The sequence below is a fragment of the Hyperolius riggenbachi genome, chromosome 12 (assembly GCF_040937935.1).
Source record: "Hyperolius riggenbachi isolate aHypRig1 chromosome 12, aHypRig1.pri, whole genome shotgun sequence".
Classification (NCBI taxonomy): Eukaryota; Metazoa; Chordata; class Amphibia; order Anura; family Hyperoliidae; genus Hyperolius; species Hyperolius riggenbachi.
The window spans coordinates 138,426,356-138,477,804 of NC_090657.1; the positions used below are offsets into that span (position 1 = coordinate 138,426,356).

At 45.8% G+C, this 51,449-nt stretch overlaps 2 protein-coding genes across 5 annotated transcripts; one reads left to right on the forward strand and one right to left on the reverse strand.

The window, feature by feature from the left end:
• Positions 1-8,724: 8,724 nt before the first annotated feature.
• On the forward strand, positions 8,725-37,695 carry NEURL2 (neuralized E3 ubiquitin protein ligase 2). Its single transcript, XM_068262055.1, has 2 exons — positions 8,725-9,429; positions 37,194-37,695. Exons 1-2 carry the CDS (start codon positions 8,745-8,747, stop codon positions 37,307-37,309), a joined length of 801 nt encoding a protein of 266 aa, XP_068118156.1. The 5' UTR covers positions 8,725-8,744; the 3' UTR covers positions 37,310-37,695.
• A 7,284-nt stretch (positions 37,696-44,979) lies between these two features.
• ZSWIM1 (zinc finger SWIM-type containing 1) lies at positions 44,980-50,982 on the reverse strand. Of its 4 annotated transcripts, none has more exons than XM_068262052.1 (3): positions 50,883-50,982; positions 50,076-50,182; positions 44,980-46,583 (listed from the first exon to the last, which is right to left on the reverse strand). In XM_068262052.1, exon 3 carries the CDS (start codon positions 46,529-46,531, stop codon positions 45,116-45,118), a length of 1,416 nt encoding a protein of 471 aa, XP_068118153.1. In that variant the 5' UTR covers positions 46,532-46,583; positions 50,076-50,182; positions 50,883-50,982; the 3' UTR covers positions 44,980-45,115. The 4 variants fall into 4 exon arrangements, with proteins under 4 accessions (XP_068118153.1, XP_068118152.1, XP_068118154.1 ...); XM_068262051.1 differs by having other exon boundaries at positions 44,980-46,586; XM_068262053.1 differs by lacking the exon at positions 50,076-50,182 and having other exon boundaries at positions 44,980-46,586; positions 50,883-50,969.
• Positions 50,983-51,449: the final 467 nt, after the last annotated feature.

Here is a 51,449-nt window from a genome sequence, read left to right on the forward strand (position 1 = left end):
CAGCTTTCTGACCTCGGAGGTCAGGGCCAAATTGCGTACATTTTTACACATTCCCGCTAGTGCAGGAACATTAACACATACATTTTTACGCGTTAGTGGTGAAACACGTAAATTTTTGTTCCTGCACTAGCTGGAATGCGTAAAAATGTATGCAATGTGGCCCTGACCTCCGAGGTCAGAAAGCTGTCAGCGGGGGACTGGAGCAGCAGTGAGTGACTACAAGGGCACAGGATGGCTACATGGGGCTGGTAGAAGCCCCAGGTAAGTGAATCTCATTTTTTTTTTTTTGCTTGAACCTTCCCTTTAAGTATTTCCGCATGCCTTCCGACAGCTTACCGCCAGCCTTCAGCGGGAGATCTCCGCACTTGCATCGCAGCTGCCAACATTTTTATGAATGACCACCCAGAAGTCTAAAATACCGCTGCGGTATTTTCCCTCCAGGAGTTTTTTCGCCACAATTTTTTTTATGAATAGAGCCCATTAGCATTACTTACCAATTCCCACAAATAGATGTACTGAAAAAAAAACATGCACCAACAACAAATGATGCTGAATGAAAGCAGTACACAAGACATAATTAAAAGCCTTTAGTTACATAGTTATTTGGGTTGAAAAAAGACATACGTCCATCGAGTTCAACCAGAAAATGAAGTACAACACCAGCCTGCACCCTCACTTATGCCTATTGATCCAGAGGAAGGCGAAAAACCCTTAGGCGTTGTTCACATTACAAATCACTAGTGCAAGCGCTGAGCGATTTGTTGAGCGATTTTAAAAGCGCTTTTCCCTGCACTTTGCGCTTCATTTTGACACTTCCTGACGTCAGTCAGGAAATGAATTTTTGTACCCGGAAATGAAAAAATACAGTGGGCCAGATTTATCAAGAGTGTCTGAAACAAAATATTGGTAGGTTTTTAGAAATCCATGCAGAACTGTCTCAGGCATCTTAACCACCCTGGCGTTCAGTTTCCCCAGGATTTCCATGCAAAAAGTGTTTCAATTAATTTCCAATAATTTGCAACCATTTTTTTTTTGCAACTCATTTTTTTTTTCGATATTGAATTCAATACAGGTTATTGTATTGAATTCAATAAAAAAAAAAAGTGTTTTCTGCAAGATGTTGATGACGCTGTGTGACCCTGGTGTCATCAACGCCCATCAACGGGGGACATGTGATCACCGAGGGAGAAGCAAAATCCGCCAAGGGACATGGAAGAAGACACTGGGGAAGCTATCAGAGGTACGTGACGAGGGATCAGCATGCCAATGGTGAGTATAAGACCCAGATGTATAGGTAGAAGATGTGCAGCCAGGTATAGTTAGCCAGATGTATAGTTAGCCAGATGTGCAGCCAGGTATAGTTAGCCAGATGTATAGTTAGCCAGATGTGCAGCCAGGTATAGTTAGCCATGTATAGTTAGCCTGGTGTTTAGCCAGGTATATAGTGAGCCAGGTGTGTAGCCAGGTATATAGTGAGCCAGATGGTTAGCCAGGTATATAGTGAGCCAGGTGTTTAGCCAGGTATATAGTGAGCCAGATGTTTAGCCAGGTATATAGTGAGCCAGGTGTTTAGCCAGGTATATAGTGAGCCAGATGTTTAGCCAGGTATATAGTGAGCCAGATGGTTAGCCAGGTATATAGTGAGCCAGGTGTTTAGCCAGGTATATAGTGAGCCAGATGTTTAGCCAGGTATATAGTGAGCCAGGTGTTTAGCCAGGTATATAGTGAGCCAGATGTTTAGCCAGGTATATAGTGAGCCAGGTGTTTAGCCAGGTATATAGTGAGCCAGGTGTTTAGCCAGGTATATAGTGAGCCAGGTGTTTAGCCAGATTTATAGGTAGCCAGATGTCCCCCTCCCGATCCCCCCCCCCCCCCCTAGCACGCTGTGGGTAGCTATCTGTGCTACCCACAGCGTGCAGAACAAGCACACCCTAGGGAATCCCTGGGCAGCCAGCGGGGCAGAGAATGTGCCCCTTGTATGTGGAGGCTGTGCTGGCGGGGGATCCCCCTCTGTGCGGGCAGGGGGAACCCCTTTCTATGGTGGCTGTGCAGGCAGGGGATCACCCTCTGTGCGGGTGGGGGGATCCCCCTTCTATTGTGGCTGTTGCGGTCAGGGGATCCCCCTCTGTGTGGGTGGGGGGATCCCCCTTCTATTGTGGCTGTTGAGGGCAGGGGATCCCCCTCTGCGCGGGTGGGGGGATCCCCCTTCTATTGTGGCTGTGCGGGCGGGGGATCACCCTTTGTGCGGGTGGGGGGATCCCCTTCTATTGTGGCTGTGTGGGTGGCCACGTTCTCTGTACAGTTACATTACGAGGCTTGGTGACGTCACCAAGCCTCGTAATGTAACTAACTGTACAGAGACCGGGACTTTGGAGATGGAGGAGGAAGTGCTGCTGCCGTCGCTGGAGAAAGCCCTCGGGTGAGTACATCTATTTACTCAATGGGCTTAGAGGGGGGGGAAGATCGGGAGGAGGGGGATAGGCCACCCACACAGCCACAATAGAAGGGGGATCCCCCCACCCGCACAGAGGGGGATCCCCTGCCCGCAACAGCCACAATAGAAGGGGGATCCCCCCACCTGCACAGAGGGGGATCCCCTGCCCGCAACAGCCACAATAGAAGGGGGATCCCCCCACCCACACAGAGGGGGATCCCCTGCCTGCAACAGCCACAATAGAAGGGGGATCCCCCCACCCACACAGAGGGGGATCCCCTGCCTGCAACAGCCACAATAGAAGGGGGATCCCCCCACCCGCACAGAGGGGGATCCCCTGCCCGCACAGCCACCATAGAAAGGGGTTCCCCCTGCCCGCACAGAGGGGGATCCACCGCCAGCACAGCCTCCACATACAAGGGGGAACTCCGGCACATTCTCTGCCCCGCTGGCTGCCCAGGGATTCCCTAGGGTGGCTGGATGCTTGTTCTGCACGCTGTGGGTAGCACAGATCGCTACCCACAGCGTGCAGTCAGGCATCCAGCCATCCTGGGGAATCCCTCTGATGAGAAAAAAAATGCAGCCGGCGGGGCAGAGAAACAGGAAATCTCCCTGTCGGCATGGACGAGCTCAGCTCGTCATTAACGTTTTTTTCAAGTTTTTGCTGGACGAACTCAGCTCGTCCATACCGCCAGGGAGGTTAAGAAATCATTAGATAGTGCAGATTCCTTCTAAAACTGTTGTAAAATAGGAGAAGCTAGGAAGATCTCTCAGACAGTGCAGTGTCTGAGGGGAATTGCTGTTGCTGAGGTAACCAACACACCTGCTGTATTGATAGCAGCAGGTTCTGAGGAGGAATTCAGCAGGGGGGAGGAGCACATCACAAATCATGTCTAGCCTGCACTCTGCAATCATGTCTAGCCTGCAGTTCTACACCGGTAGAACTGCTATCAAACATTTCTTAATCTGCGCCAATTTAGGGATGGATTTGCACTTTTCTTAACTGTAGTGGAGCTCTAGAAATGCATGCTAAATTGCCACTATCACCTAGGATTTAAGAAGATTCTTATTATCATGCAGAACTGCTCTCCCTGCTGGTTAGAACAGATTAAAAAGAAAAAACTGTCGGTAATGCGTTGATAAATCTCCCCCAATGTATTTATTCATTAAAGCGCTCGGGAAATCGCAATTCAAAGCGCTTTTCAAGCGCTTTGCGATTTCTCTATAGTTTCTAATAAGCACAATCGCTCAGAAAATGGAACAGGAGCCGCGTTTGTGATTCAATAGAAAGCAGAGCGCTCGTATATGAACACTCCCATAGGAAATAATTGCACAAGCGCTTTTAGAGTGATTTACAAAATCGCCAGCGCTTACAAGGCATGGTCCAATTAGCCCCAAAAGGGAAAAAAATTCCTTCCCAACTCCAGATGGCAATCGGATAAAATCCCCGGATCAACACCACTGGGCATTACCTAGTAATTATAGCCATGGATGTCTTTCAAAGCAAGAAAAACATCTAATCCCCCCTTAAACGCAGATATAGAATTTGCCATAACTACTTTCTTTGGCAATGCACTCCACATTTTAACCACTAAACGACAGCCCCAGGACCACCTAACGCCAATTGGCGTTAAGTCCTGGAGCGGGGTTTTGCAGGAGATCTTGCGCGCCCACCTCTGCTCCGTCATCAGTCTCCCAGTGGCGATCGCTGCTAGGAATCTGTTAGACGGCGAAACCGCCATCTATTTACAATGTACAGCGCTGCGATCTAAGGTGTGACATGGCTGTCCTCTCTGGAGGCACAAGAGCGATCAGCTGTCATAGGCTGATGCCTATGAAAGCCGACCGCTGTGATTGGCTGGCAGGGAGGGAGGGTAATAAAAAGAAGAAAAAAAAGTAAAAATTTATTTAAAAATAAAACAAATAAATATAAAAAAAAATAAACAAACATCCTGGGAGCGATCACAGCCCACCAACAGAAAGCTCTGTTGGTGGGCAGAAAAGGGGGGGGGTCGCTTGTGTGCTGAGTTGTACAGCCCTGCAGTGAGGCCTTAAAGCTGCAGTAGCCTAAATTGTAAAAAATGGCCTGGTCACTAGGGGGGTGTAAGCCTGTGGTCCTCAAGAGGTTAATCACTCTTACTGTAAAGAACTCTTTCCTAAACAAATTGCTTAAATATTTTTCCTCCATGCGCAGATGATGTCCCCTAGTTCTTTGTAAAAGCCTTGGGACAAAAAGCTAACCCGCCAAGCTTTTATATTGCCCTCTGACGTATTTATACATGTTAATTAAATCTCCTCTAAGGCACCTTTTCTCCAGACTAAATAAACCCAGTTTATCTAACCTTTCTTGGTAAGTGAGACCTTCCATCCCTCATATCAATTTTGTTGCTCATCTCTGCACCTGCTCTAAGGCTGCAATATCTCTCCTGTAATGTGGTGTTCAGAACTGAATTCCATATTCCAGATGTGGCCCCCAATGTATTCTTTGGAAATCCAATATCCCACCTCTGTAATGCAGTCCAACATGGGTTCCACAAGATAATCCAAGTTGTTTCTTTGCAAATACTTGAGTGGATCAACTGCTTCATCGCCCACTTGTCAGTAAACTGATTTTGGAATGCCTGGGCAACTCTGTATTTAGTCAGTAATCACAGCTGGTATCTCTGTCACCATCTTCTTCAAGTGGGTAGGCCTCTGTGCACAGGTTAGCTTAACGAGATTTCTTTATTAATTTGAATAGGGTCTCTCCAAACAGGGCAGTTTAGGACAGGTTCTAGACTTTTTGCTGCCTGATCGAACATTATGAAGACGCTGACACCCCCCGCGGCCATGCTCTTCCCCAAGCAAGAGCAAAGACCTTGTGGTTTTAGTGTTTGTGTTATAAAGTGGGAGAAAGAATCCCATACCTGCACGGCAATTGCTTGACATATGAAGTATGAAGTGGGGCAATCATCCCACATATGTAGTGTGGCAATCATCACACATATGATCAGTAATGGTGGGGGTGATGCAGCACCCTATAAGAAAAGGTACAGGAGACAAAACGGGAGCCCAGTAGTGCAATATGTATGATACCACAATATGAAGAGAAGAATAAAAAGCACTACTCACAAAGGAGGGTTGCTGGGGGCAACCAACCACAGGAAGCAGGTGGAGACAATAAACCCGACTCCACTCGGGGTGGTCCTAGCCAGGACCGGACGGTAGGTCGCTCTCTTAATAAAAAAGGTTGAGACAACCACTGTGGAGCCCCACTAGTGGTGTAGCACCACCCCTCGAACAGGCTCTGTTCGGGGGTATACTTAGCACAATAAAGGAAAGAGGCGCCCTGAGATATTAAAAGCGTTTAAAAACACTAAAAACAATCGATATTTTGAGGTAGCTTACCTCAATGACGAAATCTCTGTAAAGGTTACAAAAGATTTTTATTAGCACAAGCGGCAACGCGTTTCACGGGTCACAGCCCGCTTCATCAGGCCAATTGCAGTGCCAAATGAAAAAATTCCTTCCGCATAGGGAGGCTCCCTATGCGGAAGGAATTTTTTCATTTGGCACTGCAATTGGCCTGATGAAGCGGGCTGTGACCCGTGAAACGCGTTGCCGCTTGTGCTAATAAAAATCTTTTGTAACCTTTACAGAGATTTCGTCATTGAGGTAAGCTACCTCAAAATATCGATTGTTTTTAGTGTTTTTAAACGCTTTTAATATCTCAGGGCGCCTCTTTCCTTTATTGTATCACACATATGAAAATGAGCAAATCGCCCCACTTATGAAGTGTGGCAATCGCCCCACATATGAAGTGCCTGCACTGATAGTAAACTAGCTGCAGTGTGTGCTGAACTAGCTGCAGTGTGTGCTGACCTCTGCTACCTCCAGTATGTACAGTATAAGGTGATACTCTAGGCCTGTACTGATAGTAAATTAGCCGCAGTGTTTGTTGATCTCTGCTACCTCAAATATGTACTGTATAAGCTGATACTTTATGCCTGCACTGATAGTTAACTAGCTGCAGTGTGCTGACCTTTGCTCCCTTCAGTATGTACAGTATAAACGGTTACTCTGTGCCTGTACTGAAAGTAAATTAGCTGCAGTGTGTGCTGATCTCTGCTTCCTCCAGTATGTGCAGTACGGGAGAAGAAGGGGGTGGGGTCAGTTATGGGGGGGCTGGGGGGCTTAACCACAAAATTTGCTATGGGGCCCAGTGAATTCTAGCTACACCCTTGCCCCTCACTGTGCAGCTACTTCACTCCCACCATTGCCCCATGTTATCACTGCCCCCACATGCAGCTTATCATTAGCCCCAACTCCCTCAAAGTGCAGTCAGTTCTCCCACAGCCTGGCCCTCATAGGTGTTTAGCAGTGGGCTTCAGAACACATAGTGCCCCCACCCCCTACCTGTTCAATGGTGGGGCTCAGCTCACTGCTTAGTGTGTTGGGAGGTGACAGTCACCCACTCAGACCTCAGTCAGATCATGCAACACACATGGCAACCAGCTTCACCACCACAAGGCATGATGAATGCTGGCGCCAGGGTGTTCGTCAGCCTCAGCCACCCTGCCTGCCCCTAGCTAAGGTCTCTCTCTGGGCCTGATCCAAAAAATTTTCTTCCAAAGGTAATATTTTTACACCTTATCAATAAAAATGCCTTTTAGGCCACCAGCAAGAACTTTTACACTTATAGTACTTTTTGGTACTTTTTCAATTGCAGATAGTTGAAAACTATTTTAAACAGAAGATGAAGAATTATCTCTTAGGAGAAAACTTGAATTGGATCAGCCCTCTTTCTGTTCTCATGGCCGCCCTTTTTAGTCCATTGACTGTGGATGGATGGCTCAGGCTCCATGACTCGCCAATGCCCTAAGCCGCAGTGGCGTGCATAGGCTGAACTGTGCATGAAGAACAGTCTTGCACACATGTAACATACATGCTCAGTCAGACCTTAGAGAGTGGCGCTGCCTGGGCCAGTAGAGGGCATACACAACTAACTATTCATTCTCCTGAGTCCTGCTGTAAGCACCTGTGTCACATCATGTAAGTGCCAGTGGGTAGATACCTCACCTGTCGGCCGTGTCCTTCAGACTTTTCATCCTACACGCCTCCTGCCGCTTTCTGTGCTCCTTCTCCAGCTGGCGAGTAGTACCACACTGACACCGCCTCATCTTCTTCCATCACGCTGACGCTGCTCTCCCCCATGGCTTGATTTCTCTTCTCCGAGGGTTCGATGTCTTCACTCTCCTGGGGAGTAAGGCACTTCTTGCTTCTGGCGCTGCCCCCTATAGCATGCTCTGCTGCCCTAAATCATGTGATTCAGGTTGCTTCATAGTAGGGCCAGCCCATCCTGGTAGGGGAGACCCCTTTCATTTGGAGGTGGTCCAGCCAATGACACTAAACCTTGTAGGTAGGGTTAGATAGAAGAGAAAAGGTTTCAGATAGGAGTTGGTTGGGTAGGCTAATATAAACTTTCTGATTGCTGTAACCATGTAAAAGTACAGATAACGTAGTAAAGCAATGAAAACTGCATTATCTGACCCAGAAGTTGGCACAGAGATAACACTTCAGGGTTGCAGGTTATAGGAAGGTTTTAGAACCCTGTGAAGTTCCTGTGGTGGTTTACAGAGAGGTAGAACAGCCTGCAGTGTATTCTGGGCTTCAGCTGAACAGCCTGTTCTGTGGAGAGAGGAGGGGGGACAGTGAGCAGTGGACAAATGACAGGTGTCCCGCCATGCAGGGAACAATCAAATAGTGCTCATTCATCCTTTAGTGGAAAGGTTGCTAAATTACATTATGGGACATCTTACGTGACGGTAGACTTTTGCCAGAAATGGTTGTGAACTAACAAGAAAATAACTGTGTGCACAGGAACTCCTGGTCTGTGCTGCTAATTACTGGAGTAACAGGAAAACAGCAGTCTGCAGTGCAGAGTATTGATTCCAAGCTTAAAATGAAGCAGGATTTCATATGGACATGAACAGTTCGAAAGTCATGGCTGGCTATAAACTGTAAAAATAAACGACAAAAAGACTTGTGCACTACTGATACCTGTCACAATTTAGATTGCAGTTATTATGCAGCATGGCCCCTATCCTATGACTTTCTATCAGAAGTTTTCATTGCTTTACAAAGATAAGAACTGAGATGGCCAGTTTTACAGTCTTTAGCTGGAATTTTGGTAGGTGTTTCGGTAGTTCCAGTCTCCTTAAATGGAACTTGCCAATACCTCCTGCAGCTGTTTCAGCACAGATAACACAGACACTCCGGCCTTTTAAAAATAGCATCAGGCTGCGAGTCATCTGAGCCTTCTGCTAGAGCGATGGCTGTACAGTGGCAGCCATTTACATGTTTTCACTCTATCCATGGTACGAATGTTCGCATCGACCCTTCAGGAACACAAGCTACTAGGGTTGAAAGCTTTGCTAATGGTATCTGCTTCAGCAAAGACCCTCTGGAACCCGGGCAGCTGTTTTTGGTGGAAATTGAAGAAAAAGAACTGGGGTGGTGTGGTCACTTAAGAGTTGGCCTGACATCTCGAGATCCTCGCAGCCTGGACATCGTACCAGAATACACATTGCCAGACATGGTAAATCAAGGGGACAGCTGGATATTTGCCATTACCCGCAATCACAATAGAGTGGTGACAGATGAAGACGAAACTGCCAAAAACATAGGAAAAGGGTTTCTGTCGGACCCATACCTGAAGATAGGCAAGTACAAAATTCCTCGTGACAAGCTGGTGGCACGAAGCAAGCCGGGACGCTTCAGTCACATTTTGGATGAGTTGTACAAGATCAATGTGCTGCCACCTACAGCCCGCAGAAGCAGAATTGGGGTCATGTTCGAACCGCAGTCTGATGGTACTCGGCATATGCATATCATCATAAATGGAGAAGACATGGGTGCCAGCGCCTGCGGAATACCACCCTTGCAGCCACTTTATGCTGTTGTTGACGTGTTTGCCTCCACCAAGAGCGTCCGAGTGATCCAATTAGAATACGGATGTATGTATGAGATATTTGTTGACAACATACTGATGTGTAAACTAGGGATGGGAGAGATTTCCTAACAAAAGCATGCTAATGTCTAGCTAATCCTTTTTCAGTTGATCATAGCGTTAGGAATATTTTCTATGAATGGCAATAACATCTCATCTCTGTGTGACTGAAATTATTTAGATACTTGGAGATGGTTCAAAACAGGATATCAGTAATCAAAGGACAGGGAAGCATTTTCCCCTTTGTTTTAATAGGCCTTATTACAATGGTTATGTCTTAAAGAGACTCTGAAGTCTCCAAAATTCAGCTTTTTATTGCAAAAACCTGTTCAATATTATTGCCCTAACTTAAATGAAATCTAACTAAATCCCCCCAAACTCCCCAGGGCACACTGAGGGGAGCGCTTCCATGAGAGGCAGAGCTTTCAGCTCTCCGCCCGCCCCTCTCAGAGGCAGAGCTGCAGCTGAAAGCTCTACCTCCGGGGGCAGCAAAATCCACGACCAAGAAAGTTGTGGATTTTGCGAGGGGAGTTTGGAGGGATTTAGTTAGATTTCAGCCGCAGGGATGCGGCGTTTTAGTTAGGGCAATAATGTTGAACAGGTTTTTGCAATAAAAAGCTGAATTTTTGGAGACTTCAGAGTCTCTTTAAGACAGGAGCGTCTCCAAAGTCCATCCGGAGGGCCAAACGCGGTCCGCCAGGCCTTTTCCAGTGGGCCCTAAAGCTCTTGTGAAATTTTATTTGCATGCAGCCAGCAGGCCATTGCTGTGTTACTGCATGCATTAATGTTTAGAGTTAACCTGTGTCACTGCTCTGCCTCGCCCAGCTATCCTGTAGTCCCTCAGGAATTTGTATAGAACTACAAAGAAATGGCCACTGGAGTTTATACTCACAATGGAAAATGTCAGCCATTTTTTGTAGTCCTATAGTCATTAATATTGTACTATCGAAAATGGCCGCAGATGTCCTGGTAAATCGGGAGGAAAAACGAGTACATGGGTACATGGCTCTGGATTTTATGATTGGAGATTAGCTACTTATGCCAGCAGCAGTAGTCACTGTTTAGCAGATGCCACTAAGCTAGCAACAGCTACCACTGCACATCTGAAGGGGACATGCTAATTGCACACATGGTATATAGATTCTTTCCCAAGTAAATGTTTAATTTGACAACACTGTTCCTTAGGGCAATCAGCAAAAAAATTGTTTAATTTTGCTAGTTCAGCCCCCTAGCTACCTCAAGACTGGCTATATGGCCCTTGGTCGAAAAAGTTGTCTTAAGAAATCCTCCTGCCTCACAAGCCCACATACAGATAAGAAGTATGTTTCTTCCAGAGTAAAATGAGCCATAAATGAATTTTCTCCTATGCTGCAGTCACTTACAGTAGGTAGAAGAAATCTGACAAAAGTGACAGGTTTTGGGCTAGTTCATCTCTTCATGGGGGATTCTCAGCAAGGCTTTTATTCTGTATAAAGACATTCCCTGAAAAGGATTTATACAAAGATGCTAGCCAGCCTCCCTGTTCGCTGTACACTTTTTTTTTGGGGGGGGGGGGGGGGGCAGTTGGACTGAGCAACTGCCATTCACCAAGTACTTTTGAAAATAAGGAAACTCATGAGAATCCCCCATGAGGAGATGGGCTAGTCCAAAACCTGTCAGTTCTGACAGATTTGTAATACCTACAGCAACATCAGAGAAAAGTCATTTACATCTCATTTTCTCTGGAGGAAATGTACTTCGTATCTGTATGTGTTGACATATATTTCAAATGTTATGATTTTCACGATAGTGGTCCTTTAACTTATACCCCTTAATATCGCAGTGCATTAGTGTCTCCCGCCCCTCCCCACACCCAGCACAGTAGAGGGGCAGGGGATGAGCAGTGAAGAGCAGCATCAGCATCATACATTACCTTCATCCAGCAGAGCGACATGTCCTCCTCACTCCTCTGTAGACTATACAGCGGCTCTCACCTGTGCATGTCATGTGACATGCATCAAGAGTCGCAAGGAGACTGCACAGCAAAAAGAGGAGTGAGGACCTGTCACTCTGCTGGATGAAGGTAATGTATGATGCTGCAACTGCTTTGCTCTCCTTGCCACAGGACCAGGCACCCCTGTGACACCAGGGGATAGGGAGGCTATTGTTATGCCCCTGCAGCCAGTGCTTATTTGCATAATGCCCCTCTGCTATCTCTGGCAGCTAGATAGTACTACAGAACAGATGAAGAGCTACTGTACATCACTCACAAGGCAACCTAGGTAGGTGTAAACAGCCTGGTGGATGTCCATGGTGAAGCTGTCATTTCCACAGAGGGAAAAAAGCCCATGTGACAAGCAGGAGGAGCCAAAGCTACGACTGTGACAAGGGTCTTATTACAGCTTAAAGAGAAACTCCGACCAAGAATTGAACTTTATCCTAATCAGTAGCTGATACCCCCTTTTACATGATAAATCTATTCCTTTTCACAAACAGACCATCAGGGAGCGCTGTATGACTGATATTGTGGTGAAACCCCTCCCACAAGAAAAGTACGTACTTTTTTTTGGCAGTTTCCTGTCTGTGAACCTTGTTGCATTGTGGAAAATAGCTGTTACAGCTGTTTCCAACTGCCAAAAACCATGCAGCAGCTACATCACCTGCCAACACTAAAATGTTCACTGGAGTTCCTCTTTTTTCTCTGTCTGAGGAGATGGTGAATGACTTCTTCTTTAATTTCAATGGAGATACATTTTATCATCTCCTGCAATACTAATGAATGACTAAGGGCCCGTTTCCACTGGCTGCCACACGTCCAACGAGACGCACGGCTATGGGATTTGCTGCCACTCGTGCAAAAAAATGCTGCAATGTCGTACGAATTGCTATGGCTATTGCACGGAGTTCCCTGTCTGGCCACCGACCAAGCGGGAAGTGATACACGCTTGCTGTCACTTCCTGCTTTGGGTATGTGGAAGGGTATTGTTAACCACTTAAGGACCACAGTCTTTTCGCCCCTTAAAGAAAACCTGAACTGAAAATAAAAGTCTAAATAAACATTCACACATCATACTTACCTCCTGTGTAGTCTACTCATCAATCTCTTTCTCCTCTCCTGCATCCTGTTTGGCCACTGTGATCAAGGGAATTCTCCGTCCTCCATTTTGAAAATAGCCATTACCCCATAACAGCTTCCTGGTCAGCACACTGTTAAACTGTAACATCGCTCACTTGAGCCATAGAGAAACATGGACACATCAGTTCTCCTCTCAGCTGTAACTGACAGCAACTGATATATAACTCAGAGCAACTGATATATTTTAGTTCTGACAAAATGTTGTCAGACCTGGAAGGGATTATTGTCAGAAGAAAATGGTGAGCTTCTGAGAGGAACTGATGGCAAGGTAACTATGTAATGTTCATTTGAAGTTACCTCGAGTGTTTATTTTAAATAATTTTACTCAGTACAGGTTCTCTTTAAGGACCAGAGCCTTTTTCTCCATTCAGACCACTGCAGCTTTCACGGTTTATTGCTCGGTCATACAACCTACCACCTAAAGGAATTTTACCTACTTTTCTTGTCACTAATACAGCTTTCTTTTGCTGCTATTTGATTGCTGCTGCGAGTTTTAGTTTTTATTATATTCATCAAAAAAGACATGAATTTTGGCAAAAAAATGACTTTTTTAACTTGCTGTGCTGACATTTTTCAAATAAAGTAAAATTTCCTATACATTTGAGCGCGAAAGTTATTCTGCTACATGTCTTTGATAAAAAAAACAACCATTCAGTGTATATTTATTGGATTGGGTAAAAGTTATAGCGTTTACAAACTATGGTGCCAAAAGTGAATTTTCCCATTTTCAAGCATCTCTGACTTTTCTGCGCACCTGTCAGGTTTCATGAGGGGCTAAAATTCCAGGATAGTACAAATACCCCCCAAATGACCCCATTTTGGAAAGAAGACATCCCAAAGTATTCACTGAGAGGCATGGTGAGTTCATAGAAGATTTTATTTTTTGTCACAAGTTAGCGGAAAATGACACTTTCTGACAAAAAAAAGAAAAAAAAAAGTTTCCATTTCTTCTAACTTGCGACAAAAAAAAAATGAAATCTGCCACGGACTCACTATGCTCCTCTCTGAATACCTTGAAGTGTCTACTTTCCAAAATGGGGTAATTTGTGGGGTGTGTTCACTGTCCTGGCATTTTGGGGGGTGCCTAATTGTAAGCACCCCTGTAAAGCCTAAAGATGCTCATTGGACTTTTGGCCCCTTAGCGCAGTTAGGCTGCAAAAAAGTGCCACACATGTGGTATTGCCGTACTCAGGAGAAGTAGTATAATGTGTTTTGGGGTGTATTTTTACACATACCCATGCTGGGTAAGAGAAATATCACCGTAAATGACAATTGTTTTATTTTATTTACACACAATTGTCTATTTATAGAGATATTTCTCCCACTCAGCATGGGTATGTGGAAAAATACACCCCAAAACACATTATACTACTTCTCCTGAGTACGGCGATACCACATGTGTGGCACTTTTTTGCACCCTAACTGCGCTAAGGGGCCCAAAGTTCAATGAGTACCTTTAGGATTTCACAGGTCATTTTGAGAAATTTCGTTTCAAGACTACTCCTCACGGTTTAGGGCCCCTAAAATGCCAGGACAGTATAGGAACCCCACAAATTACCCCATTTTAGAAAGAAGACACCCCAAGGTATTCCGTTAGGAGGATGGTGAGTTCATAGAAGATTTTTTTTTTTTTGTCACAAGTTAGCGGAAATTGATTTTAATTGTTTTTTTTCACAAAGTGTCATTTTCCGCTAACTTGTGACAAAAAATAAAATCTTCTATGAACTCACCATACTCTTAACGGAATACCTTGGGGTGTCTTCTTTCTAAAATGGGGTCATTTGTGGGGTTCCTATACTGCCCTGGCATTTTAGGGGCCCTAAACCGTGAGGAGTAGTCTTGAAACCAAATGTCGCAAAATGACCTGTGAAATCCTAAAGGTACTCATTGGACTTTGGGCCTCTTAGCGCACTTAGGGTGCAAAAAAGTGCCACACATGTGGTACCGCCGTACTCAGGAGAAGTAGTATAATGTGTTTTGGGGTGTATTTTTACACATACCCATGCTGGGTGGGAGAAATATCTCTGTAAATGACAATTGTTTGATTTTTTTTACACACAATTGTCCATTTACAGAGAGATTTCTCCCACCCAGCATGGGTATGTGTAAAAATACACCCCAAAACACAATATACTACTTCTTCTGAGTACGGCGATACCACATGTGTGACACTTTTTTGCAACCTAGGTGCGCTAAGGGGCCTAACGTCCTATTCACAGGTCATTTTGAGGCATTTGGATTCTAGACTACTGCTCACGGTTTAGGGCCCCAAAAATGCCAGGGCAGTATAGGAACCCCACAAGTGACCCCATTTTAGAAAGGAGACACCCCAAGGTATTCTGTTAGGAGTATGGTGAGTTCATAGAAGATTTTTTTTTGTCACAAGTTAGCGGAAAATGACACTTTGTGAAAAAAAAAACAATACATATCAATTTCCGCTAACTTGTGACAAAAAATAAAATCTTCTATGAACTCATCATACACCTAACAGAATACCTTGGGGTGTCTTCTTTCTAAAATGGGGTCACTTGTGGGGTTCCTATACTGCCCTGGCATTTTAGGGGCCCTAAACCGTGAGGAGTAGTCTTGAACCCAAATGTCTCAAAATGACCTGTGAGATCCTAAAGGTACTCATTGGACTTTGGGCCCCTTAGCACAGTTAGACTGCAAAAAAGTGTCACACATGTGGTATCGCCGTACTCAGAAGAAGTAGTATAATGTGTTTTGTGGTGTATTTTTACATATAACCATGCTGGGTGGGAGAAATATCTCTGTAAATGACACATTTTTGATTTTTTTTTTACACACAATTGTCCATTTACAGAGAGATTTCTCCCACCCAGCATGGGTATGTGTAAAAATACACCACAAAACACATTATACTACTTCTCCTGAGTATGGCGATACCACATGTGACACTTTTTTGCAGCCTAGGTGCGCTAAGGGGCCCAACGTCCTATTCACAGGTCATTTTGAGGCATTTGTTTTCTAGACTACTCCTCACGGTTTAGAGCCCCTAAAATGCCAGGGCAGTATAGGAACCCCACAAGTGACCCCATTTTAGAAAGAAGACACCCCAAGGTATTCCGTTAGGGGTATGGTGAGTTCATAGAAGATTTTATTTTTTGTCACGAGTTAGTGAAAAATGACACTTTGTGAAAAAAACAATAAAAATCCAATTTCCGCTAACTTTTGACAAAAAATAAAATCTTCTATGAACTCATCATACACCTAACAGAATACCTTGGGGTGTCTTCTTTCTAAAATGGGGTCACTTGTGGGGTTCCTATACTGCCCTGGCATTTTACGGGCCCAAAACTGTGAGTAGTCTGGAAATCAAATTTCTCAAAATGACTGTTCAGGGGTATAAGCATCTGCAAATTTTGATGACAGGTGGTCTATGAGGGGGCAAATTTTGTGGAACCGGTCATAAGCAGGGTGGCCTCTTAGATGACAGGATGTTTTGGGCCTGATCTGATGGATAGGAGTGCTAGGGGGGTGACAGGAGGTGATTGATGGGTGTCTCAGGGGGCGGTTAGAGGGGAAAATAGATGCAATCAATGCACTGGGGAGGTGATCGTAAGGGGGTCTGAGGGGGATCTGAGGGTTTGGCCGAGTGATCAGGAGCCCACACAGGGCAAATTAGGGCCTGATCTGATGGGTAGGTGTGCTAGGGGGTGACAGGAGATGATTGATGGGTGTCTCAAGGTGTGATTAGAGGGGGGAAATAGATGCAAGCAATGCACTAGCGAGGTGATCAGGGCTGGGGTCTGAGGACGTTCTGAGGTGTGGGCGGGTGATTGGGTGCCCGCAAGGGGCAGATTAGGGTCTAATCTGATGGGTAACCGTGACAGGTGGTGATAGGGGGTGATTGATGGGTAATTAGTGGGTGTTTAGAGGAGAGAAGAGATGTAAACACTGCACTTGGGAGGTGATCTGATGTCGGATCTGCGGGCGATCTATTGATGTGGGTGGGTGATCAGATTGCCCGCAAGGGGCAGGTTAGGGGCTGATTGATGGGTGGCAGTGACAGGGGGTGATTGATGGGTGGCAGTGACAGGGGGTGATTGATAGGTGATTGACAGGTGATCAGTGGGTTATTACAGGGAATAACAGATGTAAATATTGCACTGGCGAATTGATAAGGGGGGGTCTGAGGGCAATCTGAGCATGTGGGCGGGTGATTGGGTGCCCGCAAGGGGCAGATTAGGGTCTAATCTGATGGGTAACAGTGACAGGTGGTGATAGGGGGTGATTGATGGGTAATTAGTGGGTGTTTAGAGGAGAGAAGAGATGTAAACACTGCACTTGGGAGGTGATCTGATGTCGGATCTGCGGGCGATCTATTGGTGTGGGTGGGTGATCAGATTGCCCGCAAGGGGCAGGTTAGGGGCTGATTGATGGGTAGCAGTGACAGGGGGTGATTGACGGGTGATTGACAGGTGATCAGGGGGGATAGATGCATACAGTACACGGGGTGGGGGGGTCTGGGGAGAATCTGAGGGGTGGGGGGGTGATCAGGAGGGGGCAGTGGGCAGGGGGGGGATAAAAAAAAAATAGCGTTGACAGATAGTGACAGGGAGTGATTGATGGGTGATTAGGGGGGTGACTGGGTGCAAACAGTGGTCTGGGGGGTGGGCAGGGGGGGGGGTCTGAGGGGTGCTGTGGGCGATCAGGGGGCAGGGGGGGGGGAAATCAGTGTGCTTGGGTGCAGACTAGGGTGGCTGCAGCCTGCCCTGGTGGTCCCTCGGACACTGGGACCACCAGGGCAGGAGGCAGCCAGTATAATAGGCTTTGTATACATTACAAAGCCTATTTTACATATGTGCAGCGGCGATCCGGGTGCTAGTAACCCGCCGGCGCTTCCGAACGGCCGGCGGGTTACTACGAGCGGTGGGCGGAGCGAGTCCCCGGCGGCTGATCGCGTCACGAATGACGCGATCGCCGCATAGCCACTCCCGCAGCCGCCCCCGCCGATGGGCGTATTGCGGTCGTTTGGGCCCGGGCTTTGCCGCCGCCCATCGGCTGGGGGCGGTCCTCAAGTGGTTAAAATACGCTTCCGCACATGTCCGCCGCATTGTGTCGGTAATTTCCTCGAGCCATAACGTGGCAGTATGAAAGTCTCCATAGACTTTCATTGCCCGGTGATGGGGTGCAGTAAAAATACCGCACCGCCCTGGTGTGAAAGGGCCGTAAATGTTCGTCCGAAGTTTGTGGATTTTTCAAATGCTTGTTTCAGGTGGGTGATTCAGACATTACTGATGCATGAAAGTTCAGCAGGATGCCATGGCAACTGGTATTGTTTAAAAGGAAATAAATATGGCTTTGAATGAAACAGTACATAACATGTCCTAAACCTAAGATTGCATGATCATCAGAAAGATATTTATCTGCTTTTCTGCAAAATCTCAAAATAACCTTTAAGTCACTTCCTTAATCATGCTTTTGCTCATACAGAGTTTCTTTATTTTTAGTTTTTTAGGGCTAAATTTCATATCCTTTAAAATCAAGCCATCAAAAATCTTGTACAATGAAAGTTCAGTCTTATTTAATGTCTTATTAGTTTTAGTATGGTGTTAGCAAGACATAAAAAGTGAAGCAAATGATGTGGTACAAAGAGCAGTAGCTTGAATGTATGCGGTTTTTAATTAAGCAGAACTACTGTATACTGAGAGATTATGAAACCTGTCCCTGCAGACTTCAGGACAAAACATTACTTGTCTAGCTATTGTACTAATCCTCTGCCTTCAATATTTTCTGGATTGCTGATAGAGGTGGCCCGAACATCAACATGCAACCCCCTATAGACTTCAATGGGCAGGAGCGGGATGCATGCCAAAAGTCCCGCCAAAAATTATGTAGTTGACGCAGAGTCAGGTTTTAATCCCTGAGGGCTGGAACTCACTAGAGCGATTTTTTGAGCGTTTAGGGAGCGTGATAAATCGCTAGCGATTTCCCTAAACGCTCTGTAAATGGTTGGTGCAAATTCCACAGAAGTGATTGCAATTAGCAAAATCGCAAGCACAGGACTTGCAGCATTTTGTTAGCGTTTGCACTTCAATGTAAAGTATAATCGCTCATCAAAACCTGCACAGAGCGATTTTGCTAGCGTTTTAAAGTTACTGTACACTGTAACAAAATTAAAATTAATTGAAAGGACCACTCAGACTTTAAAACGCTAATCGCTAATTAACCGCTGGCAAATTAAATACACTTTTTAAAATCGCTGCCTAAAACGATCATGAAATCTTTTACAAACTGATCATACAAAACGATAGCGATTGCGATTAGCGATAGCGTTTTGTAGTGGGCTCCAGGCCTAAAGGGCAGAAATCACATTATATTCAGAACACAGCTATGGGTGCACACAGCTGTGCACAGCAATGGGTGTCAGTGGGCTGTGGAGTGTCACACGCAGAGAAATGCAATAGTACTATCAGAATACGATGAAAAATAATGCACTAGAGTGGTACTGTGATTGTTACTAATGTGGCAAACAATAGCGGTCAGTGTTTTTTTCCCAGCCGGGTGGCATGAATAAGTGTCTGGGTGGGGTGCGACAAGAGAATGCAGGGCCAGCGCTTCTCTGCACAACTCTGCTTACAGCATAGGAGGAGGTAAGTCGATGATAGCCTGGTGCACCCGGCTAAAAGAGCCTGGGGAGAACGCTGGCGGTAGTACTGAGCACAGCTCTGAGTGGGTGCCAGTGGGCTATGAAGTGTCACAAAGAGAGAGATATGCAATAGCTCTTTCAGAATACAGTGAAAAAAAACCCCAGTGGAGTGGTACTGTGTCTGCAACTTAATGTGGCAACAGCAGTAGTGTGCACAGCTATGGGTGTCAGCGTACCCCCCAACCGTCCCGTTTTTGTCGGGATTCTCCCGATCCCGGGCCCCCCCTCTTGAATCCCGACGGCAGAGATGGAGGCGGAAAAACTGATCGAGGCTCCAGCCGTGGTACTGAGGGATGCGGGAGCCGACTTCAATACTTCCCCCCTCCCCCTTCCTTCCTCTCTGAATGCCCCCCTGATGTATGCCCGTGTGCCCCCCTCCCCTCCCTGTAGGCAGAGTGAACGCAGCCGGCAGTCGGGTCCTCTTACCGCTGATGCACGCGTACACTGTCTCTGGCATCGGACCTCCATGTGCCTCCTGTTTACTATGACGTCACAGGAAGCACATGGAGGTTCGATGCCAGAGACAGTACGTGTGCATCAGCGGTAGGAGGACCCGACTGCCCGCTCCGCTTACTCTGCCTACAGGGAGGGGAGGGGGGCACACGGGCATACATCAGGGGGGCATTCAGAGAGGGAGGGAGGAAGGAAGTATTGAAGTCGGGCTCCCGCATCCCTCAGTACCGCGGCTGGAGCCTCGATCAGTTTTTCCGCCTCCATTCTCTGCCCAGGGCCCCCCCCCCTACACACACACACCTAATAGTGGCACCCTCCTCCCCACCCACGGGCATTCTCCCCACCCCCTCCACTTACAACCCCCCTACCCACCAAGTGTCAGTGCACACTGGCCCAAGGCACCCTGCACCCTGGCCCCAAGCATCCTCCCCCTCACCAGGCACCCTGCACCCTTCCCCAGGCACCCTTCCCCTCACCAGGCACCCTGCACCCTTCCCCAGGCACCCTGGCCCCTTCCCCAGGCACTCTGCTTCCCCAGGCACCCTGCACCCTCCTTCCCCAGGCACCCTGCACCCTTCCCCAGTGTCAGTGTACCCTGGCCCCTGCCCCAGGCACCCTGCCCCTGCAACCTTTCCCAGGCACCCTGCACCCTTTCCCAGGCACCCTGCCCCTGCACCCTTTCCCAGGCACCCTGCTCTTGGCCCCTATCCCAGGCACCCTGCTCTTGGCCCCTGTCCCAGGCACCCAGTGCCTGGCCCCTGTCCCAGGCACCCAATGCCTGGCTCCTGCTCCAGGCACCCAGTCCCTGCACCCTGCTCCAGGCACCCAGTCCCTGCCCCAGGCACACAGTCCCTGCATACTGCCCCCAGACACCCTGGCCCCTGCACCCTGCCCCAGGCACCCTGTCCCTGCACCCAGTCCCTGCACCAGGCAACCTGTCCCTGCACCCAGTCCCTGCACCAGGCACCCAGTCCCTGCTCCAGGCCCCCAGTCCCTGCACCCTGCCCCAAGCACCCTGCTCCAGGCACCCTGTCCTTGCACCCTGCCCCAGGCACCCTGTCCCTGCACCCTGTCGACACCCTCCTCCTACCCACTGGCACCTTCCTCCCCCACCCACTAGCACCCTCATTTCCACCCAGTGTCACCCTCTCCCACACACTGGCACCCTACCCGCACACTCCCTTCCATTGTCACCCTCTTGCAAAAGCAGGGGTGTAGCTTAAGGCTGAACAGGGGGCGTGGCTTAAGTGTCCCTCTTTCACATCTTCAAAAGTTGGGAGGTATGGTGTCAGTGGGCTGTGGAGTGTCACACACAAAATAAAAAACAGGAGACTGATGTACTAGCCCTCAAAAGGGCTATTTGGGGTGCTTTCAGCAAGTAGTCAGTGAGGAACAACAACACAAGCCTAGCTAATGCTTTCCCTACCTATGTGCAGCAAGTTTGACCCTGCTCTCTCTAACAGCAGCCAGCAAAGAATGAATCCAATATTGCCAATGCAACTGCTTTTTAATAGGGGGTCCAGGAGGGGGTGCTAGCTGATTGGCTGCCATGTGTCTGCTGACTGTGAGTATACCTCCCAACTTTTTGAGATGAGAAAGTGGGACACTTAAGCCACACCCCTGATCACGCCCCATCACACCCCTAGCCACGCATACGATAAAGATTTCATACGAAAAATATGTTTTATAATTCAAACCACACTGGTCCTTTCTATCCTGGTTCATTTTCCTTCATATCAACATTTTAAAATTAGTAATAGATCCATGTAAAGGATGGGAATAAAGTTTAGAGCCAATCAACACACATTTTTAGTAGAGAAATATATATATTTACATAGAAAGAGGGACAAAGTCCTGAAAGAGGGACAAATGAGGAGGAAAGAGGGACAGGGCTCCCAAAGAGGAACTGTCCCTCCAAAAGAGGGACAGTTGCGAGCTATGCTGTGAGGTAGGGGGTCCTCAAGTCCTTGGCCGCCGATATTTCCCTCGTCGCAGCTCCGCTTCCAGCCGTTGGCCCCTCTGTTGCCTTGTCAGGTCGGCATCTTCTGCACCTGCGCGAGTGCAGCTCGTAATCGCGCTCCTGTGGTCTGGAGTGTTTTGCACAGGGGCAGTAGAGGCCGGTCGGCATCTGCACCGGAGGGGACCGGGGCCACTGGCTGTAGGCAGAGCTGCGGCGAGGGACATATCGGCTGCCAGGGGCTGGAGGAAGTCGCGGTTAAGTAGATCTTTTTTTTTCTCGCATCTGTCCTTTAAGCGGACCTGAACTCTTGCACAGGACACAAGTATGCCAGAATGATCAGCAGAACTGCTAGGCTACTGGTATTTACAAGGAAATACATATGGCAGCCACCATAAACCTGTCCCTTAACCTAACCTCCTTGGCGGTAATCCCAAACTAGGGTCGGGGCCGAAAAAACGCAGCTAAGAGCAGTAGTTCCGACCTCTACTCGGGGTAGCCGCCAGAGGCTGTGTGCAGAGTATAGCGCGCAGCGGGTGTTTCTACATAAGTCCCAGGGATCCCGTCATCGGCTGCCATTCTTCTTCCTCTCCTCCGGGGCTCTGCTTCCTCCTGGTGAGATTGCCGGCTGTCATCATGATGAATTTACTTTAGAGTTGCAGCACCACCTGGAGGATGGAGGCATAACTGCAGTGCTGGAGCAAGGGAGGTGAATGATTGTAAAACTGCTGTGCAGATCTCCCTGGCAGCATGATTTTTTCCAGGTTTTAGGGTCTGAAAGGGTGCAAAAAAAAAATTGCACCGCTTTTAGACCCTAAAATCCGGAAATAATCATAACGCCAAGGAGGTTAAGGTTCCCTTTTAAGTGGATCTGAACTCGTGCACAGGACACAAGAAAAACAGAGAGAAATGCACTGTGAGTTTTTAGACAGAAGAGCCCGTCTAATTCCTCCTCATCTGGAAGTAATCACAATGGTAATTTGATCTTTCAGATGCATCACCACTGAAATTTGTCAGTCCTCGGCAGACACAGCTAATTTGTAAACACAGGATGTTAACCCTTTGATTCTACTGTATCACACGGAATGATCTGCATGAAAAATCTCTGTCAAGTTTTCAGTTATGCCTGTTCTCCATTAGGACTGTGCCACACCACTTTTCCATCTGTTTTCGTTTTTTTTTTTAAATGCTTTTTTTTTTTTAAAAAGAAGAAAAAAACGCGATTGTGGCTACTTTGCCATGATTTTAATGCAAGTCAATGGGAGTGCTTTTTAAAACGGAAACAGATCAAAAAGCGCTAGGGGGTGTGTCTCTGCCCTTAGGGAGGTTCTCTGGCTTCTTGTCCTCCAGCCTGAAGTCTCTGCCAAACTCTCCTCACAAACAGGCATCTCTTTTCACTAGAAATTCTTTTTTTACATTGTCAAGTCCCTTTGTGAGTTTCTCTGAAGTCAATGACACGGGGTGTTTCATTCTGCTGTATCCCTATACAGTAGTGTAAACAAACTTCTAGGAAGGGTGCATCAAAGGGGCCTTCAGGCTCTGTTCACATCTAAAAACGAAATCGCTAACGGCAGCGATTTTCGATTCTTTGCAAATTTATTCTCTCCCTACCGGCGCTCCACTGCGCGCTACTATTTTGTGCAAAGCGCTTTTGTAAGTGCTTTTGCAGAGCGATTTTTCACTTCCTGACGTCAGTGAACTCTTTGACCCAGGAAAGAATAAATACAATGTATTTATTCGGTACTTATCCGTTAGCCGGGCGCATCCGGCAGGTGGCGCTAATTACTATTCCCCCTCCAGGCCGCCATGGATAGTAGGGAAAGATGCAACTCTGGTGGAGTTTTGTCGCCACCTGCCGGATGCGCCCGGCTAACGGATAAGTACCATTTATTCTTAAGAATGCAATCGCCGCATAAAGCGATTTTGTGAGCATTTAGGGCTCTTCCTATACCTTCCACTAGACCAAAAACGCCCCCCAAAAATGATACAGGCATCTCTTTGTGCTCCGCAACGAAAGTCGCTGATATGAACCTTCTCATAGTGGTTCATTGCACAAGCGTTTTGTGGGCGATTTTGCAAATCGCCTGCACTTGAAAAAAAGGCCGACAACACCCTAGATGTGAATGAGCCCTTAGTGTATTTAGCAGCAGGAACATCAGCTTGGTAAAGCCATTTCCAGAATTTCCAATTTTCAAGATTACAGTCCCCAGGAAACAGGCAACATAAGATACATAGTTATTTGGGTTGAAAAAAGATATACGGTCATCGAGTTCAACCCTTTATGTACTCACAGCAAATCAGGAAGTAACTAGACAGCATCTCTGAAGTAGCTCTATAAGCTGTAACAAGTAAATGTTTCTCTGTAAAGGCTAGTATGCTAGTAACGTTTAAAGCAGAGATGAAGTCCTGGGTGTAGGTCCGCTTTAAATGTAATTCAGCCCACCCCCCCTGGCTGGGATACGTACATCAGGAGGGGGAAGCCTCTGGATCCTAATGAGGCTTACTCTGTCCCTCAGTTCCAGCTCTGGCTCCCCGGAAACCACAGCCGAGAAGTATGTAGCGCAGGCACAGTAGCCCCTGCAATATTTACATTACCCAGCTCCAGTGCAGGCGCAGTAGCGCTTTCCAATTGGGTTCAGGTGGAAATAGCCAAGCCTGATCAAGTCCGCTCTACTGCACAGGCGCTAGACGTCTGCGTAGTAGAGCGGACCTGATCAGGCTTGGCTGTTTCCAGCTAAGCCTGATCGGAAAGCCGCTACTGCGTCGGATCACGGTAGGTAAATATTTATCTTGCCGGTGTTCGGGGGCTGCCAGCACTGGAACCAAGGAACGGAGGGGGACAGGGGGCTTCATTAGGATCCAGAGGTTTCTCCCTCCTGAGGGAAGTACCCCCAGGGGATTACAAATTTTGCAATCTAAACAATGCAGAGAACTCCAATATTGGTGTTTTTCTTGCCCTTTTGCTCCTGTTCTCACGCCTGTTTATTAGGCCTATGCTCCTTGAGCCACTTATTGAGCAAGCCACAACAGTCTTGAAGCTTCAATTCAAGTTGGCAAAAACAAACAGCAAGAAAAAAATATGTTTTAAAAACATTGACACCTGCTGATCTCTCTCTTACATCCTATATAATAAAACCCATGTGTCTCTGTGTCCTGTCCCTGTGTGTGTCCCTTCTTCCAGACTTCACAGTTTGCTGTCTGTGAACCTCATTGCATTGTGGGAAATAACAGCTTTTTCCAACTGCCTAGCAAGTAACCTCTCCCTGTGTGCATATACTGCAGACAGCAGTGGAGGACGGGCGAGCGGGACGCATCTGTGCTTGCGTTGCGGGGGAGCGCCCGTAGCCTAGCGCCCATTTTTAAATGGGGCTTTTTTACTAGTATTAAATAAACACCAATATAAAACAAGTGACGACAGTTAATTCAAGTAATCAGACCCTGTAGCTCTGGCCAGCAAGGAGAGATGCGGTAAGCCTATGCGCACCTCCCCCCACACACACAGGGCGTCAATTTCCAATTCTATTAAGGACTAAAGTATCCTTTAGGGGATCCTAAAGGCAAGAAAAAAAAAATGAGTTTCACTTACCTGGGGCTTCTACCAGCCCCCTGCAGCCGTCCTGTGCCTTCGCCGGTCCTCCATTCCCCCGTTGCAGGTTAGTTTAGTTTTTGCCAACTCGGAGTCGGCGGGCCACTGCGCCTGCGCAGCTTTGTCCACGCGAATTCTTCTTTGCATTTCCATCGGCAATAGCGTCTTGCACCTGCCGGCAAAAAGGAAACTAACCCGTGTCCAGAGACTGTAACATTGGTGAGTGGCTGCTTGGGCACAGGACGGCTGCAGGGGGCTGGCAGAAGCCCCAGGTAAGTGAAACTCATTTTTTTTGGCCTTTAGGATGCTAAGGGTAATTAATATAAATGATAATTTTTTACAGTTTGAAAATATAAAAAAACTCAGTTATATTAATATCACACAAAAAAGGAAAATGGACTGGTGTTTCACCTGTCAAAACATAAAGGATACCTGACCTGAACAATATAATCTTAACAAAGCACAAGAAGGATTGTACATACCTCTGTGTGTTGTCTGTTGTCTCGTGCACTTCCCTCATGAGCAGGACATTCCACAGGAAGAGGCAAGCTTGCCATGTTATCCAGTCCCACGTATGGCCCTCCTTGCCCCTTTCATGCCCCCATGACCGTCCCACTAAGCCTGCTCTATACTATGCCATGAGTACTGAAGAAGTGCTGACTCAGATCTTTCAGGGTCGGTGGCATTGTCAAGATGGGAAGAGCTGTTTTTCCATGGAATAAGGGAGGGAGGAAAGTCAGGTGTTTCTAGTCTGTTTCTAGCCTTTTTGTCACTACAGGCAGTAAGTCCTGTGTCATCTTCCCCCCCCCCCCCCTTCCATAAAAAAAGCACACACAAACGCACATACTAAAGAATATGAACCCTATGTCGTATAAGGTGGATGTTTAATACAGGATCCTGTTGCATTTCTTTGCACAACGCCTTCCTGCACTACCCCAGCTTAGTGTATAAATGCAGAGTATAGCACAGCAGAAATTGTGCTCTCATCTCTCTGCCAGAGTCCAGTGCTGTGCTTCCGCCTGTCCACTCACCACTCGGCCTAGTGCCTGGCATCTCCTACTGCTTGTAGCATAATTACACGCAACATCAGAAGAGTGAGGTGTCAGCACTAGTGGGAGCAAGACACAGACAGGATGGTCACAAAGGCACAGCGCTGGACTTGCTATACTCTGCATTTACACACTGGGCTGAAGGAGTGCAGGAGTAGGACGGGGACAGATAGTGGCACAAGTGAAAATACGGAGGGACAGAGGGAGGCACAAAGGGGGCAGAAGGAGCCTGGGCACAGTGGGGCAGAGGAATGCACAAGGGGACAGAAGGAGTGACAGGGAGACAGAAGGAGGCATGAGGGCCAGAGGGAGTCACAAAGGGAAACAGAAGGAGGCTCACAGGGGGGCGGGGGAGGGCAGAAGGAAGCACAAAGGGGGACAGAAGGAGGTACAAAGGCGGACAAGAAGGAGGCAGAGGGGTACTGAAGGAAGAGAGGACTGAAGGAGGAACAGGGGGACAGAAGGAGGCACAGGGAAACAGAATGAGGCAGAGAGGGACTGAAGGAGGCACAAAGGGGGACAGAAGGAAGCACAAAGGGAGACAGAAGGTAGAACAGGGGGACAGAAGGAGGCACAGGGAAACAGGAGGCAGAGGGGGACTGAAGGAGGGACAAAGGAGGACAAAAGGAAGCACAGGGAGACAGAAGGAAGCACAAAGGAGGGCAGAAGGAAGGAAGGCAGAAGGGATGCACAGGGGGGCAGAGGTAGTAAAAGGGGACAGAAGGAGGCACAGGGGACTGAAGGAGGTACAAATGGGGACAGAAGGAGGCACAGGGAGGGCATAGAAGTGGCACAGAGGGACAGAGTGGCAGCTGCTCTCCAGAAAACTATGCACGCATTACACTATAATGGCCGAAAACTGAGAAATAATAATTTTTTTTTCTATTTTTTCTTATTATTCCAATTAAAATGTGTTAGAATAACATAATTCTTAGCATAATGTACCTCCCAAAGAAAGCCTAATTGGTGGCGAAAAAAACAAGATATACAGGATCTTCTCAAAAAATTAGCATATTGTGATAAAGTTCATTATTTTTTGTAATGTACTGATAAACATTAGACTTTCATATATTTTAGATTCAAATACACACAACTGAAGTAGTTTAAGCCTTTTATTGTTTTAATATTGATGATTTTGGCATACAGCTCATAAAAACCCAAATTTCCTATCTCAAAAAATTAGCATATTTCATCCGACCAATAAAAGAAAAGTGTTTTTAAAACAAAAAAAAGTCAACCTTCAAATAATTATATTCAGTTATGCACTCAATACTTGGTCGGGAATCCTTTTGCAGAAATGACTCCTTCAATGCGGCGTGGCATGGAGGCAATCAGCCTGTGGCACTGCTCAGGTGTTATGGAGGCCCAGGATGCTTCGATAGCGGCCTTAAGCTCATCCAGAGTGTTGGGTCTTGCGTCTCTCAACTTTCTCTTCACAATATCCCACAGATTCTCTATGGGGTTCAGGTCAGGAGAGTTGGCAGGCCAATTGAGCAGAGTAATACCATGGTCAGTAAACCATTTACCAGTGGTTTTGGCACTGTGAGCAGGTGCCAGGTTGTGCTGAAAAATGAAATCTTCATCTCCATAAAGCTTTTCAGCAGATTAAAGCATGAACCCACTTTTGAACCAGAAACAGCGGCAGAAGCGCCTGACCTGGGCTACAGAGAAGCAGCACTGGACTGTTGCTCAGTGGTCCAAAGTACTTTTTTTTGGGGATGAAAGCAACTTTTGCATGTCATTCGTAAATCAAGGTGCCAGAGTCTGGAGGAAGACTGGGGAGAGGGAAATGCTAAAATGCCTTAAGTCCAGTGTCAAGTACCCACAGTCAGTGATGGTCTGGGGTGCCATGTCAGCTGCTGGTGTTGGTCCACTGTGTTTTATCGAGGGAAGGGTCAATGCAGCTAGCTATCAGGAGATTTTGGAGCACTTCATGCTTCCATCTGCTGAAAAGCTTTATGGAGATGAAGATTTCATTTTTCAGCACAACCTGGCACCTGCTCACAGTGTCACAACAACTGGTAAATGGTTTACTGACCATGGTATTACAGTGCTCAATTGGCCTGCCAACTCTCCTGACCTGAACCCCATAGAGAATCTGTGGGATATTGTGAAGAGAAAGTTGAGAGACGCAAGACCCAACACTCTGGATGAGCTTAAGGCCGTTATCAAAGCATCCTGGGCCTCCATAACACCTGAGCAGTGCCACAGGCTGATTGCCTCCATGCCACGCCGCATTGAAGCAGTCATTTCTGCAAAAGGATTCCCGACCAAGTATTGAGTGCATAACTGAATATAATTATTTGAAGGTTGACTTTTGTTGTTTTAAAAACACTTTTCTTTTATTGGTCGGATGAAATATGCTAATTTTTTGAGATAGGAAATTTGGGTTTTCATGAACTGTATGCCAAAATCATCAATATTAAAACAATAAAAGGCTTGAACTACTTCAGTTGTGTGTATTTGAATATAAAATATATGAAAGTCTAATGTTTATCAGTACATTACAGAAAATAATGAACTTTATCACAATATGCTAATTTTTTGAGAAGATCCTGTAGATCAAGTCGTTGTGATTAAGTTATTGGCGAAAGAATGGGAGGAGTGCTGACAGACGAAAATTGCTCTGGTCCTAAAGGGGTAAAAACCCTCAGTGGTCAAATCTACTTTTTAAGTTTTAACTGTTTTATTGTTTTTGCTCAATGACACATTAATTGAAGCATGCCAGAGCTAAAATTTATGGACTATTGACGTTTTTTTTATCTCTTTCCTGCTTTTTAGAAGCCATTTTCTGCTAGGAAAGTGTTTTATTATTGTAATTTCTTATCAGTGAGAGTCACACTGTAGTCACTTCCTGTATGAGTCAGCCACTTACATATCTGATATTCAACTCTTTCAGGCAGAGAAAGAAAAAAAGTAACACAGCATAGTTATTTGCGTGCTTGGCACTGTACATACCCATGTCTATCATCATGTCACATGTCCCCTCGGGTCAGGGCCGGGCCGAGGCGAGAGGCTTCAGCCTCAGGGAGCAGTGTAGGACAGGGCACACAAGTCACTCAGCTATCATTCCCCTATTGTGTTTGAAGCAGAGAGAAATACATGGCAGTGAGTGCAAGCCAGATAAATAGAGATTAGGGGGGTTGGGGGCTCTGAGGTGCCTCTTAGTCTAATAGCAATTAGTGTGGCTGCGGTGGGAGGGATGGAGGGGCGCACTTTGGTGTCTCAGCCTTGGGTGCTGGAGGACCTTGTCCCGGCTCTGCCTCGGGTATCCTTTTAAATTGCGGGTTGAGACCCATATCCAATCCATGGATTTGCAGAAACAATGCAACTGTATTATGACTAGTAATATATATTTGTGAGTGATTATTGCCACATATATTTTGTGTGACCTTCAAGCTACTGCTTTACTCCTTTTTTGTCACATTATAAAGCATGCATATCTCTGTTTTTATATTGCTCCATTTCCTTTTGTCTTCATGGTTATTTGTGTCACAATCGTTCTTATCTTCGCTTGTGGCTAAAGAGCATTTTTTCCTTACAGGACATGTGTAGTTTTTTTCTAAGCATTATTTTTCCAATTTTTTGGGGTGTGTGCCAGGTTTTTGTCTTGATTAGTCTTTTATTCAAAGTGTACCTGTAGTAGGAAAACTGCCCCATAGATAACTCTGTAGAGGCAAGCCTCTGGATAAGGGGTTGCCTCCACAGATGCAGAGCTGGCAAAAGGTTTGTCGAGAAGTGCGAGCAGCCGTGCTCCCGCCTGTAAGCGAATGTGGCTGTACTGCGCAGACCGCCTCACACTTGCGCAGTAGCAGCTCGGGGTCTGCTTTTTCTACTGAGCCTATGCAATGCAGCCGTGCTCCTCCATGGAGAGCAGTGCGGCCGTGAACTTCCAGAGGGACTCTACACTGGATCAGTGGTCTCGATGTAGGAGGCCTCAGGAGGCAAATATATGACTTTCTCTGCTTTTAAAGTCACAGGTTTGCTTTAACAGTGATATGCACCACTGAAACTATGTGCACACAGGCAATAACTGTCACCCATAGATATTGTGACTCGATCCATAGGATGACAGTTTCGTGCAAGAGCTTATACAGATGCATCCTTCGGCCACAGCTGAGCAATGTGTTCTGTTGTTATGGGGAGGAGAGGAGGGACAAGGACATGGTGCTCTTGGCCATCGCTGCCACAGAAAGATCTGGACACTTGTACATGCACTAGATTCTGTTCAGAGACAGCCACAAATAGTAGCCTCAGCCAAGTTCAGTTTTAGCAGTACGGTGGCGTAGTGGTTAGCACTATCGCCTTGCAGCTCTGGATTCCTAGTTTGAATCCCAGCCAGTGCAACATCTGCATGTATGTTGTCTGTGTGGGTTTCATCTGGGCACTCCTGTTTCCTCCCACATCCCAAAAACCTACAGATAAGTTAATTGGGTTCCCCCTAATAAAAATTGGCTCTAGACTACGATACATGCTTTACATGATACATACATAGACATATGACTATGGTAGGGATTAGATTGTGAGCCCCTCTGAGGGACAGTTAATTGACATTATACTTGTACACAATATACAATTAAGTAACATATACAAAATTATAGTAGAGTGTAGGAAGCTTAAGTCAATATCTATTTCGTATGAGGCCTTCCATCCTTCATCCATAGACTATATAATATTTTACAACTTTTACTTTTCAAAGCATAACCTGCTTTATGCTGCAACTTTGCTCTTGAAATAGTGAACTCTGTTCACAAAAATGTCCTAATACAGTTATTTTTACGGAGCCTTGGAATGGTTACATGGATTGACCTGCAATCTTACAATAATCCGTACTGTCAGAGATAGTCTAGTGATTAAAAGTGGCTTTGAGCATGGTAACATTGAGGGCTGCCCCGCATACGCACTGATTCCCCTGACTCTCCCACCTGTGCCTTTTATAGCACACGTTATACATATTCTGTGACACTGTACCTACATTTTGAATACTTCAATCATGTTGGTTGTTGTTAATATAGTACTTTTATAAAATATAGTCTTATATCTTATGATCTTTAACACGACAGTGTAATTTTCTTTTTTTTAGCAATACTGTATTAATAAAAATGAGTTTTTAATAGTATCAACTGTCAAAAATAATTATTGATATTCACTCCCCTTAAATGTTCCCTTGTAAGGCTTTTCTGTTTATGTGGTTATCTAATTGGGATGTTAGGGATACTTACTGGTTAGCGTTACTGTACTTACTTTTATGTAAGCATTCTGTAATTGCTTTTCTTAGGATCCTTTAGGCCAGGTTCACAATGCGATGCAAACGCAGTGGATGCGGAAATGGTGCACCAAGCGCATCCGCGCCATTCACATTACCTGCCGGTTCCATCTGCTTCATTCGCCTCGCCACCTGCCCACGTCATCCCTACAGGTTCACTTTCATGTCGTCCGATTTGCAGCATTTGCAGCATGATCGCAATACAGTTGTAGAAAAACACACTAGGTTGGGATTTTGCATTTGCGGTCTAGTCTGTGCGCATTGCGTTCGTGTATCCTATTAATCACATGCGTTCACTGTCCTCATTTGGTGTTTTCCTGAGTAACAGAATGTGCTGCATTTTTTCCTGCAATGTGAACAGGGCCTTAGGGAATATTTTCATTATGTAGACTGCAGTGCAGTAGCGGATCTGAACTCCGAACTTCCTCTCTGCTTTAAAAGATAAGCAACAGGAAAACATTTCTTTGTTACAGCTTACAGCACTCCTGCAATAAATCTGAATTGTGTCTACTTTCTGCTTTCATGGAAGCACACAAAGGGTTAACATCCTGTGTTTACTAGGGATGATCAATGTGATGCAAATTGTTCCAAAATTATGCAAATTTTTATGCAAATATATGCAGTTCGAAAATGGACCACAAATTTGAATAAATTTGCATCAACTCGGAACAATTTTCATATCTGTGATCATCCCTAGTGTTTACATATTAGCTGTGTCTGAATTTCTGTACTGACAAAGCTGAGAGATCAAATTACACTTGTGGATACTTACAGATGGGGAGGGGGGATTAGGCTCGTCTCTAAAAACACACAGGGTGCATTTCTCTCCGTTTTCCTTGTGTCCTGTGCAAGAGTTCAGGTCCACTTTAAAGGGAACCTGCTGAAGTGACAGGTATATGGAGGCTGCCAAATGTATTTAACCACTTCACCTCCAAGGTTTTTCCCCATAAACACCAGAGCAATAGCACTCCTACAATTAATTCACCTATAACTTTATTACTACTTTTCACAACAAAACAATCTATATCTTGTTTTTTTCGCCACCAATAAGATTTTCTTTGGGGGGGTACTTTTTTCTAAGAATTATTTTATTCCAACTGTATTTTAAACAGGAAAAATACGAAAAACTGGTAAAAAAATTCATTATTTCTCAGTTTTTAGTCATTATAGTTTTAAAATAATATATGCTACCGTAATTAAAACCCACACATTTTATTTGCCCATTTGTCCCAGTTATTGACTAGTACAATGTATGGCGCCAATATTTTATTTGGAAATAAAGGTGCATGTTTTCAGTTTTGCATCCATCCCTAATTACAAACCTATAATTTAAAAACTAACAGTAATATACCCACTTGACATACATATTAAAAAAGTTCAGTTCCTAAGGTAACTATTTATGTATTTTTTTCCCCAATTTTTTTTAGGGAAACTATTGGGGAGTGTGGGAGGTCAGGGGTTAATTACATTAATCAATGTATGTATTTTGAGAAAAAAATTAGATGTAATTTCACTTTTTGGCCACAAGATGTCCTCGCCGCTCACTTTCTCACGCATAGTATTACTATGCTAAGAGGAAGCACTGCGTGGACGGGCTTTGTGAATGGCGGCACTGTCTCCTGGACGGCTGCAGCCATTCACACGGGGACTTAGATCAATGAATCGGAACAGTGTTCCCATTCATTGATCTCCCGGCTAATGAACAAGCCCGGGGGCAGTGCGGAAGCACGCCGCAGCATCTACATCCCTGTTTACTAAACAGGGACGTAGATACTCGTGCCAAGGGAGGGGAAGTGCTTAACCTCCTTGGCGGTAACCCCGTGTGTGACACGGGGTAAGCCGCCGGAGGGTGCCGCTCAGGCCCTGCTGGGCCGATTTACATAATTTTTTTTTCAAACACGCAGCTAGCACTTTGCTAGCTGCGTGTTTGCTCTGATCGCCGCCGCCCGCCGCCGATGCGCCGCTACCCGCCGCGGAAACAGGCCCCCCCGCATACCCCTTGCGCAGCCTGGCCAATCGCCGCCAGGCTGCACTATGGGGTGGATCGGGACTCCCTGTGACGTCACGACGTCCGTGACGTCACTCCATTCGTCGCCATGGCGACGGGGGAAGCCCTGAAGGAAATCCCGATCAGAACGGGATTTCCTTATGGGCAAGCGGCGCCAGTGGCGATCGGAGGGAACGGGCGGACGCCGCGGGGAGGGGGGGAAGCATGTAGCTAGCGCTAGGCTAGCTACATGCTAAAAAAAAAAAAAAAAATGACGAAAAAAACCCTCCAGCGGCTGCGCAGCCGCACATATCATACCGCCAGGGAGGTTAAAATACCAATAGTCTAGTAGTTCTGCTAATCATTCTGGCATTAGTATCGTTTGAATCACACATCTGAAAGAAACATGCAGCTAATCTTATCGGATTTTTTACAGAAACATCTAACCTGCATGCTTGTTCAGGGGCTATGGCTAAAAGTATTCTGCTGTGTACACACAATTCAATGTTCTGTCTGTTCGATGGGTAATCTAATGGGAAGTTATATTGTATGTACACGTCGAAACTGCTACTGATCGTTAATGGAATGGATTTTACCATAATTTCGGAAAATCGTTCCAGTTATCGATTCGTAAACAGACTGTCAGTCAGCTAGGAAATTGCATCATGTGTACTAAGCATTGGAGGTAGAGGATTAGCAGGACAGCTAGATAATTTGTATTGTTTAAAAGAAATTAAATATGTCAGCCTCCATATCCCTCTCATTTTAGGTTTCCTTTAATTTAGCACAAAATGCAGAGCAAGCTTTAATGTGTCTGTTCTGACTTCCTTTATTGAAACACACACACCATTCTGCTGCAGGTATTTTTGTGGACCGTGGATGCATTTTCATAGATGCATAAGAGCATTATGCTGAAATGCTGCAAACATCTAATAATACACTTGTTAAAATAGTGTCTTCCTAGCAGTACAAAGAAAAGAATGAAAAGTCCCATCTTCACTGCTTTGTAATGACAAAGCAGGGGATTCTCTGTGACTTGATGATGTATGCAGAGTGACTAGTGACAGGTCAGGGAATCCCCCATCATTTATTATAAAAAGCCAATGGCAAGAAGAGGAACTCAGAGTTTACTGGAGGCCTCTTATTGCGAGGGAAATTAGCTTAGCACCAGCACCTCTCCTCCAAGCAGATAACATGGCTCAGCCACATTTGGGAATTCTGTGGAGAAGTGGTCATATGACTGTCACTATTTTCTTAATAACAAAAGTACTTTTATTGAATTTAATAATTTAGACATTACTTAAAGTGAACCTCCAGACTAAAAATCTACTCAGCAGCACTGACAAGGCTTGGTGTTTCTTTAACGGTTTCACAGCACCAGAACTTTGTTCTTCTTATAGAAGTCTCATTTTTAGCTGCATTTTTAGCTAAGCTCCGCCCCATCAAAAAAAACTGCCCGGGCTTTTTTCCCCCTAATGCTGTACAAAGCATGATGGGATTTCCTATGTTGTTATTCACGTTGCCTAGCAACTGGGAGGGGTAATCAGCACACATGACACTTGGAACTGTGTCTCATGCTCTCTGTCACCTTCTTTCAACCAAAAAGATGGCTGCCCTTATGAAATCACAAACCTTTGCCTGTTCTTTTAAAACAGGGCGGATAAGAGATTATATTATCTATCTATTTTAAATAACATAACTAATGTAACTTAATGACAGTGGGCTTGATTCAGTAAACGGTGCTAACCTACTTAGCACGCCTAAAGACTTTAGGCGTGTTAACCAGGGTGCTAAGTAGGTTAGCACAGTTTGTAAAATCAGATCGCGCGCAAAGATAGTCCGGTGCGCGCGAAACGTCGCATACATGTGCGTGCGCAAAGTTTTGCGAGCGTGTCTTTGTGCGCGATCTGAGTTTAACACGCCCAAACTGAGTTTAGGCGTGATAATGACTTTTTCAGAAGCGTGCTAACAATTAGCACTGCTTACTGAATCAAGCCCAGTATGTTTGTTTAGGCTGATCACCATAGCTTTAACAGGTTTTGTAATTTATCTATTACCTATTTCCTTACTTTTAATCGGCTTTGAACCACTTCTAAAATATTTCTTAAAATGAACAGTATATTGTACCTTTAGGGTTTATTCACAGTGGGACGTTGCATTGTAATGTGATGTTTAAGTTGCAACACAGTGTTACAACGCAAAAAAAAAAGTGGTAGCGCACTTTGAAGGCACAGAGGACGCCGGCTGCGGCCGCGCAGTCCGCATAGCCGCGAGTGCGGCTGCGCAGCTCTAGGGCCAACCCCCGATCCACGCTACAGTAGCTTGGATCGGGAGGTTGGCCCTAGAGCTGCGCAGCCGCACTCACGGCTATGCGGATTGCGCAGCCGTGGCCAGATGAAGCGGCCATTTTAGGAGAGGCAGGAGACCCCGACCCGGGCCGTGGGGTCGGGAGGGGGGCTAATGAGCAGGGGGACCCGGCGGATCGGCTCGGAGGGCGCGGACGGCATCCTCCGTGCCTTAAAAGATAATGCAGGTAATTAACTTTTTTTGCTAATTTGGCCTCGTAAGTCCTTTAAAGGGAGAGGGAGGAATTAGGGCAATAAAGCATAAGGCTATGTTCACAGTGGGACGTTGCGGAGCTGCGTTATAAAGTCATGTAATGCAGCTTACCGCACCGCAATGCTAATCCTATGGGACGTTCACAGTGCGACGTTAACGTCGCATTGTAACGTGTAGCATTATGGTGACACACTGCTGCAGTGCGTTACCTCTAAACGCACACGTTATCGGGTACAGGAAAGCATACTTTTCATTGCCTGTATGCCTTACTGTACCCACTGTATGCAACAGGAACGCAGCACTGATGTGCGCTACCACTTTTTTTTGCTTTGTAATGCTGTGTTGCAACTTAAACATCGCATTACAAGGCAACGTCCCACTGTGAATAAACCCACAGGCTTCTTGCACACCAAGACGTTGTGTTAGGTGTCACGTTAAGGTCGCATAACGTGCACCTAACACAACGTATGGTGCTGCAAAAGCCGACGGTAGAGTGAGCCGCGTTCGGCGGCTCGATTCCTATAATGTCTCCCAGAGTGGCGCTGATTGGCCAGCGGGACCACGTGATGCGGAGCGAGACACTCCGCATCACGTGGTCCCGCCGGCCAATCAGCTGCCGCCAGTGCAGTGAATATTAAGTAGCCATGTGCGCGGCTACTGTAGCTGGCTCTCCCCGCCTCCTCTCCGCCCCCCACTGCGCATGTGCAAACAGTCTAACGCGGCTATAGCCGCTCCAACGCCGTAGCATGCTGCACTTTGCACCGAACGTGCAGCATTACATGTAACGCAACGTGGGCTGTGTGAACAGCCCACTTGTGTTACATTGCTGTGCGTTGGGGGAGCGTTACAGGCGCACTAACGTGCGCCTGTAACGTCTTGGTGTGTAAGCAGCCTAAAGGTACAATATACTGTTCATTTCAAGAAATATTTTAGAAGCGGTTCATAGCCGATTAAAAGTAAGGAAATAGGTAATAATAGATAAAATTACAAAACCTGTTAAAGCTATGGTGATTTATTTATTTTTTCTTAAAGATATTCTGAAGTTTGCCTTTAAATTCAGAATACTGTACAAAGTTAATATATTAAGCATCACAGTTTAATACATGATTTTCATTTTCTCCTCCAGTCCCCTCCCTGCAGACGCTGTGTCGCCTTGTTATCCAGAAGCACATAGTCCACAGATTGGCCATCGACTGGTTAGATCTGCCGCAGTTTCTAAAAAATTTCTGCAAATTTGAGTAAAAAAGGTTCTTGTATATTATTGATCAGCAGTCCCAAAAGATGCAGACAAAACCATGCACAAGGAAATCTAGCTTCTGGCAACCTACATCAACTCACCACTGAGGATTGTCCCGTTTAATTGACTTATGACTTTACTGTGAAGGTGTGCTGGACCCAGCAGGACAAGCCTGTAACTACTGTACTTCAATAAGAGACAATCCCAGTCTAACAACAAGGTTAATGGATGTGCAGAGGAGGTGACTTTCTATCTACAGTCCTAATAAACCATGCATATATCTTTATCCAACTCTAAAGTCCCTCTTTTTCATCCGTCCCCCTTTTATGCTTGATGTACAGATCTGTATAAATAAAGTTATTTATCTACTAAATGTAGATACTTACAGTTATCTATATTTCTTTATTATTTTCATATGTTAAAGCATATCCAAACAACCCCCACCTGAGCACAAAATGGGAGGAGACACCCCAAAGATTGCTGCAATCAATTGAACGTGGATAGTGTAACAGCCATAGGTGCTTTAAGTCCATGCGTGCAGCTGTTTAAGACACTGTACTATAGACTGGAAGAAGCAGGCACATGTACCACAAAATGCATCGTCCTGTGTCAAATAAATATATTCCCTAAAAGCCTCCAATCAAAGGTAAGACTGTTACATTATCCATGTCCAGTTGATTGCAACAACCTTTGGGCAGCCTGCTCCCATTTTTTGTGAACATTTCTCTCCTCCCCCCAGGGGTGTCCCCTGTGATTTTCATCCAGCAGTTCAACCCAACATAACTTGAAGAAGACATCCCATTTGCATGGATGGAATTTTCCACTTTCCTGATACGTTGGTTGACTATTAGTGCGACGTGCAAGAGTGTCTGGCCAGTCACGCGCAATGAAGCGTGACTTAGCAGTGTTCTCCCCAGAATTTTTTTCCAGCCGGGTGGCATGAAATAGTAGCCGGGTGGCATGAAAAAGTAGCCGGGTGGGGCGAGTTGAAAATGCAGGGCAACTGTGCTTACAGCATAGGAGGAGGTGAGCCGATGACAGCCGGGTGGTCACCAAATCTAGCCGGGTGGAGCACCCGGCTAAAAGAGCCTGGGGAGAACACTGCTTAGCCAGGCCTTTGGGCTGAATTGAGGGTGACCGGAGCCACCGGGGGAGACGGCAAGGGAGAAGCCGCCTCAAGGGGGCTTAAAGAAGCCAAAGGTAAGTATGAAACGTGAGATGCTTCTCGTCTCAGGTTACATAGTTACATAGTTATTTGGGTTGAAAAAAGACATACGTCCATCGAGTTCAACCAGAGAACAAAGTACAACACCAGCCTGCTCCCTCACATATCCCTGTTGATCCAGAGGAAGGCGAAAAACCCTTACAAGGCATGGTCCAATTAGCCCCAAAAGGGAAAAAAAATCCTTCCTGACTCCAGATGGTAATCAGATAAAATCCCTGGATCAACATCACTGGGCATTATTTAGGAACGCAATGCAAGGAAAGCATATAAGCCCCCTTTAAATGCAGGTATAGAATTTGCCATAACTACTCCCTGTGGCAATGCATTCAACATCTTAATCACTGTTACTGTAAAGAACCCTTTCCTAAATAAATTGCCAAAACGTTTTTCCTCCATGCGCAGATCATGTTCTCTAGTCCTTTGAGAAGGCCTAGGGACAAAAAGCTTATCCGCCAAACTTTTATATTGCCCTCTGATGTATTTATACATGTTAATTAGATCCCCTCTAAGGAGTCTTTTCTCTAGACTAAATAAACCCAGTTTATCTAACCTTTCTTGGTAAGTGAGACCTTCCATCCCACGCATCAATGTTGTTGCTCATCTCTGCACCTGCTTCAAAACTGCAATATCTTTCCTGTAATGTGGTGCCCAGAACTGAATTCCATATTCCAGATGTGGCCTTACCAGAGAGTTAAACAGGGGCAATATTATGCTAGCATCTCGAGTTTTTATTTCCCTTTTAATGCATCCCAAAATTTTATTAGCTTTAGCTGCAGCGGCTTGGCATTGAATAAGATTATTTAACTTGTTGTAGATGAGTACTCCTAAGTCCTTCTCCAAGTTTGATGTCCCCAACTGTATATTTATTTTGTATGGTGCTAGACCATTGGTACGACCAAAATGCATGACTTTTTTCAACGTTGAATTTCATCTGCCATTTATGTGCCCATATAGCCATCCTACCAGATTCTGTTGCAATATGTCCCTATCTTCCTGAGAGTTGACGATTCTGCACAATTTTGTATCATCTGCAAAAATTGCAACATTGCTTTCTACTGCATCTACTAGGTCATTAATAAATGAATTGAAGAGCACTGGACTGAGTACAGACCCCTGTGGGACCCCACTGCTAACAGTCACCCATTTTGAGTATGATCCATTGACCACAACTCTTTGTTTTCTATCCATTAGCCAGTTCCCTATCCATGCACACAGACTCTTCCCCGGTCCTTGCATCCTCAACTTTTGCATCTGGCAACTTTTGGGAAAGATACATTGATTTATTACAGAGACTGTGATAGTAGAAAGTGCTGCAGTAAGCCAGAACACATTAGAATAGCTTTTTGAACTTGTAGGATGATAAAAAACAGGATGCAATTTTTGTTACGGAGTCTCTTTAAAGGTGGCCATACACTGGTCGATTTGCCATCAGATCGACCAACAGATAGATCTCTCTCTGATCGAATCTGATCAGAGAGGGATCGTATGGCTGCCTTTACTGCAAACCGATTGTGATCGGTTTCATGCTGAAATCGATTCACAATCTGTGGAGCTGCCGCTGCCTTAGCCATCGCCCAACCCTCCCCCCCGCCCCCCCCACCAGCTATACATTATCTGCTCTGGCCGGCGCGAGTCTCCGCTGTCACCGCTGCTTCTTCTCCGCTCCGGGCTTCAGCTTCACTGAACTTCCTGTCCGGGGAACAGTAGAGGCACTCTACTGTTTAAACTTTCTGCCGGGACAGGAAGTAAAGCCAGCCGGTCCGAAGCCCAACGGAGAAGAAGACAGCGGAGACCAGGAACTCGCGCTGGCCGATGCAGGTAATGTATTGCCGCTGTATTGCGTCGGTCGTCGGGCACCGACCCACCGTCTATCAAGCAAAATCTTCCGCACGGACGGATATTGATGGGAACGATTGATTTCGGGCGGAAATCGATCGTTCTGTCAGCGTTTGCACTATTTCACAGCAGATTCGATCACAGTGATCGCATCTGCTGTATATCGGCGGAAAAATAGTTAGGTGTATGGACCCCTTTAGATTTCCAATAGATTTAATTCTGAAATCTATTGGAACTCTGACCCTAGTGTGTGGCACACATCAGATTCCTGTCAGATTTGACTTGACAGGCATCTGACAGGAATCTATCTGATTGTTGAATCTGATGCAAATCTATAAGTGTATGGCCACCTTTAGATTATTTTCTGTAGAGACTGGTCATTATGTCTGGGGCATTGTCTTCTGGTTATCTCCTGCTGAGTAGAATCATGCCTAATTGCTAGGCAGAGAGATGGTTAGATAAATAATTTCTAACATGTTGGAAATTACCTATCTGGCAGGTAAATCTAAAGGTGGCCATACACTGGCCCGATTTGCGGCAGTTTCGACAGCAGATTCGATCACTGGGATCGAATCTGCTGCTAATCGTTCGCGCAACACGCACCCGCCGATCCGATTTCCTCCCGAAATCGGATCGGTCCGTCGATCGCGCCGTGCGGGAAATTACCCTCGATCGCCCGCGGGTAGGGAGCGCGTCGCTAGCGGCGGCCGATCCGATCAGGTATACATTACCTGAGGCTGGCTCCCGGGCATCCCGTCCGTCACTGCTCCCGTCATGGCGCCTCCGGCATCCTCGTATAACTTCCGCTGTCATGCCAGTGACAGCGGAAGTACAACTAGAGGGCGCTCTATTTGAACTTCCGCTGTCACTGGTGTGATAGCGTAAGTTCTATGCGGATGCCGGAGCCGGAGGTGCCACATGACGGGGACATCACGCCCGGGAGCCAGCCTCAGGTAATGTATACCGGCGGGGGGAGCGGCGGCAGCACCACCACAACAGATTGTGATCGGTTTCAGGCTGAAATCGATTCACAATCTGTTTGCAGGAAAGGCAGCCATACGATCCCTCTCTGATCAGATTCGATCAGATAGGGATCTGTCAGCTGGTCGATCTGATGGCACATCGACAAGTGTATGGCTGCCTTAAAGGTGGCCATACACTCGTTAGATTAGCAGCAGATATAGATCATCAGATAGATTTCTGATCTATCTGATGTGTTTAGGAACATTTTTACTAGGAACAGAGCTCCAATAGATTTCAGTTTGAAATCTATTGAAAATCGATCTGAAGGCATTTTTTTGCCATCAGATTTCCATTAGGGCCAATGCAAAATGATAAGCAATCTCAACAGATCGACCTAGATTTTCCAGCCTGCCAGATCGATTGAAATCGATCGAAATCGGACGCAAATCTGTTTGCAATCGACCAATCTTGATCGATCGATCGGCCAGAAATCGGCTGAGTGTATGGGCCCCTTAATGCTGGGAATACACAGCTCGATTCTGAGCTGATAAGATGGCTCGATAGATCATTTCCGACATGTCCGATCACTGTTCGATCGTTTTGCCGCTCGATTTCTCATTGAAGTGCATTGAAAAAAAGATAAGAAGAACGAGCGGAACAGAAGAGAATCGAGCGGGCAAAACGATCGGGCGCAGAATCGAGCGCCAGAATAGATCCGTGTATTCCCAGCATAAAGGGGCCCATACACTGGTCGATTTCAGCCATCGATCGATTCTATGGAATCAATCAGAAATCTATTCTATCAAATCGATAGATCAAATCAATCTAAATCGGCCACAAATCGATATATCTGACAGGATGGAAAATCTAGGTCGATCTGCTGGTGGCAGCAGATCGATGGCCCATAGTTTTATTCGATCTAATGGTCCAATAATGCATTTAGATCGATTTCCAATAGATTTCATTTTGAAATCTATTGGAAATCTGTTCCTAGTGTGTGGCACACATCAGATAGATTCCTGTCAGATTCAACTTGACAGGCATCTGACAAAAATCTATCTGATGGTTGAATCTGCTTCAAATCTATAAGTGTATGGCCACCTTAACAGAAAATCTAACAGAAAATTGTATGGTGTGTACCTAGCATTAGTCTGCATAAGAGTTGCTATCTTGCAGGTGGAGTCAGCACTATGCACAGAACAGGGATAATTCCCAGCTTCTTTTTTTAAGCCTGCACTGAAGTTCATCAAAGCTAGTCATCTGAAATGCCTATACGTGAGAAAAACTAATAGTTTCTTATTTCTTGTGGGGATTAAACCAGGATTACCACCAACATTTCCCTTCTGCTACAATAGATTTGCTCCACCATAACAAAAAATAAGAAAATAAGCTTATTGAAAGAAACGTACCTGTAATAGTAAAGGAAACAAACCTTTTACTTTGCGAGTTGCGAGAATTTTTATCATGGAATGAAACTGACTGTACCAACACTGCTCTCATTTACATACCCCAACTCTGCATTAAACTCTATGGAGGTTCACCTTTAATCTACAGAGAAGAGGAAGATATAGGTATGTTTAGAAAGTACCGGTAAGCAAAGGAGGCAGAAATCCTGCTGGACTGATTGTGACAGCTGCAGCACAATCCTTTCTCGGACATCGATTGATCGATCAGAAATCGATTCTATTAAATTCCCCATTCGATCGATTTGTGTCAGATTTTGATCGATTTGATCTATCTGACAGGATGGAAAATCTAGGTCGATCTGCTGCTGGCAGCAGATCGCTGGCCCATAGAGTTGCATTGGATCTAATGGTCCAATAATGCATTTAGATCGATCTCCAATAGATTGAAATCTGTTCCCAGTGTGTGGCACACATCAGATAGATTACTGTCAGATTAGACTTGACAGGCATCTGCCAGAAATCTAGCTGATGGTCGAATCTGCTGCAAATCTATAAGTGAATGGCCACCTTAAAACGTAAAGTTGCTAACTAGATTATTTAAAATGCAAATGACTGCTGCTAGCACTAAATGTACTGATACCTGAGGGTAATTGTGCTTTTATTTTTAATGTACACCAATGACATTACTTTTGTCCAAATACAGGTAAGGGAGAGTATATGGGCAATTAGAAGTTAAACTTTTATACTTTGAGGGCTGTATTTCTGTCTAATGCTGGGCATACATGGCCCAGATTCTTCTTATCAATCGAGCTGCTGATTGCTCGATTGATAATTTCTGACATGTCCGATCACCGCGTGGATCGATTCCCGGCTCGATCCCCGCGGGTGGACAATAGGCAAAAACGAAGTGCTGATAAGGAAGTGCCCGCGGGGACGAGCGGGAATCGATCCACGGGGACGAGCGGTGACACGCCCGCATCGAGCCGCTGGCTCGATTCCGGCGCATAAACGTGTCGTGTATGCCCAGCATTACATCCATCCGACAGATTTTGTGTAAAAGCTAAATAGCAATTCAGCTCTGAACAGGATGTAAACCCCAAAATATAAGCATATGTGTATTTACTTCATCTTGTTTGAATTCTTTTTTTATTTTAGTTTTTAAGTAGGGTATACTTAAAGGACAACTGAAGTGAGAAAAATATGGAGGCTGTCACATCTATTTCTTTTTAAACAATACCAGTTGCTTGATAGCCATTCTGATCTATTTGGCTGCAGTAGTGCCTGAATAACATCAGAAATAAGCATGTAGCTAATCTGGTCAGAAATGACAATAATGTCAGAAACACCTGATCTGCACATGCATGTTCAACATCTATGGCTAAAAGTATTAAAGGCAGAAGAAGATCAGCAGGATAGCCAGGTAACTGGCATTGTTTAAAAGGAAATAAATATTGCAGCCTCCATATCCCTCATTACAGTTGTCCTTTAAAAAGTTTACCTGAGCCAAACCTCAAGTGCAAAATCACATACTTACCTAAGAAGAGGGAAGCCTCTGAATCCGCTGTCCTCTGGTTCCATCGCAGAATGCAGACACTCCAAAGATTACTAACAAGGGCTTGTTGGTAGTCTGATTGGGGCCACGCTACCCTTCAAGCATGAGCGCGGCCATACTGAGCATGTGCCGTAAGCCGGTACCGCTCATGCACGAGTGGCTACCTTGCTAATATGCAGGCGCGGTCACGCATGTGCCAGAGGAGAAGCGCGGCCTTGATCAGCTAGAGGGTGTGCGAGTGGCAACAGGGAACCAGAGGACTGCAGGGAAGCTTCATTAGGATCCAGAGGCTTCCCTCTTTTTAGGCAAGTATGAGTTTCTTTAAAACAAACCTGTGAGGTGAAAAAGTTTCTTGGCTACTTACTGAAGTAGTGGAAAGCCTCTGGTTGTTGCAAAGGCTTCCTAGATCTTCTGAGAGCCCACCGCTGCTGGCAGGGGCCCTGTTCACCTCCGTGGCGCGAGCACAGTCCGTGCATACCTAGAAGCGTGCTTGTGCATGAGCAGCTTCTGCTACCGGGCAGGCAAGGACCGTACTGCCACCTGCGCAGTAAGGTTCGCGCTCATACACAAAAGCATTTGAGACCAGCCCTTGTCGTATACGTTTAGAGGGACCCAGCACTGGAACGGAGGTCCACAGGATGATCTGGGAAGCTTTCCCTCTATTGAGGTAAGTATCTATTCCCACTTCAGGTATGCTTTGAAGTATTTTATTCTGCTGCTGTTACGTGAATAAATATGTAAGTAGCAGAATGTCAATATTTCCTCTAATCGTCCTTTTAGTGCATCTAGAATGCTATAACGATAGTCCTCACAACATCACTTCAGTGCATTAAAGTTTCACTTGTTCATAAGGTCCAATCCATGCATCTGCCAATTCTCTCAATGAGCTGTAACGTCTTTCAAACACCTCATCGCTGCAGTCAGCCAACATCTGTGACAACTGACTGTTCACACTTTCCACAAACTGCTCTTTATTAATACTGCTTGTCCCATCACCAAGTATGATCTCCAGGGTGTCAGCCGCTACAGGCAGCACAGACTCCGCCTCTTCTGGGTTCCTCTGCCATGATTTGTACAGCATATCTGGCTTTATAACGTCATCACTGGCAGTGATAACTGCCAAGACATGACGGCAAGGAAGCTGCAAGCACTGATTAAAGTTGCAAGTACAATTAGCAGGTATTCTGTAACTGACTTCACTGTGGCTCTCCAGAAGTTGAATATTTACAACATCTTCATTTGTTTGTATCAGTTGGACTGAGCTTTGGGCAACCTCAAGCTCTTTCTGGCAAAGACTGAAGGCCGCTGGGTTGCAAATTTCCTCCAGAGATTTAGAAAGCATTTCAGCAGCTTCGCCGTCTTTACTGGGTTCCGTAACTGCTGCTCCATCTTCCTTTTCTTGGCAAGCAATTATAGCCAACTCTTCGCTAGTGCACTGCCGTTTTTGTACTATGTCTTTGTCCATGATGTGTTCCTCTATGTATTCAACCAAAGCCTTCATGACAACGTCCATAGGTTGCTGTTGTCTGAAGATTTCGTTCAGTTCACGACCCAAATTCTCCAGCACTTGTAAATACCCATAGCAGTCTCTACAGGTTCTCCAACGGTGCAGGGCCCAAATCCGTTGTTCTAGAAGCCACTCTGCCTTCAGCTGCATTAGCATAGTGGGCTTGATGAACTGGGTTAGAATTGTATGCATATTTTTCAGATTCTCCCTGGTGGGTGAACACATTGTGATTTTTAATGCGTCAGTTAGCAAATGTTCCGTTTGGTTAGGTAAAGACAGCTGATAGATGCACTGCTGGAAGTATCGGCAGACGTGATAAGCTGAAAGAACAACCTGAGCAGATGGGAAAACTTCTCGTATAGCATCTGCACCTCGGAAGTGTGGGTCCACCAGAAATATGCGTATTTCATTCCAACAGCTGTTGAAATTTCTCATAAGTGAAAACATGTGTTTGAGGCCTTCCGGAGTTTCATTCTTGGGAATGGCAAGGTGAACAATTCTTTCTGTGTTGCTTGCTGTGCGCAGGCAGGGCCCATCGATCAAAAAGGTGTACAGTGTTCTTTTCTCAATATTGTGGGAACGGATCAGCAGTAACACTTCAGGAAACGCTTTGAAGGCTTCACTCATCATCATGGTCTGGAAGTTGAGAAAATCTAGAGACATGTCCTTATTGAATTGAAATGCGGCAATCGATCCATGGTTTTTCAGCAAAAACTTTTGCAAGAATTGAGAGGTCATTATGACGTAGGTACGAGAGGCTTCAGCCAGGTGCACTTCACTGATCTTACAGCTGCTAAAAAGGAGAAAAAAATAGTTACATTATAAGGAGAAAGCAGGGATGCCAAAGTTGAAACTGTCAACAAAAGCCCAAACCTAGCAACCCAGAAAAAAATATATCCCTGGTATTTTAGTTTTGGATTGCATAAAAATGGTTTAGAAATACTTTAGAGTTTTTACTTCTATCTGGGTCTCCATTGGAGATAGTCACTCATTTTTTGCCCCGAGGACCACAATGACTTTATGAAACCTGGTGGTCTGAGGGGACAGGAAATGAGAGAGCAATAAGAACTGCACAGGGTTCCTCATACTGGGTGCACACAATCAGATCTGCATACAATCTTTTGGGTGGTCAATAATAAATCTAATAATGTACCTGAAAGGAAAATAGATACTACTACTTTTTAATTTGTTTTGCAGCTTAATTAATCAGATTTGACTATCATGGCTGCTGTTTAGAATTTAGTTGTAAAAATGCAGCCCTTAAAGAGAACCCAAGGAAGCAGAAAACAAAAAAAATTGACTCCAGGAGGATATGGAAAGCCTATGGATGACCCAAAGACTTCCCTCTCACATGATGGCCTGTTACCATGGAGACATGATGCAGGAAGCAGTGAGTAGGTGAGTTTTAACCCCACATAATTGCCCGCTCGCTACTCTGCACGGATGGAGGAGGGAAGAGAAAGGAGGAGGCCAGGAGTGTTAGGAATGTGGCTCGGGTCACGCAAAATTTGCCCAGGTCTGGACAGCACAGAGGTGTAACTGATGCAGCACTCCAGAGGTATGTGTTTGGGGACTGTGCACTTGCTCTACTAATCAGTGAGATGGCTGGCTAAAGCCTGGGGCCCATTGGCAGGATTATGAATGAGCTGCTTTGGCTTACTGCGCAGGTGTAGTGATACCTGTGCAGGCACAGTAAGACCCGTGCTCGTGCATGAAGAGGAGAAAGTCCATGTTAACTTATTCAAAAAGCTCTTGTCGAAAATGTTCTGTGTCCAAATGCGACAACGGTGGAGGAGAGGAGGACATGGGTAGCCTGTGGACTATCCAGTGGCTTCCCTCTACCTCGGTAAGTATACAACTTTGTTTTATTCAGGCCACCTTGGGTACCCTAACTTTTACTAATATTCCCCCCCCCCCCCCCCCAAAAAAAAAGCAGTTGAACACCATATAAACAATAATATTAAAAGTACAGGATAATGGAAAAAAAAAAAACGGTTAGAGAACACTAGTTCTATAGCCTCACTCTATGCTTTTCGGTCTCTTTGAGCCTCATATACTCTCCTAGTGGTTCTTGGTCACCATACACTATCTGGGTACTCTAAGTACACTGGGTTGCAAAAGTATTCGGCCCCCTTGAAGTTTTCCACATTTTTGTCATATTACTGCCACAAACATGAATCAATTTTATTGGAATTCCACATGAAAGACCAACACAAAGTGGTGTACACGAGAAGTGGAACCAAAATCATACATGATTCCAAACATTTTTTACAAATAATAACTGCAAAGTGGTGTGTGCATAATTATTCGGCCCCCTTTGATCTGAGTGCAGTAAGTTGCCTATAGACTTTGTCTGATGAGTGCTTATGACTAAATAGAGTGCACCTGTGTGTAATCTAATGTCAGTACAAATAAAGCTGCTCTGTGAGGGCCTCAGAGGTTGTCTAAGAGAATATTGGGAGCAACAACACCGTGAAATCCAAAGAACACACAAGACAGGTCAGGGATCAAGTTATTGAGAAATTTAAAGCAGGCTTAGGCTACAAAAAGATTTCCAAAGCCTTGAACATCCCACGGAGCACTGTTCAAGCGATAATTCAGAAATGGAAGGAGTATGGCACAACTGTAAACTTACCAAGACAAGGCCATCCACCTAAACTCACAGGCCGAACAAGGAGAGCGCTGATCAGAAATGCAGTCAAGAGGCCCATGGTGACTCTGGACGAGCTGCAGAGATCTACAGCCCAGGTGGGAGACTCTGTCCATAGGACAACTTTTAGTCATGCACTGTACAAAGTTGGCCTTTATGAAAGAGTGGCAAGAAGAAAGTCATTGTTAACAGAAAGCATAAGAAGTCCCGTTTGCAGTTTGCCACAGGCCATGTGGGGGACACATCAACCATGTGGAAGAAGGTGCTCTGGTCAGATGAGACCAAAATGGAACTTTTTGGGCCAAAATGCAAAACGCTATGTGTGGCAGAAAACTAACACTGCACATCACTCTGAACACACCATCCCCACTGTCAAATATGGTGGTGGCAGCATCATGCTCGGGGGGTGCATCTCTTCAGCAGGGACAGGGAAGCTGGTCAGAGTTGATGAGAAGATGGATGGAGCCAAATACAGGGCAAACCTCTTGGAGACTGCAAAAGACTTGAGACTGGGGCGGAGGTTCACCTTCCAGCAGCACAAGGACCCTAAACATAAAGCCAGGGCAACAATGGAATGGTTTAAAGGAAAGGTTCAGGGACTATTCGAAAAAAAATAAAAATCCCCATCCACTTACCTGGGGCTTCCTCCAGCCCGTGGCAGGCAGGAGGTGCCCTCGGCGCCGCTCCGCAGGCTCAGTAGTTCTGAGCCTGCGCAGTATAGCCCGGAGGACGTCCGATGACGTCAGCGCGCCGCCGTGAGGCGCATTTTGGAGCGCAGAAGAAGCGTGACCTGGCCGCCGGACTGGCCAGGTCGGGCACGCCACCGGAGACCACTGGGAGCCTGCGGAGCGGCGCCGAGGGCACCTCCTGCCTGCCACGAGCTGGAGGAAGCCCCAGGTAAGTGGATGGGGATTTTTATTTTTTTCGGATAGTCCCTGAACCTTCCCTTTAAAACAAAACATATCTATGTGTTAGAATGGCCCAGTCAAAGTCTAGATCTAAATCCAATCGAGAATCTGTGGCAAGATCTGAAAACTACTGTCCACAAACGCTGTCCATCTAATCTGACTGAGCTGGAGCTGTTTTGCAAAGAAGAAAGGGCAAGGATTTCAGTCTCTAGATGTGCAAAGCTGATAGAGACATCCTCCTGCGCGGCATAGCCCAAGCTCAGCTCGGGCTTACCGCCAGGAAGGTTAACACGGCCCGGACTTGTGCAGAAGCAGGACCAGCCATATAACAGTTGTATCCTGCGCCCAAGTCTCCCGGCGCCGTTTTCATATGTATGCATTCTGGGATGCCTTTTTTTTGTTCTGCTCTCACTGCTGCTGCCTGGGAGGTCTGTCTCCACTAACTTGTTAGCCGCATGCTTATCGCCTCTTCCAAGGGAGCGGTATTTTCTGTCCTGACACTGCCTGCTGTAATCTTTATGAATTGACATTTAGTGACATGTGTGAAGATAATCACCACACAAGGCGGTCATTTATCACTCTGTTTGGGAATGTCAGCTTTTCATGCGGTAACAGCTTTTATGAATGGACATTTTGCTAAGAGGTCGGTAAAGTCAGCTGTTTTCAGCATTACCGCATGCGGGAATGCTTTATGAATGATAGCCATAGTGGACAGAACTCTCACCTTGTAGCGCTGGGTCCAGAGTTCAAATCTCAGCCAGGGCATTGGCTACACAGTTTGTATGTTCTACCAATGTCTGTGTGGTTTCCTCTGGCCACTCCAGTTTCCTCCTACATCCCAAAAACATACAGATAAGTTAATGGACTTCCCCCTAAAAATTGGCCCTAGATTATGATGGACATACAGCTATGGCAATGATTAGATTGTGAGCTTCTTTGAGGAACAGTTAGGGCCCATTCACACTAGAAATCGCTAAACGCTAACGCAAAACGCTGAGCGTTTTTCTGGCGTTTTTTCCTAGCGATTTTTCACTGTTTAGAGAGCGTTTTTCCAGCGATTAGCGTTTTGCAATTTCTAGTTCAATTCAAATACTTTTATTGAATCGCTAATCGCTCCAGAATCGCTCAGACAACGCTGCATGCAACGCGTTTGCATTTCAGCAAATCGCTAAATGCTTAGATGAGAACACTTCCATACACTTTCATTGTGCACAAGTTTTTCACATTGCTAGCGATTTTCAGCAAAGCTGAAATCGCTCTGAAAACGTACAAGTGTGAATGGGCCATTAGTGACAAGACTATGTATACTTTGTAAAGCGCTGCGGAAGATTGCAGCGATATATAAATAATAAGGAGCAGAAACTGGTACTACAATTGAGGAGTTAGCAGCAATGCATATAGATAAATGCTCCCGGATCAGCATGTAAGTGCGGCCCTGAGGCATGCTGGGACCTGCAGTACCCCAAACTCTATAGCTCAGTACAGTACTGCAGCCTCCCTAAAAGCAGCGTAGACAATAACCCGCATTTACCTGGTACTGTGGTCTCATCAAATCATATTTCACACACGGGGAATAACAGAGGGAGGCGGTACTTCCTCTGCGCACTCTATCAACATCCGGGTCAGCCTCTGACTTCATTACGATTACATTCGTTCCGAGCGTTCCATGTGGGACCAGCAGCACTAAGATGGTCGCGTGGTGCCGCTGTTTATAGTATCAGTTTATTGAAAGTAACTTAGTTTATTCATTTTAATTTGTATATTAAAAAGTACATTTATATTTGTTATCATTATACAATATAATAATTCAGTTACACCACTCTTCTTCAGCAGAGCACACCTCTAATGTCCCACTACTTGTCTTGGGACAATTTACAGAGAATCCGATTAGAGCCCGATCATAGTTCTTAGTTCTCATTTGTAACCCCCCTCTCCCCCCCCCCCCCCCCCCTCTACCACTCTACAGGGCTGAGGGCTCCTCTCTCCTAGACTCCCTAAATTGCAGCAACTGCCATAGCTCCAACTGTCCCTCTTTTGGAGGGACGGTCCCTTTTTTGGGAACCCTGTCCCTCTGTCTTTCTCATGTGTCCCTCTTTCA

Coding starts and splice junctions, on each gene's coding strand:
- NEURL2 (XM_068262055.1), top strand. CDS start 8,745: ATGGCTGTACAGTGGCAGCCATTTACATGTTTTCACTCTATCCATGGT. Junction 9,430..37,193: donor GATCCAATTAGAATACGGAT/GTATGTATGAGA, acceptor TTTCTCCTCCAG/TCCCCTCCCTGCAGACGCTG.
- ZSWIM1 (XM_068262052.1), bottom strand. CDS start 46,531: ATGACCTCTCAATTCTTGCAAAAGTTTTTGCTGAAAAACCATGGATCG.